The following is a 71,871-nucleotide window of genomic DNA, read 5'->3' as shown; positions in this document are numbered from 1 at the left end:
TCTCTGGGAAGCTAGGGAGGAGATTGCTGAGCCTTTGGCTTTGATCTTTAAGTCATCTTTGCCTACAGGAATAGTGCCAGAAGACTGGAGGATAGCAAATGTTGTCCCCTTGTTCAAGAAGGGGAGTAGAGACAACCCCGGTAACTATAGACCAACTTCTGTTGTGGGCAAAATCTTGGAAAGGTTTATAAGAGATAGGGGGCGTCATTCTCCGACCCCCCAGAGGGTCGGAGAATGGCCGTTGGCCGCCGTGAATCCCGCCCCCGCTGGTTGCCGAAGTCTCCGAAGGGAGAAAAGTCGGCGGGGCGCGAATGGCGCCGCTGCCGCGGAGAATGTCACGGGTCTGCGCAAGGCAGCCGATTTTCGGCCTGCCGATATTCTCCCTTCCGGATGGGCCAAGTCCCGTCGACGTGATGACCGTTCACGTCGACGTGAATCAAACCTCCTTTTCATCGGCGTGATCCGGTGCTCCAGGCTCACGCCGACCAGCGTGGAGGTGAGTGACGGCCTGGGGGGTTGGCTCTGGGCAGGCGATGGCGTGGCCGCAGTCTGAATGCGTGAGGAGAGGTGTGTCTCGGGTTGTGTGTGTGTGTGTGCGGCGGGGGGGGGGGGGGGGGGGTGGTTAGAGTAGGCTGGGCTCCGGGGGAGTGCCGGGAGGGGGTCTGTGCCAGGGTGGAGGTTGGGGGGGGTCTGTGCCGGGGTGGAGGTTGGGGGGGGGTCCGTGCTGGGGTGGAGGTTGGGGGGGGGGTCCGTGCCATGCCGGGGTGGAGGTTGGGGGAGGTCCGTGCTGGGGTGGAGGTTGGGGGGGGGTCCGTGCCGGGGTGGAGGTTGGGGGGGGTCCGTGCTGGGGTGGAGGTTGGGGGGGGGTCCGTGCCGTGCCGGGGTGGAGGTTGGGGGGGGGGGTCCGTGCTGGGGTGGAGGTTGGGGGGGGGTCCGTGCTGGGGTGGAGGTTGGGGGGGGGTCCGTGCTGTGCCGGGGTTGAGGTTGGGGGGGGGTCCGTGCTGGGGTGGAGGTTGGGGGGGGGGTCCGTGCCGGGGTGGAGGTTGGGGGGGGGGTCCGTGCTGGGGTGGAGGTTGGGGGGGGGGGTCCGTGCCGTGCCGGGGTGGAGGTTGGGGGGGGGGTCCGTGCTGGGGTGGAGGTTGGGGGGGGGGGGCGGTCCGTGCTGGGGTGGAGGTTGGGGGGGGTCCGTGCCGTGCCGGGGTAGTGGTTGGGGGGGGGGGGGGGTCCGTGCTGGGGTGGAGGTTGGAGGGGGGGTCCGTGCTGGGGTGGAGGTTGGGGGGGGTCCGTGCTGGGGTGGAGGTTGGGGGGGTCCGTGCTGGGGTGGAGGTTGGGGGGGGGTCCGTGCGGGGTGGAGGTTGGGGGTTAGGGGGGGGGGTCTGTGCCGAGGAGGGGGATGGGAGGGCAAGTGAGTTGGTCCACCTGGCCAGGTGCCAGCGTCCAACAGTTGGACCCATGCGGTCCATGCCACCTGGCTGGGGGGAGGAGGGGATATGGGCAATGATGACATGTCGTCGTTCCCCTCCCCCCCACCAGGCCGTCATGTTTTCAGACCATCCAGCGATGTTGGCTGCCGTGGTGGCAGCCGCTCATGTCTATGTTGCCCTGGATGAGGAGGAGGAGGAGGAGGAGGAGGAGGAGCGTGCCAGAGAGGCGGCGCAGGCTGCCGCAGAGGGGCAGGCGGCAGCCGCCCAGGCTGGAGGGACACCTGACCGACAGGACGAGGAGGGGGAGGAGGACATCGCGGCCCCACGGCAACGGAGGCACCCGAGGGCGCCCCGTGTGTACCGGCCCCGGCAGTCATACCAGGACCTCACGGACCGGGAATGCAGGAGGAGACTCCAGATGAGCCGGGAAACCGTGGCACACATCTGCCACCTGCTGGCACACCTGTCACCGCGTGGTGGCACTGGCGGGGGACACCCTCTCCCCGTGTCCGTCAAGGTTACGGTGGCCCTGAACTTTTATGCAACGGGGTCATTCCAGGCACCGAGTGGGGACCTGTCCGGCATATCGCAGACATCGGTGCATCGGTGCATCCGGGCAGTGACAGATGCCCTATATGCCATGGCGCACCGCTACATCCGCTTCCCCGTGGACCGGGCCAGCCAAGATGCCCGGGCCATGGGCTTCTCTGCCGTGGCCGGGTTCCCCATGGTCCAGGGCGTGATCGATGGGATGCACGTCGCCGTGCGGCCACCTGCAGATAACAGGGCCGTGTTCACTAATAGGAAGGGGACCTATTCGATGAACGTACAGGTGGTCTGCGACCACCGCATGATGATCCTGCACGTCTGCGCCCGTCACCCAGGCAGTGTACACGACTCATTCGTGTTGTCGCGGTCATCCATCCCCGGCATGTACGAGGGACGCCATCCCCGGCTGAGGGGCTGGTTGCTGGGCGACAGGGGCTACCCATTGCGATCGTGGCTGATGACGCCTATACGGAGGCCACGCAATGAGGCGGAGAACCGCTACAATGATGCCCATGTAGCAACAAGGGGAGTGATCGCGAGGTGATTTGGCGTGCTGAAGATGCGTTTCAGGTGCCTGGACCTCTCTGGGGGCGCCCTCCAGTATCGGTCAGATAGGGTCGGCCGCATCATAGTGGTGTGCTGCGTCCTGCACAACATAGCCCAGCAGAGGGGCGATGTGCCGCAGGCAGAGGAGGGCGGAGTGGAGGAGCAGCAGGAAGAGGCGCAGTCCTCCCCAGATGAGGGGGATGGGGGCAATGGTCAGGGCAGACGGGGTAGACACAGGCGGGTGGCTGTCCACCGTTACCGGCTGGCCCAGCGGGCACGGGACAGACTGATAGACGCCCGCTTCACTGACTAGATGGGCGTGGGAATCGGGTAGTATGACCACAGACCGCACACCATGGCAACAGCCGACCACCCACACCCCCCACCCATCCACCCACCCAGCACCCTCACCCCCCTCCCCAACCCCACCCACCCCACCCGCATGCACAACACCCCCCCCCCCCCCCATTGCCGATCCACCTGCGGCACAACGGGCCGGGCTCACACAGTTGCGGGTGGACGCATGTCTATCGCAGGCCATGGAGGATGATGACAACCCGCCCTGCGATGAGCTCCTGGCTCTACATCGTTGGACTATGTCTGACCCATGGCCACAGTACCACCATCCACCCGGACCATCCCTGCATGCGGCTGTGACACTGCAGCGCACAGTCCCGTCCTCTGCCCGGGGGATGTTGATGGCGGCCCAGGGGGAAGGGGGCAGACTCACCTGGGGCTGAGGTAAGACCACCCCTCACACACACACTTGCGCTCAACGTACATGACACCCCCGCACACTTTGGACAGAGCACAAAGGCAGCTTCGGTAGGTGTTACATTGACTTTAATAACCAAAGGAGTTCATGCACGTGCCCTAGCCCCTAAAACTCATCTGTGCCCTGCACCCTTGCCAACTTACTCAGTGTCTAATTGTTTGGCCTTACGGGCCCTTTGACTACGTCTACGTGGTTCCCCAGACGGTACAGCAGAACTGGAGGTGGACTCCTGTGATTCCTGCCCTCTGACACTGGATCCCTTTGGCGGCCGTTTCCTGGGGCGTCCTGGCCTAGATGGGCCAGGCTGCGGCCCGGGCGACTGGGATGGCGAGCTGCCAGCCTGTCCTGCCCGTTGCCCACCCGATGCACCTGGGACGGAAGGGGGGGAGTCCGAGGTGTCGCGGTGTACCGGGACCTCCCCTACAGAGGGAGCCGGGACGGACCACACCACCTCCTCCTCCCTCGGGGTGCCCGATGGCCCCCAGGCCTCTACATGGGTGGGGGATGCGAACGGACTGGCCATCCGACGCCCCCCGACATCTGGCGCTGCCAGTCCTGGAGGCCCGTGCTGGTATCGACAGGGGTCTGCAGGTTTGCAGCCATGGAGCCCAGGGGGTTGGCAAACCCTGTCTGTGACAGTGCGACGCCAGCTCGCACATGGCCACTGGCGCCGATGCCCTCAGCGATGGCCTGCAGAGACTGGGCTATGGCCTGCTGAGACTGGGCCATGGCCTGCTGAGACTGGGCCACGGCCTGCAGAGACTGGGCCATGGCCTGCTGAGACTGGGCTATGGCGTTGAGCGCCTCTGCCATCTGGCGCTGGCACTGGCTCATGGCCTCCTGTGAGAGGGCAGCCATTTCCTGGGCCACAGACGCCGCCTGCACGGAAGGCCCCAGGCCTCGCAAACCGTTCCCCATGTCTGACACCGTCGCACCCATTGCCTCCACCGCGGATGCCACCCGTGCGGTGTCAGCCTGGGTGGCACGCATGATCGGCACCACTCCCAGCTCCTGGACGCGGGTGGACTCCTCCACCTGCGACCGCAGCCGCCGCAAGCCGCCCATCACCCTCTTCGCTCGTCTCCGGGTCGGTGGTTGCATCGGATCTATGTGTGGGTGTGGTAACTGCAGGAACCCGGGATCCATCTGGGCGGCAGATGTTCGCTTGGGCTGGGCTGCCCTCCGACCGCCCGGTCCCTCTGCTGCTCCTACCTCCACCTGCTGTACCGGGACGGCTGTGTTGTGCGCACCAGTGAGTGTACCAGACGCCTCATCACCAAAGTGCCCAACCGTGGTGAGTGTTTCTGCGATGGTGGAGGGTGTTGGTGACAGCAGTGGCGTTGTGTCGTGCTCTTCGTCCCACTCTGAGTCCATGGCACTTTGGGGGCGGGGGTTCGTCTCCACCCATCCACTCTGAGTCACTGTCCGGTATTTCGTCTTCCTTGGTAGTGCTGTCCCGGGTAGGGGTGTCCTGGGTAGTGCTGTCCCGGGTAGGGGTGTCCCGGGTAGGGGTGTCCTGGGTAGGGGTGTCCTGGGTAGTGGTGTCCTGGGTAGTGGTGTCCTGGCTCGGATGTGACGGGGGCCTGTGGCTGCCCTCCTCGTCGCTGGGTGGTCGCTCCCGCACGTGACGGGGGTGTCGTCTCCCTGTTGCCCCAGGTCTCTCTGTCTCCCGTGGTCTCCGAGGGGCATCCTGCGGGCATCGCATGCTGGAGGGTGCGGGTCTCTCCGTCTCCCGTGGTCTCCGAGGGGCATCCTGCGGGCATCGCATGCTGGAGGGTCCGGGTCTCTCCGTCTCCCGTGGTGTGCGAGGGGCATCCTGCGGGCGTCGCATGCTGGAGGGTGCGGGTCTCTCCGTCTCCCGTGGTCTCCGAGGGGCATCCTGCGGACGTCGCATGCTGGAGGGTCCGGGTCTCTCCGTCTCCCGTGGTCTCCGAGGGGCATCCTGCGGGCGGTCTGCATCTGCGGGGCTGGGTGCCTGGACGTTTGGTCCTGCGATACACAATGAAGCATGCATGGTTAGACATCAGGCAGTGATCAGGTGATACGGGGGAGGGGGATATAGGAGAGGGGGGATATGGGGACGGGCTGTCGGTGGCTCACTCGCTAGTACACCCCCGACCTCTGCATCAGCAACCTCCCGGTCCTCAGGTCCGCCAGCCAGTTCCAGGGCCCTTTCCTCGTGTACGGTCAGTGGCCTCTCATCAGCGGGCCCTCCTCCAGTCCTCACATGCTCCCTATTGTTGTGTGCGCACTTCTCCTGTGGGTGGGGGGGGGCAGGGGTAAAAGGCAACAGTGTTAGGCAGGTATATGAATGCACGCCATCGGTTGCGCGTGCATTGCAGAGGTTAAGGTTAGGGCTGGATTCACTTGGGGATATGGGGGATATGGGGGAGGGGGGATATGGTGGAGGGGGGATATGGGGGAGGGGGGATATGGGGGAGGGGGGATATGGGGGAGGGGGGATATGGGGATACGGGGAGGGGGATATGAGGGAGGGGGGATATGGGGGGATATGGGGGAGGGGGGATATGGGGGATATGGGGGAGGGGGGATATGGGGAAGGGGGATATGGGGGAGGGGGGATATGGGGGAGGGGAGATATGGGGGAGGGGGGGATATGGGGAGGGGGGATATGGGGGAGGGGGATATGGGGGATATGGGAGAGGGGGGATATGGGGGAGGGGGGATATGGGGGAGGGGGATATGGGGAGGGGGGATATGGGGGAGGGGGGATATGGGGGATATGGGGGAGGGGGATATGGGGAGGGGGGATATGGGGGATATGGGGGAGGGGGATATGGGGGAGGGGGGATATGGGGGAGGGGGGATATGGGGGATATGGGGAGGGGGATATGGGGGAGGGGGGATATGGGGGAGGGGGGATATGGGGAGGGGGGATATGGGGGATATGGGGGAGGGGGGATATGGGGAGGGGGGATATGGGAGGGGGGATATGGGGGGTATTGGGGAGGGGGGATATGGGGGATATGGGGAGGGGGGATATGGGGTTGGGGGATATGGGGGAGGGGGGATATGGGGGAGGGGGGATATAGGGGATATGGGGAGGGGGGATATGGGGGAGGGGGGATATGAGGGAGGGGGATATGGGGGAGGGGGGATATGGGGAGGGGGATATGGGGAGGGGGATATGGGGGAGGGGGGATATGGGGGAGGGGGGATATGGGGGATATGGGGGAGGGGGGATATGGGGCATATGGGGGAGGGGGGATATGGGGGAGGGGGGATATGGGGGAGGGGGGATATGGGGATGGGGGGATATGGGGGAGGGGGGTATGGGGGAGGGGGGGATATGGGGGAGGGGGGATATGGGGGAGGGGGGATATGGGGGATATGGGGGAGGGGGGATATGGGGGAGGGGGGATATGGGGAGGGGGATATGGGGGAGGGGGGATATGGGGGATATGTGGGAGGGGGGATATGGGGGATATGGGGGAGGGGGGATATGGGGGATATGGGGGAGGGGGGATATGGGGGAGGGGGGATATGGGGGAGGTGGGATATGGGGGATATTGGGGGAGGGGGGTATGGGGGAGGGGGATATGGGGGGGATATGGGGGAGGGGGGGATATGGGGGATATGGGGAGGGGGATATGGGGGAGGGGGGATATGGGGGAGGGGGATATGGGGGAGGGGGGATATGGGGAGGGGGGATATGGGGGATATGGGGGAGGGGTGATATGGGGGATATGGGGGAGGGGGGATATGGGGGATGGGGGATATGGGGGAGGGGGGATATGGGGCTGGGGGGGATATGGGGGAGGGGGGATATGGGGGATATGGGGAGGGGGGATATGGGGGAGGGGGGGATATGGGGGAGGCTCACCCTGCCTGCTCTGACGAGGTCGTTCACCTTCTTGTGGCACTGGGTGCCTGTCCGTGGTGTCAGGGCCACAGCGGTGACGGCCTCTGCCACTTCTCTCCACAGACGCCGGCTGTGGCATGGGGCAACTCTGCGGCCGTGCCCGGGATACAGGGCGTCCCTCCTCTGCTCCACCGCGTCCAGGAGCGCCTCCACATCGCGTGACTCGAACCTCGGGGCTGAGCGACGGCCAGCCATCCAGTCGGGTGTTGAGGTCGGGTGTTCCGGTCGGGTGGGGGGGAGCAGCGCGGCCTTATGAGCCGTCACGCCGTGCAGCGCGTATGACGCTGCACGGCGTGAACCACTGCGCAAGCGCGAATCCCGTTATGTCGCTGCTGGCCCATTTCGGGCCGGAGACTATCGACCCATTTTTCCGACGTGACGCAAGTCGGATTTGCGCCGTTTTTTGCGCCGATCGGCGGACTTTCCGTCGATAACGGAGAATTTCGCCCAGGATGTATAATCATCTGGAAAGGAATAATTTGATTAGCGATAGTCAACACGGTTTTGTAAAGGGTAGGTCGTGCCTCACAAATCTTATTGAGTTCTTTGAGAAGGTGACCAAACAGGTGGATGAGGGTAAAGCAGTTGATGCGGTGTATATGGATTTCAGTAAAGCGTTTGATAAGGTTCCCCATGGTAGGCTACTGCAGAAAATACGGAGGCATGAGATTCAGGGTGATTTAGCAGTTTGGATCAGAAATTGGCTAGCTGGAAGACAAAGGGTGGTGATTGATGGAAAATGTTCCGACTGGAGTCCAGTGGTGTACCCAAGGATCTTTTTGGGGCCACTGCTGTTTGTCATTTTTATAAATGACCTGGAGGAGGGCGTAGAAGGATGGGTGAGTAAATTTGCAGACGACACTAAAGTCGGTGGAGTTGTGGACAGTGCGGAAGGATGTTATAAGTTACAGAGGGACATAGATAAGCTGCAGCGCTGGGCTGAGAGGTGGCAAATGGAGTTTAATGCAGAAAAGTGTGAGGAGATTTATTTTGGAAGGAATAACAGGAAGATAGAGTACTGGACTAATGGTAAGATTCTTGGCAGTGTGGATGAGCAGAGAGATCTCGGTGTCCATGTACATAGATCCCTGAAAGTTGCCACCCAGGTTGAGAGGGTTGTTAAGAAGGCGTACGGTGTGTTAGCTTTTATTGGTAGAGGGGTTGAGTTTTGGAGCCATGAGGTCATGTTGCAGCTGTACAAAACTCTGGTGCGGCCGCATTTGGAGTATTGCATGCAATTCTGGTCGCTGCATTATAGGAAGGATGTGGAAGCATTGGAAAGGGTGCAGAGGAGATTTACCAGAATGTTGCCTGGTATGGAGGGAAGATCTTATGAGGAAAGGCTGAGGGACTTGAGGCTGTTTTCGTGATAGAGAAGAAGGTTAAGAGGTGACTTAATTTAGGCACACAAGATGATCAGAGGATTGGATAGGGTGAACAGTGAGAGCCTTTTTCCTCGGATGGTGAGGTCTAGCACGAGGGGACATAGCTATAAATTGAGGGGAGATAGATATAAGACAGATGTCAGAGGTAGGTTCTTTACTCAGAGAGTAGTAAGTGCGTGGAATGCCGTGCCTGCAACAGTAGTGGACTCGCCAACACTAAGGGCATTCAAATGGTCATTGGATAGACATATGGACGATAAGGGAATAGTGTAGATGGGCTTGAGAGTGGTTTCACAGGTCGGCGCAACATCGAGGGCCGAAGGGCCTGTACGGCGCTGTAATGTTCTATGTTCTAACCCAAAACGCATAGACATCCACCTGAGGGACTGTCTCATTAAGTTGTATATGTGCATAGAGATAATACATAAGTTAGTCTGTTGTAATAATGTTGAAATATTTGTTGTCACTAAAGAAATAAAGAGGGAGGGATGTTATGTGTCAGAGAATACATTCCTGTTGGTGCAACATCACAAGTTCTGTAGTGACATTAGCAGTGTTTTGCATGTTCTCCATCTTAACCGTGAATGAGCAACATCTAATAAACCTCTCACCGTGTTTGTTAAAAATCTAAGCGTGTGGCACCACAATACTCATTGTGGCACTCAGAGATATCACACCTTTTTCTGACATTCCTTTCCTCTTTTCCTGCTCTCACTTTCCCTCCATCTCGCTGTTTCTCAATGAGACTTTCAAAGGCTACATTAATATCTTGTTACTCGAGTCACTATCACAGATGACTTAACCTTGTGCTACCTCTGTTCACAGACAGAGAGATGTATGTGAAGTGTTGGGTGCTCTGAGGTACAGACGAACCAACACGGTTGCGATTGGTACAACGCAGTTTTATTCCATTAAACTATTTATACATCAAACTTGGTACTCAGCACGTGGTGAAAGTGTGAGTGTCTTGCTTTGTGGTCCTGGCCCTGTGCCGTCTCCAGATGGACTGCCCAGGAGGTGTCGTGTTTCCTGGCGACAGACTAGCGACCTGTCCCAGGAATAATTAGCTACAGATGGAAGTCTGACCTAAGCACCATCAGGGTGTGGAAAGGTTGAGAGAGAGATAGAAGCTTTTACAGTTGCTTGCATGTTTACTCTCATTTTCCCTCTTAAATCAATCTCTCCTTTGCTATTATTTACTGTTATTTGGTAACAGATCATTCCTCTTTTGAAACTTGACCAAATTAAGCTATATTGTTTCGTTCATCTGATTATTACACACTGCGTATTGCTAAAAAATAGTGATATGTTTCAACAGTGTGTTTCTTTTGTTCAGCAACATTCCAGTTCCATTCTGCCATGTGGCGCTTTGTATTGCACATTGGCCCAATGATGAACATAGCAAACTAGAGCAGAAGAAGGCCATTTGGCCCCTCAAACCTGACCCGCCATTTGATAAGATCAGCCAGCTGTACGTTCTGATTTACCCATAATAATCTTCGATCCTCCTACCGAGCAAGAATCGATCCACCCCGCCTTAAAAATGTTCAGTGACCCCTTCCCCAACCCCCGCCCTCCTCCACCGCCTCCTGAGGCAGAGAGTTCCAAAGGCACACAACACTCAGAGAAGAAAACTCTCCTCATCGGTGTCCTAAAAGGGCGATCCCTAAATTTAAACAGTGCTCCCTGGATCTGAGCTCACCAACAAGAGCAAACGTCCTTTCCACATCCACCTTGTTAAGACCGTTCAGCATCTTATACACTTCAAACAAGTCACCCGAGTCTTCTGAACTCCAGTGGAAATGAGTCCAGTCTGGCCAAACTTTCTCATTCCCTCTGAGAAAACAAAATGATTTCTTGATCCTCCACTACAGTCCCGTTACCTTCTTCACGCACAATCGCATCTTTCAGTCCCTCACTGCTGACCAAAACAGAAGACCCTCTTCTCAGAGGAGTGGCCATCTTCTGGAACAAAGTGTCCAGATATTTATCTCCCTTCTTCCCTTATGTTGCGCAGCGTTTACCGTTTGGCCTCTCGATAAATAATCCTGCTGCGGACTTCCCCAAGCTGCTTACACTTTCTGCAACAGCCTTTGTCATGGATCGAACTGGCATTCAAAATCACCCACATGCTACAGCTGCAATATATCATCTGTCCTGCCATTGTAACTTATGTTATTTAGTTAATTTAATTTAAGACTCACTTTGTTAATTGAGGCTTGAATTTTACCCTCTGGGTGCTCCCAAGATCTGCATGGCTGGAAGTGGATTTATAATCCGCTCCTAGCCTCGATCCAATTGTTAAGACGACATTCCGCTGGGTGGCCAATTAAGGCCCACCTGATGTAAAACATGTCAGCTGGACTGGCACGCACTGCACGGAGGCTGGGGATGCGTTGGGTGATGGGTCTAATGGGGACCCATTGGGAATAGGGAGAGGAGGCGGGGGGGAGGGGGGAGGGGCGCTTGGAGGAGGCAGATCCCTGAAGACTGCCACACATTTTGGGGCAGACTGAGAGAGTTACCTGTAATCATTATCATAACTTTCCTGTAGTAGGGGTATACAGACTCAAAGCGTTAATACTGTTTCTCTCTCCAAAGATGCTGCCAGGCCTACTGAGCTTATTCAACATTTTCTGTTTTTATTTCAGATTTCCAGCATCTGCAGATTTTTCTTTTATTATAAAATCCCTGTTGTGCAGAAATGGCCAGTGGTCAGGAAAGGCAGGCGGCAAGTCGGATGTGCAATGTGTGCCAGTTTCACAAGTAGGTGTCTGAGTATCCTGGCTCAGGAGGTCAGTGCCAGGAGGAGCATTTTCATTCCCAGGGATGGCAGAGGAAGGCTATCCCAGCTGACCAAAACGGCCTGGTCAAAAATCATCATCTAGGTCATTGGGCACAATGTGGAGCACTGCGCGTTGCTTCAATGCAGCAAGGGATTCAATGATTTGCTGCAAATGGCAAGGGTAAGTGGAGATATGGCATGGATCTGTGCAGAGATATGTAGTTGGGCACATTATAATAACATTCATGAGACCCAAGGGGACACATCGATTGATCTCCCTGTGGAACACGTAGAATATGAGCTTGCCGGCTAGTGGCGGAGGCCCATCCAGCTGGGGGTCGAGATTCACTCTTTAAAAGCCGGCCTGCACTGGGACCCGCACTTCGGTAGTTCCGATTGGGACTGTGAACTGTAAGCTGTGTTGCGGCCTTTACTTTATTTTTATGAATTAAATGTTGTTTAATTTACCTTCTCGGGTCGCCAGAGCATTTATACACATGTCCCTCTGTGTGCTCAGGGGTCTGAATGTTTGCCAATTCGCACTGAAACCAATACATTCAAATCTATCCAATGTGCTCAAAGCTGTCCAATGTGCTCAAAGCTATCCGATGTGCTCAAAGTTATCCAAAGCACACAAAGCAATCCAATGTGCTCAAAGCTATCCTTCTTGCTTTTGCTTCTAAAGTGAATAACCTCACACACACGCTTCTGAAAGTCCAAATATACCACATCGACTGACTCCCCCTTGTCAACTTGTCAACTCCAGGGGCTGGTTTAGCACAGTGCTAAATAGCTGGTTTTTAAAGCAGTCCAAGGCAAGCCAGCAGCACGGTACAATTCCTGTACCAGCCTGCCCGAACAGGAGCCAGAATGTGGCGACTAGGGCCTTTTCACAGTAACTTCATGTGAAGCCTACGTGTGACAATAAGTGATTTTCATTTCATTTCATTTCAGAATGTTTGAAGGTATGGAAGTTCATAGCTATGGAAAATGAACTTTGTGATTTTGGTGTCCAAATGCTAAAATAGTATTGCCAATTGCAAATGTTTGAGCATTGTGGTTTGAGGTAATTGATGACATTGAGGCCAGTTATGTTACTTGCAATGTGAATTGATCGTTAAATGACTGCTTCTAAGTGCAATAAATGACAAATGATAGCCAAATGATTGTTTTGAGTACCACTGATGTCAAATGAGTGCAAATGAACACTGTCAGAAATTTTGTGTGGGTAGGCTTGAGGGGTTGCACAGACTAATCCACCTCCTATTTTCCCACTAGTGGTGTTTTGCTGAGGTTGAAAAGGAGAAGAGGAAGATATCTCATTACCTGGCCCAGGATTAACCTGTTTGATGCTGGCAGGGGGGGTTAAAACAGTCCACAAAATCTTTCCTTCCCAGTGCTGACACTGTTTCTACTGATAATTTATAATTCATCAATAAAAAAATATAGAAATAGGATCCAATGTAACAATTAAATTTTAGGCCTGTGTTCCTGGAAAGGTGGACACTGTGTATACCTGTAGTGTAGTGAGCTGGTCAGAGCTGGAACACAGGGTCAGTTCACTCATGCTGATTACACTGCTTGATGTGTCTGGAACACAGCAAGGCCAATGGACAGGTTATTTGGCATCAGCGGCTCTTAAAAAAGTCTGGGCCACCCTTAATGGGATCTAAGTGCAGCTTTACAGACACCCAGTGGTTGAGATAAATAGAAACTAATCAAAAATTAAAAAGAGGTGGTCATCCAAATATTACATTTCAAAGTATTATTACCATATTCCCTTTGAAAAGAGGAATTTGATTCTTGAGCAACATTCTGAGAATCATGAGACAATCCTACATCATTTGTTCGTTACTGTCCTCCATTTCCCAATCAATGATGTGTCCATAGATATGAAAGATGGGTTCTGGGAGGCTGTGTGTGTATATAATGTGGGAGGACACCCGCCGTTCAGTCGAGCTGCTCGGAGGATCTCTCCAAGGTGAGTTTGTTAATACAAAGTTTCTGTCTCATTCCTTCCATAGAACATAGAAAATACAGCACAGAACAGGCCCATTGGCCCACGATGTTGTGCCGAACCTTTGTCCTAGATTAATCATAGATTATCATTGAATTTACAGTGCAGAAGGAGGCCATTCGGCCCCCTGAGTCTGCACCGGCTCTTGGAAAGAGCACCCTACCCAAACTCAACACCTCCACCCAACACCAAGGGCAATTTTGGACACTAAGGGCAATTTATCATGGCCAATCCACCTAACCTGCACATCTTTGGACTGTGGGAGGAAACCGGAGCACCCGGAGGAAACCCACGCAGACACGGGGAGGACGTGCAGACTCCGCACAGACAGTGTTCATTGATTAATTGGGTGGAATGGGATGGGTTCAGTTCCCATTCTGTGTGTACGTCCAGATGGAATGGGGGATAAATTCACCGGTTTCAGTATTCTGGGAAAGTAGTTCAACATTTTTCAGGTTAATCACCAGGTTAGTTAACTCCTTCTCCTCCATGTTACTTTTTGTATTTGTTTCCAGGATATTGGTAAGACCGGTATTTATTGCCCATCCCAAGCTGCCTTGAGAAGCTGGCGGGGAACCTTCTGTTTAAACTGTTGCAATCCTTGTAGTGAAGGTGCTCCAAAAATCTCCTTCAATAGGAATTCCCATGACAATGACGAGAGAGCAGCAATATATGTCCAAGTCCGGATGGTGCGTGACTTGGAGAGGAATGTGGAGCTGGGGTTGTACCCAAGACATTGCTGCTCTTGTTCTTGGTGTTAGAGGTTGTAAAGGAAGAAATAGCCTTGTTAATTTGCTGCAGTACATCCTGTAGATAGTACGTACTGTAGCTGTAGTGTGGTAGACGGTGCAGGAGAAACTGAGTCTCGTAGCAGGAGCACCAATCAAGTGAAATGCTCCGTCCTGGATGGTGTGTTGTTGTGGCTGCACCTTCCAGGCGAGTGGTGATGATTCCATCACACTCCTGACTTGGAGCTTGGAGATTTTGCCGAAACTCTGAATGGTCAGACGGTGAGACACTTGTCTCGGAATACCCAGCCTCTGCCCTGCATGTACAGCCAGAGTGTTGATACGGCTGCTCCAGTCCGGATTCTGCTCAATGGCGTACTCTAGAAATTGGCAGAGTGAGAGCACAAAGGGGGTTTATTTTTCAATGGAGAAACTAAGGTGAGGTCAATGGCCATCAAACAGAATGACAAGTTTGTAAAAAAAAGAGGAAAGGGGAACTAAATCTAGGAGGACTTGGAAATGTCAAACTCGCAAGTATTACAATGTATTGAAAGTACAGAAACAGGTCATTCAGCTCAACAGGTCCATGCTCATCTCTATGCTCCACATGAGGCTCCTCCCACCCCTCATTATTTCACCCTATCAGCTTTTCATTCTGTTCCTCTTTTCCTCATCTGCTTGTCGACTTTTCCCTTAAGATTCCCACTTCCTGTTCTAATGGCGAGGTCCTCATTCTAACCATTCTGTGGATAGAGACATCTCCTCTGAATTCTCCATATGAGTGAATATCTCATATTTATCCCTACGCTAACAAACTCTTTCATAATCTGGAGGACATCTATCAGGTTACCCATCTGTCTTCTCTTCTCTAGAGAAAATAGCCCCAGCTTATTCGATATTTCTTGATATGAGTAACCTCTCAGTTTTGGCATAATTCTAATCAATCTTTTTTGCACCTTCTCCTGTGACATTTTTGGGCTTGAATCTGATTACAGCATAAGTTGGGAAAGATCTCAAACTGGGATCCTGCTGGTGCAAATCCCGTTCTGGCCCTTTGCAGTCATAACGGGATTTGTGCATGCAGCAAACAGGCCGACTAAATTCCGCCATTTCGGTAATTTATTACACAGCACTAGAGGAAGGTATTGGGTATCGAGGCATTATGTAGCCATGGTTGTGAAATGGTGATATAATTACACTAATCCTGAGGCCCAGGCAATTGCTCTGGGGTCTTGGGTTCAAGTGCCTCCCTAATCCCTTGTGGAATTGAAGTTCAAACATTAAATCTGGAATATAAAGATTGGGCTGGATTCTTTTGCCCTGCCGCAAGATCGCCACGGGCGAGATGCAGACCATGTAACGGCGCATTGACCTCAGGTGGGAATTTCTGGTCGTCTAGCGGGCACGGCTGGAGAATCCCGCCCATAGTGTCAGTCGTGATGACCCTGACACTTATCCTTTCTTTGATTGTTGAAGACCTGGTTCACCGATGTCCTGCAGGGAAGGAAATCTGCCTTGCCTGGTCTGGCTTATGCAGCAATTTGGTTGACTCTTAACTGCCTTCTGCAATGATCCAGTAAGACACACAGTTAAAGGGCAATTAAGGATGGGCAACAAATGCTGGCTTTTCCACCAATGTCCACATCCCATAAAAAATTTAACAAACTATCCATACAATAATGTTCAAACAGTGCTTTCTATCCACTGACATCAGACAATGAGGGCAAAGGGAGAGAGGAGGGGCTGTGTGTCGTGTAGTGCATTTAGAGTTTAGCAAGAACAAGATGGGAAGGTCCAGAAGAAACTGATCATAATATTACAATATGTTAAATATTTGTATGTAAGCATTTACATTGTATATAATGTGTGCATATCAACTTGTGTATATATCATCATTCTAGTCTAATTGTCATTTATTTGCCGTAAAATATCATTTGTCAGAGACTGGTGTTCCATTCTCTGCTCAGTGAAGCTATGATGGGAGGGACAGGAGGACTCTGTTCCCAGTAATTATCAGGATGGTAATTTGCATGGTAGCACCATTTTCAGAGAACACCAATTCTTCGCTCTGATCTGTTGTGGGGCTTTTAAAATGCATTCTCGGAATGGTGGGTATTTCTGACAAGGACACCATTTATTGTTCAGCCCCAGTTTCTCTGATTCAGCAGAGTAGCTCACTGGGGCAGTTCAGATGACAAGTAACCACATGAATGTGGAACTGGAGTCACATGGAGACCAGGTAAAGACGGCCACTTAGGGAATAAAGAACATTTCAGTAACAAGTGAACCAGTTGGATTATTATAACAATCCAACAGTTTTTTTGGCACTTTAATGGCTGCATATAGTGACACCAGTCTTATTTTTAAAAAAATATATATTTTATTCAAAATTTTTTGGCCAAACAAAACAATACAAAGGTTTTTACAACAATAAAGCAGTATAAATAACAGTGGCCGTTTTAACAAATAAATAAATAATATATAAACTAAATGGCAACTGCCATATCAAAAATAATAACTCTCCAAAAATAAAATCAAACAATCCAATATACATAACCTAGTACAAATATCTACACACAAACATCCCTGAGGACCCGCCCGGGCCCCCCCCTCCCCCTGGGTTGCTGCTGTTACCTTCCCATTTCCTTTATCGTTCTGCGAGGTAGTCAATGAATGGTTGCCACCGCCTGGTGAACCCTTGAGCCGAACCCCTTAGTGCGAACTTTATCCGTTCTAATTTTATAAACCCTGCCATGTCATTTATCCAGGTCTCCACGCCCGGGGGTTTGGCTTCCTTCCACATAAGCAATATCCTTCGCCGGGCTGCTAGGGACGCAAAGGCCAAGACATCAGCCTCTTTCACCTCCTGCACTCCCGGCTCTTCTGCAACCCCGAATATAGCCAACCCCCAGCCTGGCTCGACCCGGACCCCCACCACCTTCGAAAGCACCTTTGCCACCACCACCCAGAACCCCTGCAGTGCCGGACATGACCACAACATGTGGGTGTGGTTTGCTGGGCTTCTCGAGCATCTCCCACACCTATCCTATACCCCAAAAAATTTACTGAGCCTTGCTCCGGTCATATGCGCCCTGTGTAAAACCTTGAATGTATCAGGTTTAGCCTGGCGCACGAGGACGACGAGTTTACCCTACGTAGGGCATCAGCCCACAGCCCTTCCTCAATCTCTTCCCCCAGCTCTTCTTCCCATTTCCCCTTCAGCTCATCCACCATGATCTCCCCCTCGTCCCTCATTTCCCTGTATATTCCGACACCCTACCATCCCCCACCCATGTCCCTGAGATCACTCTATCTTGAATCTCCTGCATCGGGAGCTGCGGGAATTCCCTCACCTGCTGCCTCGCAAAAGCCCTCAGTTGCATGTATCGAAATTCATTCCCTTGGGGCAACCCATATTTTTCCGTCAGCGCTCCCAGACTCGCAAACGTCCCGTCTACGAACAGATCTCTCAGTTACATAACCCCAGCTCTCTGCCATGCTCCAAATCCCCCATCCATTCTCCCCGGGACAAACCTATGGTTATTTCTTATCGGGGACCGCACCGAGGCTCCCGTCCTTCCCCTATGTCGTCTCCACTGCCCCCAAATTTTTAGTGTTGCCACCACCACTGGACTTGTGGTGTATTTCTTCGGGGAGAACGGCAACGGCGCCGTCACCATTGCTTGTAGGCTGGTTCCCTTGCAGGACGCCATCTCCAATCTCTTCCACGCCGCCCCCTCCCCTTCTCCCATCCACTTACACACCATTGAGATATTGGCGGCCCAGTAGTATTCACTTAGGCTTGGTAGTGCCAGCACCCCCCTATTCCTGCTACGCTGCAGGAACCCCCTCCTCACTCTCGGGGTCTTCCCGGCCCACACAAAACTCATGACACTTTTCTCAATTCTCTTGAAAAAAGCCTTCGTGACCATCACCGGAAGGCACTGAAACACAAAGAGGAATCTCGGGAGGACTACCATTTTGACCGCCTGCACCCTACCCACCAGTGACAGGGGCACCATGTCCCATCTCTTAAAATCCTCCTCCATCTGTTCCACCAATCTTGTTAAATTAAGCCTATGTAAGGTTCCCCAACTCCTGGCTATCTGAATCCCTAAGTACCGGAAATCTCTTGTTACCTTCCTCAGCGGTAAGTCATCTATTCCCCTGCTCTGCTCCCCCGGATGCACCACAAACAACTCACTCTTACCCATATTCAATTTGTACCCCGAAAATTCCCCAAACTCCCTGAGTGTCTGCATTATCTCAGGCATCCCCTCTACTGGGTCCGCAACATACAGCAATAAATCATCTGCATACAAGGATACCCGGTGTTCTTCTCCTCCCCTGAGTACTCCCCTCCACTTTCTGGAGCCCCTCAGTGCTATGGCCAGGGGCTCAATCGCCAATGCAAACAGTAACGGAGACAGGGGACACCCATGCCTCGTCCCTCTATGAATTCGGGAGTAGTCAGACCTCTGCCTGTTCGTGACCACGCTCGCCACCGGGGCCCTATACAGCAGCTGTACCCATCCAATAAACCCTTCTCCAAAACCAAATCTCCTCAGCACCTCCCACAGATAATCCCACTCCACTCTGTCGAATGCTTTCTCGGCGTCCATCGCCACCACTATCTCCGCCTCCCCCTCTGGTGGGGGCATCATCATTACCCCTAGCAACCTCCGTATGTTCGTGTTCAGCTGTCTCCCCTTAACGAACCCAGTTTGATCCTCGTGTACCACCCCCGGGACACAGTCCTCTATCCTCGTCGCCATCACCTTGGCCAGGAGCTTAGCATCTACATTCGGGAAGTGGGCCTGTAGGACCCACACTGCAGCGGGTCTTTTTCCTTCTTCAAAAGGAGCGATATCGTTGCCTCCGACATAGTCGGGGGCAGCTGCCCCCTTTCCCTGGCCTCATTAAAGGTTCTCGTCAAAAGCGGGGCCAGTAGGCCCATATACTTCCTATAAAATTCCACCGGGAATCCGTCCGGTCCCGGGGCCTTCCCCGCCTGCATGCTCCCAATCCCTTTTACCACCTCCTCCATCTCAATCTGTGCTCCCAGTCCCACCCTCTCCTGCTCCTCCACCTTAGGGAATTCCAGCTGATCCAAGAAACACATCATTCCCTCCTTCCCTTCCGGGGGTTGAGCCTTATATAACCTCTCATAAAATGCCTTGAACACCCCGTTCACTCTCTCCGCTCCCCGTTCCATCTCTCCCTCCTCAACTCTCACCCCACCTATCTCCCTCGCTGCTCCCCTCTTCCTCAATTGGTGGGCCAGTAGCCGACTCGCCTTCTCTCCATACTCGTACTGTACCCCCTGTGCCCTCCTCCACTGTGCCTCTGCCTTACCCGTGGTCAGCAGGTCAAATTCCACATGTAGCCTTTGTCTTTCCCTGTACAGTCCCTCCTCCGGTGCCTCCGCATATTGCCTGTCCACCCTCAAAAGTTCTTTCAGCAATCGCTCCCTTTCTTTACCCTCTTGCTTCCCATTATGCGCCCTTATGGATATCAGTTCCCCTCTAACCACCGCCTTCTACGCCTCCCAGACCACTCCCACCTGAACCTCTCCATTGTCATTAAGCTCCAAGTACCTTTCGATGCACCCCCTCACTCTTAAACATACCCCCTCATCCGCCAATAAGCCCATATCCATTCTCCAGAGTGGGTGCTGTTCTTTTTCCTCTCCTACCTCCAGGTCTACCCAATGTGGAGCGTGGTCCGAAATAGCTATGGCCGTATATTCCGTCCCTGTCACCTTCGGAATCAGTGCCCTTCCCAAGACAAAAAAGTCTATCCGTGAGTATACTTTGTGAACATGGGAGAAAAATGAAAACTCCTTACTCCTAGGCCTACTAAATCTCCAGGGGTCTACCCCTCCCATCTGCTCCATGAAGTCCTTGAGCACCCTGGCCGCTGCCGGCCTCCTCCCGGTCCTGGACCTCGACCGGTCCAGCCCTGGATCAAGCACCGTATTGAAGTCTCCCCCCATTACCATCTTTCCCGCCTCCAGGTCCGGGATACGTCCCAACATACGCCTCATAAAATTTGCATCATCCCAGTTCGGGGCGTATACGTTCACCAGAACCACCGCCTCCCCTTGCAATCTCACCATCACATATCTACCCCCACTATCCGCCACTATGGTCTTTGCCTCAAACAGTACCCGTTTCCCCACTAAGATAGCCACCCCCCTGTTCTTCGCATCTAAACCCGAATGAAACGCCTGCCCCACCCATCCTTTACGTAGTCTGACCTGGTCTATCAGTTTCAGATGCGTCTCCTGCAACATAACCACATCTGCCTTTAATTTCTTTAGGTGTGCGAGTACCCGTGCCCTTTTAATCGGCCCATTCAGCCCTCTCACGTTCCACGTGATCAGCTGGGTTGGGAGGCTCTTTACCCCCCCCCCACCTGTCGACTAGCCATCCCCTTTTTTAACCCAGCTCCTCTCCCGGTTCCCACGTACCCGTGTATCCCCCCGACGGCGCCCTCCCACCTCAGCCACCCCATCCCATAACAGCTCCCCCTTCTCCTTAGCAGCAGCAACCCAGTTAACCCCCCCTCACCCCCCTCCACTAGATCCCCCTCTAGCGTAATTGCACCCCCCATTTTGCTCCCAGAAGTCAGCGAACTCTGGCTGACCTCGGCTTCCCCCCTTGTCCTCGGCCCCCTCCTTCCTGCGTCCCTGTTCCCGCCATAATTACCATCGCGCGGGAACAAAGCCCGCATTTCCCACTCGGCCCCGCCCCTAATGGCCGGCGCCCACAGCTCCTCATACTCCCCCCCACCCCCCCCCCCCAACATGGGAAGAGAGAAAAGTTACAGGATCGCAAAATTAATCAAATTGAAAAATCATCCCCCCCCCCTTTTCCTCGCCCCACATAATCACCCCACCACTTTGTCCCAAAAGTTCTTTCTCTCGCCAGATTATTCCAGCTTCTCGTCCACAATGAATGTCCACGCCTCTTCTGCCGTCTCAAAGTAGTGGTGCTTCCCTTGGTGTGTGACCCACAATCTCGCCGGTTGCAACATTCCAAACTGGATCTTCTTTTTGTGAAGCACCGGCTTAGCCCGATTAAAACTTGCCCTCCTTCTCGCCACCTCCGCACTCCAATCCTGGTATACGCGGATCACCGCGTTGTCCCACCTACAGCTCCGAGTTTTCTTTGTCCATCTGAGGACCGTCTCTCTGTCATTGTAGCGGAGAAACCTCAACACTATAGCTCGGGGTATTTCTCCAGCCTTCGGTCTTCGCGCCAAAACTCGATAAGCTCCCTCCACCTCCAAGGGGCCCGTCGGGGCCTCCGATCCCATTAGCGAGTGAAGCATCATGCTCACATATGTCCCGACGTCCGCCCCTTCTGCGCCTTCGGGAAGACCCAGAACTCTTAAATTCTTCCTCCTCGAATTATTCTCCAGTACTTCCAACCTCTCCACACACCTTTTGTGCTGTGCCTCGTGCATCTCTGCCTTCACCACCAGGTCCTGTATTTCGTCTTTATTTTCAGCAGCCTTTACCTTCACGACCCGAAGTTCCAGCTCTTGGGTCTTCTGCTCCTCCTTTAGCCCTTCAATCGCTTGTAGTATCGGGGCCAACAGCTCCTTCTTCAACTCCTTTTTCAGCTCTTCCACACAGCGCCGCAGGAACTCTTGTTGGTCCGGGCCCCATAACAAACGGCCACCTTCCGACGCCATCTTACTTTGAGCTTCCCTTCCTTGCCGCTGCTCCAGAGGATCCTCCGCAATCCGGCCGCTATCCTCTCTCTTATCCATGCGTGTCCGGGGGGGATTCCCTTCTGGTTTACCGCACAGTGTTTTTGGCCGTTTAAATTGCCGTTGGGGCTCCTATTAAGAGCCCAAAAGTCCGTTCCAACGGGAGCTGCCGAAACGTGCGACTTAGCTGGTCATCGCCGCACCCGGAAGTCACACCAGTCTTATTGACCAGAATTAATTTAATTGGCTAATTCCCTCATCAATCACATTCAGAGCCCACTATTTTACTGAAAGCAGCTTCTTTTATTTGCAAACATTCAGTGGAAGTTGACACATTTTCTGGATGGTACTAACCCCGCAACATAACCACTGTATTACTTGAGCCATTAGGTTAGTGACTCTGAGGCTTGAATGCTATCACTGAATGAGGATCATTCTTCAGATCAGTATAACTTAAATTAATTTCACAGACTTTCTTTAGAACCTTTTCTTTTCAATAATTAGTTTAAAATAATTGAACAACATTAATTAAGTAGACTTAATGGCAGAAAGATTCCAGTCCACTGACCATGAAGTATTTTAATCTGTTCAATGAACCTAAAATGCAAAAAGGTGACAGCAATTGATTGAGAAAGATAATATTTGTACATTTGCAGAATATTTTTACCAAAACGTCATTACCCAGTAATCTGTGAGTATTGTCCGCTCCATGTCTGATGCCATTGGTTTTGCTCCATTAGATTGTCCATCATGAAGCTCTCTCTGTTTCTGGGCTGTGTGCTGCTGTCGATTCTGGTTGCAGCCTCAGGCCACACATTTGATTCCAAACTGGATGAAGACTGGAAGAGCTGGAAATCACAAAATGAGAAGCAGTACACCGAGGTAAAAGGGGAATTTGTTCTAGTGTGGAGCCCAGGGCTGGTTTAGTTCAATGGGCTGGACAGCTAGTTTGTAATGCAGAACAAGGCCAGCAGCGCGGGTTCAATTCCAGCTGTGCGGTAAACCAGCTTATCCGAACAGGTGCCAGAATGTGGCGACTAGGGGCGTTTCATAGTAACTTCATACTTGTGACATTAAAAGATATTATTATTACCCAAACATTCAGCTCACTGTGAAGGGGGAAGAGATTCCACACACTTGGTAAATTATTGTGAATTCTCACTTGGAGTTTAGAGGTGAGGGGCGGGATTCTCTAATCCCGCTGCAGAGTGTCCACACCGTTGTAAATGCCGTCGTGTTTTACGATGGCGTGAACGGGCCGACCCCACGACTGAGGGCCGCACGGCACTGGAGTGGTTCACGCCGCTCCAGCTGCTGATCCCGGTGCGAACTGGGCATCGCGGGATCTGCGAATGCGCAGTGGTGCCGGCGCCAATGAGCACATGCGCAGTGGCACCAGTGCCAATGCGCGCATGCGCAGTGGCTTCCTTCAACGAGCCGGCCCCGACGCAACATGGCGCAGGACTACAGGGGCCGGCGTGTAGGAAAGGAGGCCCCCAGCCAGAGAGGCCAGCCCGTCGATCGGTGGACCCCGATCGCGGGCCAGGCCACATCGGAGGCCCCCCCTGGGTCGGACCCCCCAACAGGTCGCCCCCCCCTGACCCTTACACACCGAGTTCCCGCTGGCTGAGAGCAGGTGTGAACGACGCCGGCGGGACTCGGCGTTTTCACGACGGCCGCTCGGCCCATCCCGGGCCGAGAATCGGCGGGCCAGCCGCATAAAGCGGCCCCCGACCGGTGCTGCGCCAACCACGCCGGTGCCAATGGTGCCTATTCTCCACTCTGCGGAGAATCACATGCCGGAGTCGGGGTGGCGCGGGGATTCTCCGGCCCGCCCCGGGCTGTGAGAATCCCGCCCGAGTTCTCTGTTGGGGGGAATGGGTATGTGGAATGTAATTGAAAATATATTGAGCCTAAAGTTCTTAAGGGAGTTCTCTAAATCTCAGATTCTAATAAGAGGACCGACAGAATTCACAATAAAACAGCAAAGATTGGGGCAGAATTTAATGCAGCTGACACGGGTCTCGCCCACTGGCTGGAGAGCCAGTGAGTGCCCTGCATCACCTACTATTGGGAAGGCCCACTGAATTAAGTGCCAATCAAGACTTTAGTGGGCAGTGGAAGGGCTCCCAGCGGATCAAGAACTCCGAGGGTAGAAGTCCCAACTCCCAAGAGCGGCTGGTCAGCCTAAGGCTGTCAGGTGTACATTGCTTGGCAGAGTCACCAGGGGGTGGTGTTGTTTCCAGTAAAATACCCACCTGAGGCCTAGTCCATCAGTGAGTGATGGCTGGCCTTGAGCCGCAGTTGGTGGTGACCCGGCAGCAAGGGCATGGCTGAGGCTCTCACTGGACCCCCACACTTTGCAACACATGGTCCCTCAGTCAAGTACTGAAGGACCCCAACTTGGAAGCCCGAAAGAAAATCCAACAGGGTTTGCTTTTCAGGCTTGGCACATGATAAATGCTCCGCCCGGGTTGATTTCAACAGGGGTGGTGGGAGGCCCCTAATCGGGCATTCATTGTCCACATTAGAACCTCAGTTGCCAGTGGTGGGGTAGCTACCCATGAGCCTTCACTCCCTGAACTTCATTGGATAAGAGGAACAAAGGGGGGCGGGGAGGTGGTATTCCCACCTTACAGCCTCCTGCCCATTTAAATGCTCCTCCCCCTCAACACAAACTCACCTCAGGGAAGGAAGGGAAATAAATTCAGTCTTTGGTGTAAATCAGTTTACTGGATTCCACTGGGCCTCTGTTGAAGTTACCATAGAAACCATAAATACACCTGGAGTAGCTTCATGACCATTCTCTTTGTAAACATATCGACATTGTCATCACACTCACCAATCAGAACACTCCACAAAATTAATGGAATGGGGCGGCAAAATCTTTTTTTAACTTAAAAGTGCCCAATTGTTTTTTTTAAATTAAGGGGCCAATCCCCCAACCCTGCACACCTTTGGTTGTGCGGGTGAGACCCACACAGACACGGGGCTGGGATCGAACCTGGGTCCTCGGCGCTGTGAGGCAGCAGTACTAACCACAGAGCCACCGTACCGCCCAGAGGAGACAAATTCTAACCTGGGAAATGCATGATCCATCTTTCCTCTCGATTTCCAATTTTCTGTTGTTCGTCACAAAACATTATGTCCGGGGATAAAGATGTTGACCTTATTCAACAAATTATTCCTACTCCACTGTCAGGGTGGGAAACGTGCTGGATGGGGTGACTCAGTCAGGTTGAGATGCAGAGAGAGATTCAGGCTCAAGACATGACAGGAGTCGAGCCTTTCCGTCCCTTGGCAAGTTCCTGCTGGTCATACATTAGTATGCCATGAATACTCATCATATTAAAACTTTTAAAATTGCTTCTATCATTATGACAAGGTCAGCGGTACACGAGGATGTCGTGTGACTGCAGGAGCCGGCTCCTGACACGTAAACAAAAATGCAGCTGACTTCCAGCTCTGTCATCAGGACTGCGCACCCCAGAAAAAAGACTGCCTAAAGCTTTGATCTCTCAGAGCGCGGGTTCAATCTGCTTTACCTTTCTGTGTCTATGGGAAGAGGAATGAGTGTATCTTCTACAATATGAATGAGAGGATAGAAACTTGACTGCAAAATGTAACTTCAGTTTTTGCATCAGGATTTTAAATAATTTTACAAAATGAAAATGTTACAGCCTGACTGCCTTAATGTCTTTATTCAGGAAGAAGAGACCTACAGGAGAAAGATATGGGAGGACAATGTGAGATACATCGAACAGCATAACCTGGAGAACTCAATGGGGAAACACACGTTTACTGTGGGAATGAACGAGTTTGGAGACTTGGTGTGTACAAGCTGTCTAGAAGGCGGATCAATTAGATCCACGTTATTGTGGGTACTATTACTGAATGAGGTTTGATATAAGACCATATAAAATAGGAACAGGAGTAGGCCATTCAGCCCCTCGATCCTGCTCCAGCATTCAATAGGATCATGGCTGATCCGACATTCCACACATCCACTTTCCTGCCCTTTCCCCATATCTCTTGATTCACAACACACAAGGACTCTGCCCTCAAAGCTTTCTGTGGCAAGGTGTTCTGAAGATTCGCAAACCTCTGAGAGAAGAAATTCCTCCTCATTTTAAGTCTCGAATTGGCACCACTTGATTCTGAGACTATGCCTGCTGGTCCTAGACTCTCCAATGAGGGGAAACATCCTCTCAGCATTTACCCTGTCAAAAGCCCTTTAAGAATCCTATATGTTTTAATGAGATCATTTGTCATTCTTTTAAATTCCAATGAGTAGAGTCCCAACCTGTTTAAACTTTGCTCATGAGGCAATCCTTCCACACCGGGCCCGGATTATCCTAGTGAACCTGTTCTGAACTGAGTCCAATGAAATAACGGGGCTGGATTCTGCGACCCCCCAGCAGCATGTTTTTCGGTGGCGCTCCATTCACTGGTGGTCGGATTCTTTCTTCCCTCCACTTGTCAATGGGATTTCCCATTGAAGCCATGGAAAACCCACGGATGGGGGTGCGCTGCCAGCGGGAAGAAAGAATCCCAACAGCTGGAGAATTCCAGCCAATATCTTTCCTTAAATAAGGAGACCAGAACTGCTCACAGTAATCCAGACGTGGTCTCACCAGCAGCTTGTACAGTTGCAGCAAGACTTCCCGGCTCTTATACTCCAGCCCCCTTGGAATAAGGGCCAACATTCCATTAGCCCTCCAGATTACCTGCTGCACCTGTGTGCCAACTTTCTTTGTTTCTTGCACAAGTACCCCCAATCCCTTAGTACAATTGCTTTCTTCATTTCAATAATACCCTGTGCTTTTATTCTCCCTTCCAAAATAACCAACTTGATTAGTAGTATCACAGCACCTCATTATAACAAAGAATTCACTGTTCGTTCCTGTTTCTGTCAAAATAGATTCTTCTCTCCTTTTGATATCTAAGTGTGTTATGTTTGCTCTTGTCAGCCAGCCAGCACCATGGGCTTGTGTGTCTGTTGTACTTTCTGAATAAAAAGCATGGGATGGGCTCACCGGCACTAAACCAAGTGACAATTTAAAAATGATTGGACAGTGTTGACAGTGTTCAACACACCAGCTGCATTAACTCTCCATGGCCCTAATCTCCCCGCAGTGATGGACTAAAACCGAACACTGGGACCAATGGCAATTTCAACTTTTGATGTGTGAACCTCCACAATTCATGTGGGCAGGATATTCGACCATGGGCAGCATCAAAACCAAACTTGATCTTTGTGTAACAACTACTTTCCATTGTGATCAGAAATGGGAATGCTTACTGACTTTCTCCTCTAAATCCCAGGACTCTGCCGTCAATTCTAGACCAACTGCACCCTGAGCTGTGATTTTGATTTGATTTATTATTGTCACATGTATTAGTATAGAGTGAAAAGTATTGTTTCTTGCATGCTGTGCAAACAATGCACACCGTACATAGGAAAGGAAGGAGAGACTGCAGAATATAATGTTAACAGTTATAGAAAGGTGTAGAGAAAAGATCAACTTAATACGAGGTAGGTCCATTCAAAAGTCTGATGGCAGTAGGGAAGAAGCTGTTCTTGAGTCGGTTGGTAAGTGACCTCAAACTTTGGTATCTTTTTCCTGACGGAAGAAAGCGGAAGAGAGTATGTCCAGGGTGCGTGAGGTCCTTAATTATGCTGGCTGCCATTCTGAGGCAGCGGGAATTATAGATAGAGTCAATGGATGGGAGGCTGGTTTGCGTGATGGACTGGGCTACTTTCACGACCTTTGTAGTTTCCTGCGGTCTTGGGCAGAGCAGGTTCCATACCAAGCTGTGATACAACCAGAAAGAATGCTTTCTATGGTGCATCTGTAGAAGTTGGTGAGGGTTGTAGCTGACATGCCAAATTTCCTTAGTCTTCTGAGAAAGTAGAGTTGTTGGTGGGCTTTCTTAACTATAGTGTCGGCATGGGGGGACCAGAACAGGCTGTTGGCGATCTGTACACCTAAAAACTTGAAGCTCTCGACCCTTTCGACTTCATTCCCATTGATGTAGACAGGGGCATGTTCTCCACTACGCTTCCTGAAGTCGATGACAATCTCCTTCGTTTTGTTGACATTGAGGGAGAGATTATTGTCGTCGCACCATTTCACCAGATTCTCTATCTCATTCCTGTACTCTGTCTCGTCATTGTTTGAAATCCGATCCACTACGGTGTTGTCATCAGCAAATTTTACATTCCTTCATCTTGGAACCCGTTATGTCTTGCAGACCTGCCATAGTCGGCAGGGATCTGTGTGGCTAGCCTGGGACTCGAGCTTGGTCCGGTACTGTCTTTTGGCATCTTTGATGGATTTCTTTAGATCATATTTGGCTTTCTTGTAGAGGTCAGGGTCACCTGACTTAAACGCTTCCTACCTGGACTTCAACAAGCAGTGGATATCCCTGTTCATCCAGGATTTCCAGTTGGGAAACATGCGGATTTGCTTCTTTGGCACACAGTCTTCTACACACTGACTAATGAAGTCAGTTACTGTAGTGACGTACTCGCTCAAGCTGGTCGGAGAATTTTTAAATACTAACCAGTCCACTGACTCTAAGCAGTCCCGTCGGAGATCATCCGATTCGTCAGACCAACAATGCATGACTTTCTTTGACGGATTCTCCCGCTTCAGTTCTTGCTGATAAGCCGGGAGCAGGAGCACAGCCTTGTGGTCAGATTTGCCAAAGTGTGGGTGGGCGATAGAGCGGTAGGCATGTTTGATATTTGTGTCGCAGTGGGCCAGGATGTTTGGGCCTCTGGTGGAGCAGGTGACGTGTTGGTGGTAACTTGGTGGTACGCTCTTGAGCTTGGCCTGATTGAAGTCCCCAGCTACAATAAACAAGGCCTCGAGATGTTTCGTTTCAAGGCTATTTGTGGTGGTGAATATTTCGTCCAGTGCAACTTTCATGTTTGCATGGGGTGGGATGTAAACTGCCGTCAGGATAACGGAGCTGAATTCCCGCGGAAGGTAGTAGGGGCGGCATTTTAGCGTCAGGTATTCTAGGTCCGGGGAGCAGAAACTCTCCAGTGTTGCTACATCTAGGCACCAGGAGGTGTTGATTTGGAGGCAGAACCCACCACCCCTTGTCTTACCTGAGGCCGCCATACGGTCCATTCAGTAGATTGAGAAACCCTCTGGTTGTAGGGCACAGTTCGGTGAAGCAGGAGTGAGCCATGTCTCTGTGAAACAGAGCACACAGTATTCCCTTAGTTCTCTTTGAAAAGTGAGTCTGGCTTTAAGTTCGTCTAGCTTGTTTTCTAGAGATTGGACATTAGCTCGGAGTAAGGGAATTAAGACCAAGCTGGTGATGGAATCTGAGAGCCTCTTGATCGGGATGGTTCAGTTAAACACCAATAAACTCAGCCATAATGGGGGACTTTACCCACTCTCCTCACTGTGAAAGTGCTCTGGACGTTTCTAATGACCAGAAGATTCTCAAATTATTTCACACAAAATCAGGCATCAGTGCTGCCATTTTGTTTCTTGTACCCTAGACCAGAGAGATTCTTTATCACTTTCAGGATCTCCACCCACCTTTATCCTGGAGTGTGGTGAAATGGATGAACCATTTTCATGCAGTTCTTCATTTTAGTCAAACATTAGACATGAGTATGGAGTGTCAGTGCTGCTTGATACTTTAATCGCTCTTTTTGCTAAACTCAGTGAATGGGTGAGAATGTGGCCCTGTGCGGTTATCTACTCTCCTCCTGAACCTTCTCCATTAAAAATTCATCAATTCATTAATGAATGCCTGATGTGTTTTCCTTTCTAGACTGATAAAGAGTTCAATGAACGCATGAATGGATTCCGCCCAATCGAAGCTGATAACTCGACTGAAGAATTTGAAGGAGACGAATTTGATGAAGATGAAGAAAGTGATGGAGATGATGAACTTGATGAAGAAAGTGATGGAGATGTGACACGTGTAATCGTCGATTGGCGTAAACATGGCATTGTAACTCCAGTGAAGAACCAGGTAAAAATCAGGAGCAGCCAATCTAGTCATTATTGGGGTGGGATTTTAATAGTCAGCTGCTCTCCAAATTTCTCGTCCCGCTCATGACGATGCCCACCAGTGTCAGGGCGGGAAAATCCCACCACAAGTGTGAGGTTCTAATTGGCTTTGAGTTTCGGTCCTTTTTGCCTGAAAATGCCGCTGCTGCTTACTCACAGCAGCTGTTTATGTGCATTGGTTATGGTCAGGCATGGAATCATGGTGGGATTTGTCGAAGTTAAATCCATTTTTTTTGCATAAAAAGGCTGTTAAATGTTGGATTCCAAAGTATAAAAGTTTTTTTTTTAAGATGTTAAAATAGATTTAAAATTGAAGTGTAGAAGTACAATTGTTCCATGCTAAATAGGAATTTCAGACCTAACCTGGCAAAACTCAAACCGGACAAGTTTCTGAGATGCGCTCTCCAAGCTCCTTATCAGATTATGTCCAGTCTCACTTCATGAGCATTGCATTGTATACTCCAATTATGCATTGTTTAATTATTCAGATGCCTAATGAAAAGTGAATGGGATACATAATTTATATAGAAAGCACCAATCAACCTAGATATAAGTTGTGTAGGTTGGAGGAATGAGTTCCTGTCCCCCTCATCTTTTGATCAAAGCAGCCAATTCCATGTTGTGGCTTTTCTATGATAGTGTCTGAATCATTTAAACCGACACATTGTACCAATTAGAATTATCAGGATAATTATCTGGATAATGACAAAATCCATTGATATTATTCTAACCCTTGGTCGATGACCCCATCACTAAATTGTCTCTCATCATGTGAGATGTCCCCTTTTAAATACAGCATTGCATTGCTTCATATACATGATATTAGAACGTAAGAAATGGAAGCAGGGGTCACCCACTCAGCCCTTCAAGCCTGTTCCATCATTCAATATGACAATGACTGGTCTTTCAACTCAACTTGTATAGAACTTTGGTGAGGCCACTGTGTGCAATTCTGGTCACCACATTATAGGAAGGATGTGATTGCACTGGTGGGGGTGCAGAGGCGATTCACTGGGATGTTGCCTGGGATGGAAGATTTGATTTATGAAGAGAGGTCAGATTTGCTTGGATTGTTTTCGCTTGAGCAGAGAAGACTGAGAGGTGACCTGATCAAGGTGTACAAGATTATGAGAGGCATGGACAAGGTGGATGGGAGCAGCTGTTTCCCCCAGTTGAAGGGTCAGTTACAACGGGACACAAGTTCAAGGTGAGGGGTAGGAAGTTTAAGGGGGATATGAGGGAAAACGTTTTTACCCAGAGGGGGGTGACGGTCTGGAATGCACTGCCTGAGAGGGTGGTAGAGGTGGGTTGCCTCTCATCCTTTAAAATGTACCTGGATGAGCACTTGGCACGTCATAACATTCAAAGCTATGGGCCAAGTGTTGGCAAATGGGATTAGTCAGGCAGGTCAGCTGTTTTTCAAGTGTCAATGTCGACTCGATTGGCCGAAGGGCCTCTTCTGCATTGTATGATTCTTTGATTCTGTGATTCTGCAAACTATTGGGTCCAATCACTTAGTTTTCTCCAACTTATTTGGCACATGCCCTGAATGGCATTCATAATCAATGAAGCAATTAACGTAGTGCCCATTTGATGATGTATTTTTGCAGTTTCTCTTTCGTAGCCTCAATCACTCCCTGTCATTTAATTCTCCACATCCCATTAAATATCATTTAATCTCCATTCTAATCCCAGGACAAACTTTGACACCCAATACACTGTCATCAAACCTTAAAACATACACTGAACATCCACAAATCAGTCCAAATTCTCAGCACAATTTCGTATATATTTCTTAACCTCTTCTGAAGTCTTTTATTTTCCACAACAGCAATCAATGTTGTACTTGTGTCCAATTATTATTTCAAAATGGGGTGCCGGGGGGGCGCGGGGTGATCTGGCCCCGGGGGGTGCCCCCACGGTGGCCTGGCCCGCGATCGGGGCCCACCGATCCGCGGGCAGGCCTGTGCCGTGGGGGCACTCTTTCCCTTCCGCCTCCGCCACGGTCTCCACCATGGCGGAGGCGGAAGAGACTCCCTCCACTGCGCATGCGTGGGAAACTGTCAGCGTCCGCTGACGCTCCTGCGCATGCGCCGCCCGGAGATGTCATTTCCGCGCCAGCTGGCGGGGCACCAAAGGCCTTTTCCGCCAGCTGGTGGGGCGGAAATTCCTCCGGCGTCGGCCTAGCCCCTCAATGTTGGGGCTCGGCCCCCAAAGATGCGGAGCATTCCGCACCTTTGGGGCGGCGCGATGCCTGTCTGATTGGCGCCGTTTTGGGCGCCAGTCGGCGGACATCGCGCCGTTTCGGGAGAATTTCGCCCCAGTATTGTTGGAATATCAGGACTGGTCAATTAATTTTATAATCCTGATGAAAGTTTGTTCTTTAATAGATAACATGGGTGGGATTCTCCGACCCCCCGCCAGGTCGGAGAATCACCGGGGGCTGGCGTGAATCCCACCCCCGTCGGTTGCCGAATTCTCTGGCACCGGATATTCAGCGAGGGCGGGAATTGTGCCGCGCTGGTCGGCGAGCCCCCCCCCCCGGCGATTCTCCGGCCCGCGATGGGCCGAAGTCCCGCTGCTGGAATGCCTGAGCCGGCGAGGATCAAACCACCTCTCTTCCCGGCGGGACTAGGCGGCGCGGGGGGCTCCGGGGTCCTGGGGGGGGGACGATCTGGCCCCGGGGGGTGCCCCCACGGTGGCCTGGCCACCGCGATCGGGGCCCACCGATCCGCGGGCGGGCCTGTGCCGTGGGGGCACTCTTTTCCCTCCGCCTCGGCCACAGACTTCACCATGGCCGATGCGGAAGTGACCCACCCCCTGCGCATGCGCGGGGATGATGTCAGCAGCCGCTGACGCTCCCGCGCATGCGCGGACTTCCACCGATCGGCGAAGTCCTTTCAGCCCCGGCTGGAGTGGCGCCAAAGGCCTTTCCTGCCAGCTGGCGGCGCGTCAACCTCTCCGGCGCGGGGCTAGCCCCTCAAGGTGAGGGCTTGGCCCCTAAAGGTGCAGAGACCGCACCTTTGGGGCGGCCTGATGCCGGAGTGGTTCACGCCACTCCATCCCGCTGGGACCCCCCGCCCCGCCAGGTGGGGGAGAATCCCGCCCATGAGTCAGACGTTACTTGGATTCAGTCAATATTGCATTTAGAAATTGCTCAATGTTCATAATATGAATACAATCTGAATTATGAATTATTTCAGTGTTCTCACAGAAGATGGTGGCACAGTGGTTACCACTGCTGCCTCACAGTGCCAGGGACAAGGGTTCGATTCCAGCCTTGGATGACTGTGTGAAGTTTGCACCTTCTCCCAGTGTTTGGTTTCCTCCGGTTGCTCCAAATATCACCACCTAAGGGTCCGGTCCACCTCCTCCTCCACTATCCTGGCTAAGACTGTGAACACTCTCGCCCAGACTCTTCCCAATTTTTCGCAACCCCGAAACATGTGCATGTGGTTCACTGGCCCCCGTCCTACACTTCTCACACTCACCCGCTACCCCCTGAAAGAACCCTCATTCTCGCCGGAGTCATATGCACCCTGTGCACCACCTTAAACTGTATCAGGCTCATCCTTGCACAAGAGGAGGTCCCGTTTACCCTTCGGAGTGCCTCACTCCATATTCCCCAATTGATCTCCCCTCCCAACTCCGCTTGCCATTTCTCCTTGATCTTCACCACCCGCTCACCCCACTGCTCCCCCAGCCACTTATATATATCCCAATTCTTGTCTCCCCTTCCACTTCTGGAAGCAGCAGTCGCTCCAGCAGGGTGTATCCCGGCAATCTAGGGAACCCTCTCCAAACCTTTCGCACAAAGTCCCTAACTTGCAAATACCTGAACTCACTGCCCCTCGGCAGCTCTACCCTCTCCCTTTGCTCCTCCAGACAGGCGAACCCTTCCTCCAAATACAAATCCACTTCCCTCCACCTCCTGTATACACTATCCATCCCCCCCGGCTCAAACCCATGATTCTCGCACAGCGGCGTTGTACCAACATCCCTTCCATCCGAAAATGCCTCCTCAGCTGATTCCACATCTTCACCGTGGACTGCACCACTTGGATCCCCGAATACCTACTCGGAGCCATTGGCAATGCTGCCGTCACCATAGCCTTCAAACTAGACCCCTTACAAGATTCCTCCTCCATTCTAACCCACTCTACCCCTTGTCCTTCCCACCACCGCCCCACCTTGCCCACATTCGCCGTCCAATTATAATGAAGCAAGTTCGGCAACGCCAACCCCCCCCTGCTGCCTCTGCCTCTGTAGCAGGGTCCTGACAGTATTTTAGTTTATCTCATTTTTAAAGATGGTTTTCCCAGTTCTTTATTTACAATTCAGATTAAACCGTTCAATAATTTCTCCATTATTTAAGCACTGTTCAAGGTTCATTAGCTCTTAAAGAGTGAACAGACCAATCAGAGGATTTCTCAACGTTATTGCTATAAAGAAACAAAAGATCTGCCAGATATTTATTGCACACAGGACCCTTTTAACTTCCATCAATCCTAAGTTAGAAAGATGCTGACAGTTTGCTAATGGCTATCGCATTCCAGTAGAACCAATAGCAATAAAGAATGTTTATCCAATTATTCAACAGAATTCCACAAACACCAATTACTCTCAACATTCAATTTTTAATAAACTCATATCAAATAATGATTTTCACCTCATTTATAATCACAAGAATTTCACTGTGGTTAACATCAAAGTCTAGTTTTCACAATTTAATAATTTGGTTAACTTCAATAACCCTGATTCCATTCCATAATATTTTAAACTGGTAAAAGGAGCAGACGTAAATTTATCAAAACCACGCTTGCTTACAAGAAGCCATTGAATTAAATAATTTTATTCTTCAGGTACCTTTTGAAATGACTGCAAAAATACTCAGTATAACTGAAGAAAATATTAGTCTCACAGTTAAACACACATTCTGACTTGAAATAGATAGAGAAATAAAAAGGACATTCCAGCTTGAATTCGGAATTCATGTTCTCACTCAAACCTTTTACCTCCTACACAATCCTTGATATTCTCCTCTATTGGGATATCAAAGGGGTGTTACAGGCACTGCTTGGGCACTTGACACAATTGGTTCCTGAAATCCAGGTTGTAACTCGAATAGTCATAAGTTTGAACCGATTTTCTTGGAGGAATAATAGTACAACTGGGGAATTGGTTCTTGAGCCCGGGCTGGAAATCCTTTGTGGGCACCCGGTGTAAAATACTCTCAACACTTGCCCTGTAATGCCTGCACGCCTCAGCACAAGTTCCTCGATTGTGTGGGGGATATACTGAAGCCATTCGATCACTGTCAGTTGCCTGTTTAACCTTGAAGTTCTGTGAGTCTGAGCACATATTAAATAGAACATGAGTATATAAAAGCATTAAAATCACGACAGTTGGGCAAAAATAATTAAACAGAATAAAACACCTGTTTATAACCTAATAAAGATAGTTCGACCTGTCCAGTTATACAGGTAGAATGGAAGAATAGAACCATAGAATTCCTACAGTGCAGAAGGAGGCTATTCAGCCGAAAGAGTCCGCACCAACCCTCTGAAAGAGCACATTACACAGGCCCACTCCCCTGCCCTATCTCCATAATCCCAGCCAACCTTTAGACACTAATTGGCAATTTAGTAAGGTTAATCCACCTAACCTGCACATCCTTGGACTGTGGGAGGAAACCGGAGCATCCGGCAGAAACCCACGCAGACATGGGGAGAACGTGCAAACTCCACACAGACAGTGACTCAAGGCCGGAATGGAGCCCGGGCCCCTGGCCCCTGGTGCTGTGAGGCTGCAGTGATAACCACTGTGTCACCATGATACCCCTAAAGGACAGCACGGGATGTCAATGTGCATTTATGAATGTGTTGCCGTGGCATCATGAACATAGAACATTATAGTGCAGAAGGAGGCCATTTGGCCCATTGAGTCTGCACCGATGTGGCGCGATCGAGCAGTTTAGGCCTTTAATCTCTCGAGTTTCGAAGAATGAGAGGAGATCTAATTGAGGTATATAAGATGGTAAGAGGTATTGACCGAATAGACGTCGAACAAATGTTTCCTCTTGTGGGACAATCGAGAACGAGAGGTCATAGTTTTAGGATAAGGAGTGGCAGATTTAAAAGAGGTGAGGAGAAAATACATCTGTCAAAGGGTCGTGTTTACTGTGATATTCACTACCCCAGAGTGTGGTGGATGCTGGGATATTGAATAAATTTAAGGAGGAGATGGGCAGATTTTTAATTAGTAATGGGGTGAAGGGTTGTGGAGAACAGGCAGGAAAGTGGAGTTGAGGCCGAGATGAGCCATGATCGTATTGAATGGCAGATCGAGCTTGAGGAGCTGAATTGACAACTTCTGCGCCGAGTTCTTATATTCTAAATTACTGCAATCTCATTTAATGCCTGATCTGTTACACAGACTCCAGAGGGTGTTTCATTCTAAAACTCAATTAGATTAATCCAGCATCTTTTTTTTCCAAGGCTGGCTCTCCTTAATTAACTCTCCAATGCAGTTAATTGGCCTTCAGTTCATTGTTTCTCAGCCCCGACACCAGCTGAGTGAGCCGACACCAGTAACTAACTTGCTGCCATTCTTTCATCTTTTCTTGGGCAAGGGTGTCACATTTATCACTCTAGTCTTTTGGAACGTCCCCGACATTTGGGGAAGATTGGATAATTCTCTTCACTCCCATTCCCTTTAGAATTCAGACCGAAAGCTGTCAGACATGGCAATTATCTATTCTAAACATAACCAGCCTTTCCCATACAGCCTGCCCAACAATTATTGCCCCCATATCCATTTTCTCACCTGACATGCATCATACAATCTCTTTAATTGTTTCATCATAATCTCCCATCTCCCCTTCATCCGAGGAGCCCTGGCTTTGGATCCTATCTTTCCCTCTGGTTGTAATGTCCCTCGCCTGTATCTGAAACATCAATGCATTAATGGTCACCCATTATCTCTTCTAGCTTTTCTTGTCAGTTTTTGGTTCGGTTTGGTTGCCCCATTAACACTTCATTCACTTGATCCATCTCTGTGATGAACGGTTACTGTATTACTGTACCCTTATCATCATGTAAGGTGATGTCCCTTTTAAAACCGGGCTTGGAACCCTGGGGGACTCTGCCTCTGGCTCCGCCCACCTGGGAGCCGTATATAAGGGGCCGCCTTGTGGACGGCACCTAGTAAGCACCCGTCTCGGCACCAAGCTAGTTCTTAGCTTATTAAAGCCTTCTTTACCGTTTACTCTCTAAGCGTCGTTATTGAGGGTACAACAATCTCATTTCGCAGCACCAGATCCAGCAAAGCCTCCTCCCTCATTGGACCAGGAGCATTCTGGGAAAGGAAATTCTCATGAACACATTTCAGAAATGCCTCCTTCCGTTTCCCTTTACTATAACACTTTCCCAATTGATGCTTAACTCAGTAACATCCCCCAATATCATCACTCCCTACTATTGCACTTCTTTGTGATTTCCCTGCATATTTTCCCCTCTGTCTCACATTCAATATCTGGAAACTTAGATAATACCCCTCTCTCCTAGAAAATCCCCCCCCACCCCCCCACCCCCAGTTGTGTAATCATACACGTTTTGCCTCCATGTCTAATGAGTAGATTCTGTCCTTGTTACCTCCAGGACATCCTACCTTTGCAACACAACATCAACCTGGTAGCACAGTGGCTAGCACTGTGGGTTCACAGCACCAGGGTCCCAAATTCGAATCACCACTGGGTCACTGTCTGTGCGGAGTCTGCATGTTCTCCCCGTGTCTGCATTGGTTTCTTCCGGGTGCTCCGGTTTCCTCTCACAGTCCAAAGACATGCAGTTTAGGTGGATTGGCCATTCTAAATTGCCCTGTGTCCAAAAAGGTTACAAGGGTTATTGGGTGGCAGTGAGGGCTTACGTGCAGTCTCAATGGGCTGAATGGCCTCCTTCTGCACTGTATGCTGTATGTATGTTCCCTAATTGCTGCCATCCTACCTCCCCCTTCCTATCCCCATTTTTTTCTGAACATTTTGTATAATTGAATATTCGCAGCCTTGTCCGCACCATTAACCACATTTCTATTATTGCTACTACACCATATTTCCACTTTGATCTTTGTGCTTGTAACTCACCAATTTTATTCACTACTCTATGTGTTAACACACATGTATTCTTAACCTGGCTTTGCAGCCATGCTTAGTCGACTCCTGTCGAATGTGGTACTATTTCCTTCTAGGATTAAGGTAAAGTCACCATAGACCAAAGATGACCATAGGCTGCTTTCCCTTTGAGGGGGAGAGCTGACTAATGGTGATTTAACCTGAGGGTCACCACACCTCAGGCGAGGGTCAAGATTGAGAATGCAGGGCCTTCATGAATAACCTCAGCTAGTACAGGAATTGAACCCACGTTGCTCACCTTGCTCTGCATCATGAACCAGCTGTCTAACCAAGTGAGCTCAGGCTCCCGAGGAGTATCCAACACTCTCACTTGAAGTACCTTGTTCCACTTTACTACTTTCTGGTGCCTACCCCACTGTCAATTAAATTGAAACCCTCCCCAACCAGAGTGGTGAACTTTTGTTTGAGGAAATTGGTCCCAGACCAAATGGGATGTGACCTGTTCTTTTCGAGTAGCTGCCTCCTGTACCAGAGCTGGTCCCAATGCCCTGAAGCCCTCATTTACTGCACTTCAAGCCACACGTTGATCCTCCCGATTTTCCTATTTCTACTCTCGCTAGTCGGGAGAGTAATCCGGAGCTGTTACCATTCTCCATGATTCCTGAAACTCTGACCATTGGCCCACAATCCCTATCCACTCGATGTCATTGATACTGACTCAATTTCTGGCTCACCCCCTTCATCCTGCAGAATATTCTTAATGATGTCCTTTACCCTGACATCAGTGAGGCAACTTACCTCGCAGGACTCCCGACAACATTTACAGAAACACCTAACTATGGAATCTCCTGTATCAATTACATTTCTATTCCATAGTGTTCTTCCTCTCTGGAGTCCCTTGCCCAATGATGCCATAATCTGGTCTGCATCCCTTTGAGGTGTTGTCGCTCCCAGCCATCACCAAAGCTGTGTATCTGTTTGAGAGTGACTCCCCGAAAATACTTGTACTTTCTGCTTCTTCCTACTTCTCCAGATAGGCACCCACCTCCCATCCTTAACTCTCCTTGGCTGGGGAGTGACCATGTCCTGGAACACAGGAAACTCCCGTCCTCCCTGATGTTAAGCTTCCCCTCCAGCTCGGCAACCCTGAGCTCCAGCTGAAACAGCTGGAAACACTTCCTCCACACGTGGATTGAAACCTGGGTCACAAGCAGCGGGCTGACTTACTTTACCCATGATTCCATCCCCAATCTTTCTTCTCTAATTATTCCCCGCTTAATCAGAATCAGCACTAAAGAGTAAGAGTGAAATCCATACCGTCTCAAACCTGCCACACAGACACTCACTGATCCCATGTGTCTTCTAGAAATCTCATCAAAAAGATGAACTAACTTCCTTGGTGTAAATCTGTATTGCACCTGCCAATGCAAAGATTTTGGGCGCGATCTGCTGACCGGGTGGTGCGCCAGAACAGGGGATCTTGCAAAATGTTGCAATCTGAATCCTGCCCATTGTAGACAGGATCAGTATTCGGCACATCTGTGTATTAGAGTGAGACAGCTGGACTCACTCTAATATGCAGCTCGCCTGATCTGCCAAGGCCTTGGGTTCTGACCTCTTCACCTTGGAGAACTCAGGCGAGAGCTGTTCACTGTTGGTTCCCACAAATGGGAACAAGGAGGAATGGCAGTTGAGGCAGGGGATCTCCCAGGGGATCCGACAGGTGGTTGCCCTCGAGACAGGCCGATACCCTGGCACTACTGGTGCCACCTTGGCAGTGCCAGCCTGGCAACCTGGCAGTGTGACCTGGGTGCCAGCCTGGCACTGCCCACATTGCACTGCTAGTTGGCAGGGGCACTGACAGGGATGGCATTTTTCCCACACTAGGTATCGGGCTGGGGATGCCCTGCATGTCTGGGTAGGGTGCAGGGGCTCAAGAACCCCCATATTTGTGACCTAGTACTTTGGGGGGGTGAGATCCAGGGATGGGTCGGGCCGGGTGGGGGGGGGGGGGTCAATCTCCTCCTGCACTGAGGAGTTCTGGCGAGCAGAGTTCCTCAGTGCAGGAAATGGGACTAACTGCGGCCTCGGTGGGGTGTTCACCGCTGAGGCCCCGGATTGAAACAAAGTCCAGTTAGATAGAATGATGATTCTCGGCGCTGTGAGTGCAGGGAAACACCCGGCTAAACGCGCTCGACACGGGGCTCTGTTGCAAATCGGTTAGATCACACCCGGAATTTTTAATCAGAATGTTATTTTATTTCTGTCATGACCAGGGAAGCTGTGGTTCTTGCTGGGCTTTCAGTGCGACCGGTGCCATCGAAGGGCAGTGGGCTCGGAAACATGGAAAACTGATTCTCCTGAGTGAACAGAACCTGGTTGATTGTACCAAACTATATCATAACTATGGATGCCGAGGTGGATGGATGAATCGTGCCTTTCGCTATGTGGTCAAAAATAAAGGCATCAACACGGCTGCAGATTATCCATATACTGCTCGGGTAAATCTCTTTTAATTGCTTTTCCAATTCTCCAGTTACAAAATGTTTACAATATTCATGGTAGACTGCAGAGCCCAGTCCAAATAGAATGGAAGCTGACATCCAGCTTTGGATCAATTCTTCCCTGAGAAGCTGCTCCCAGGTTTCCACCAATGTCACTGTCTAACCAACATGAGGGAGGGTGAGGGAATATCACTTTTCAGGAAGGGACTAGTTCTCTCTTTCATTTCTCCCCTTATCTTGTAATTGATACACGATCAATTACTGCATAACTGAAGGCTTTAATAGATTAGAACTGTTCCCCAGCAGCTCAGGTACAGAATGAGGACTGCTGGGACGGCACCGACTCTTAATACCCCACCTATCTGGGCGGAGCTACATACTATACAGCCAATGGTAAACCCCCAGGTTTGACCAATGGAACTTCAGCCTCTCGGGTGCTGCAATACCTGATAATACCACATTCACCCCCTGTTAAAAAGTCTGGTGTGGGTGGTGGCCAGTGGCTACAACTGTATTCAACATGGTATGATCAGATATGGAGGTACCGTGATACCTCCTTACAGTGCTTAGAGGGTATTTACAGTCATGGCAGATATATACAGTCAGTGTTTATTATTTACAGTTACAGATCGGTTAAGATGAAGCAATCAGTCGGTCGGGTGCCCTGGTCGTCCTCTGGGATCGTCTGGGCCTCGGTTGTGATTCCGGTGGGGATCCAGGCGCCTGCGACTTCGGGAGCGTGGCTTCGGCCTCCATGGCAGTTTCGTCACCCCTAGACGGCGCTGGTGGGGAGAGCGGTTGACCTGGGAGGGTGTTGCCTGTAGTGGGTGGGTGGGAGGGCCCAGGCAGGAGCGGCGGGAGGACTGACCCCCCTTTTGAAGTGCTGCAGAGTGGTGGGGTGCGGGTGGTGGTTGGGGTGCGTATGGGGATCCGACGGGCGCCAGTTTCCGTAGGGAGACCGTATCTTGTCGGCCGTCAGGGAACGCCACGTAGGCGTACTGGGGGTTAGCGTGCAGCAAGTGGACCCTCTCGACCAACGGGTCCGACTTGTGCGCCCGCACGTGTTTTCAGAGCAGGATGGGTCCAGGTTGGGAGCGCGGTACCGGAGGAGGACGTCCTGGGGAAGACAAGGAGACGTTCATGAGGTGTCTGATTGGTGGTCGTACAGAGCAGTGACCGGATGGAGTGGAGGGCCTCCTGGAGGACTTCTTGCCAGTGGGAGACTGGGTGGTTCCTGGACCATAGGGCCAGTAGGACGGTCTTCCAGACCGTTCCGTTCTCCCTCTCTACCTGCCCGTTTCCCCGGGGGTTGTAACTGGTCGTCCTGCTTGAGGCGATGCCCTTGCTGAGCAGGAATTGACGCAGCTTGTCGCTCATAAAGGAGGACCCCTATCACTGTGTATGTAAGCGGGGAAACCAAACAGTGCAAAGATACCATGGAGGGCCTTGATGACGGTGGTGGCGGTCATGTCGGGGCAGGGGATGGCGAAGGGTGGCAGAGGTCCTCGTGGAGGGCTCGGAGGCAGTACACTTGTGCGGTGGCACATGTGCCGTGGGACAGGGCGTCAGGAGGCTCGTTTAGCTTCCCGGGACGATACAAGATCTCGCAGTTGTAGGTGGAGAGTTCTATCCTCCACCGCAAGATCTTGTTGTTTTTTTATCTTGCCCCGCTGTGCACTATCGAACATGAACGCCACCGACCGTTGGTCAGTGAGGAGAGTGAATCTCCTGCCAGCCAGGTAATGCCTCCAGTGTCGCACAGCTTCTACTATGGCTTGGGCCTCCTTTTCGACTGAGGAGTGGTGGATTTCGGAAGCATGGAGGGTACGGGAGAAGAAGGCCACGGGTCTGCCCGCTTGGTTGAGGGTTGCCGTCAGAGCTACATCGGACGCATCGCTCTCGACCTGGAAGGGGAGGGACTCGTCGATGGCGTGCATCGTGGCCTTTGCAATGTCTGCTTTGATGCGGCTGAAGGCCTGGCGGGCCTCCATCGACAGGGGGAAGGTTGTGGACTGGATCATGGGACGGGCTTTGTCTGCATAGTTAGGGACCCACTGGGCGTAGTAACTAAAAAACCCAAGGCAGCGCTTCAGAGCCTTGGGGCAGTGAGGGAGGGGGAAATCCATGAGGGGTGCATGCGTTCAGGGTCGGGGCCTATAACTCCATTTCGCACTACGTAGCCGAGAATGGCTAGACGGTCGGTGCTAAATACGCATTTATCCTTATTGTACGTTAAGTTAAGGATTTTCGGAGGTTGGAGTTGTGGTCCTGCTGGTCATGGCCGCAGATGGTGACGTTATCGAGATACGGGAACGTTGCGCGCAAGCCGTACCGGTCAACCATTCGGTCCATCACGCGTTGGAAGACCGAGACCCCGTTAGTGACACCGAAGGGAACACTTAAAAAATGATAGAGCCGCCCATCTGCCTCGAAGGCAGTGTATTTGCGGTCGCTCGTGCGGAGGGGTAGCTGGTGGTAGGCAGACTTGAGATCCACCATGGAGAAGACCTTATAATGCACGATCCTGTTTACCAGGTCGGATATGCGGGGGAGAGGGTACGTGTCCAGCTGCGTAAACCTGTTGATGGTCTGACTGTAATCAATGACCATCCTATGTTTCTACCCAGTCTTTACCACCACTACTTGGGCTCTCCACGGACTGTTGCTAGCTTCAATGACCCCTTCCCTTAGTAGCCTTTGGACCTCCGACCTAATGAAGGTCCGGTCCTGGGCACTGTACCGTCTGCTCCTGGTGGCGACGGGTTTGCAATCCGGGGTGAGGTTCACAAACAGGGAAGGCGGGTCGACCTTAAGTGTCGAGAAGCCGCAGGCAGTAAGGGGGGAGGGGGGGGGGAAGGTTTGCTAGGCAGGACCCCTTTATCTCCACTGAGTAGGAACTGGAGGCCAGGGAGAGTCTTTGATTTATAGGGTGGGTAAAAAGTGAACAGCGCCTTACCGTGTCGGGGTGTATAAAGCTCTCCGTGCTCCCAGAGTCGATCAGGCAGGGAGTCTCGTGGCCATTGATGAAGACCGTTGTCGTTGCTGTTGAGAGTGTTCGATGTCAAGTTTGGTCCAGAGTTACCGAGGCCAGACGCAGTAAATTTTGATCGGACAGTGTATAGTCGGCCGGGCTGGGGTCCTGGGCCCCATCCAAGATGACGTCTCCCATGGGTCGCACATGGTGGTCGGAGATGGACAAAATGGCGGCGCCGATCCGTCCAGTGCGGTGTCCGGGGAACAAGATGGCGGCGCCCAGGGGCCGCACGTGGCCCGAGGATACGGGGGTGCTGGTGACTGCTGGCCGCCTGGGGCCCGAGGGGAAGTTCGCTGTGGCAGCCCGGAGTCACCGCTCGTGCCTGGCAAACCCCCACAAAATGGCCCTTCTTGCCGCACCCTTTGCAGGAGGGTTGGCCGCATCGTTGTGGTCTGCTGCAAACCTCCACAATATATCCTAGCAGAGGGGCGATGTGCTGGAGGAGGATGAGGATCAAGGGCAGGCCTTGTCAGACGAGGAGGATGAGGGGAGTGAGGGGGACAATGAGCGGGACATGGGGGCTAGCCATGCACGGAAGGTTGCACGACACTATCGGCAGGGTCAGCGAGCACGGGATGCTTTAGTCGACAGACGTTTCACCAACTGGGGGGTGGGTGAGTTACTCGGCAGGGGCCCGGACATCACAACACCGCACCCCCTCACCACCGACCACCCTCGCCTCCCGCACCACCGACAACCCTCGCCTCCCGCACCACCCACCACCCTCACCTCACACACCACCCACCACCCTCACCTCACACACCACCCACCACCCTCACCTCCCACAACACCGAATACCTTCACCTCCCACCGAACACCCTCACCCCCCACACCACCGAATACCCTCACCCCCCACACCACCGAATACCTTCACCTCCCACACCACCGAACACCCTCACCTCCCACACCACCCATCATCCTCACCTCCCACACCACCCACCATCCTCACCTCCCACACCACCGAACACCCTCACTTCTCCCACCACCGACCACCCTCACCTCCCACACCAGCGAACACCCACACCTCCCCCACCACCCTTCATCCTCACCTCCCACACCACCCACCATCCTCACCCCCCACACCACCCTCACCTTCCACACCACCGAACACCCTCACCTCCCACACCACCCTCCATCCTCTCCTCCCACACCATCCTCACCTCCCACACCACCCTCACCTCCCACACCACCCACCACCCTCACCTCCCACACCACCGAACACCCTCACCTCCCACACCACCCACCACCCTCACCTCCCACACCACCGACCACCCTCACCTCCCACACCACCGACCACACTCTCCTCCCACACCATCCTCACCTCCCACACCACCCTCACCTCCCACACCACCCACCATCCTCACCTCCCACACCAACCACCATCCTCACCTCCCACACCACCGAACATCCTCACCTCCCACACCACCGACCACCCTCACCTCACACACCACTGACCCCCGTCACCTCCCACACCACCCACCATCCTCACCTCCCATACCATCGAACACCCTCCCCTCCCACACCACCCACCATCCTCACCTCCCATACCATCGAACACCCTCACCTCCCCCACCAGCCTCACCTCCCACACCACCCACCACCCTCACCTCCCACAACACCGAACACCCTCACCTCCCACACCACCGAACATCCTCACCTCCCACACCACCGACCACCCTCACCTCACACACCACTGACCCCCGTCACCTCCCACACCACCCACCATCCTCACCTCCCATACCATCGAACACCCTCCCCTCCCACACCACCCACCATCCTCACCTCCCCCACCAGCCTCACCTCCCACACCACCGAACACCCTCATCTCCCACACCACCCACCATCATCACCTCCCACACCACCCACCACCCTCATCTCCCACACCACCCACCATCCTCACCTCCCACACCACCCACCATCCTCACCTCCCCCACCAGCCTCACCTCCCACACCACCGAACACCCTCATCTCCCACACCACCCACCACCATCACCTCCCACACCACCCACCACCCTCACCTCCCACACCACCCACCATCCTCACCCCCCACACCACCCACCATCCTCACCCCCCACACCACCCACCATCCTCACCTCCCACACCACCCACCATCCTCACCTCCCATACCATCGAACACCCTCACCTCCCACACCACCCACCATCCTCACCTCCCATACCATCGAACACCCTCACCTCCCACACCACCCACCATCCTCACCTCCCACACCACCCACCATCCTCACCTCCCACACCACCGAACCACCCGCATGCACATCTCCCTTCGTTATGTATACCTGCGGTACAATGAGCTGGGAGCACTGGGTTGTCAGTGAAGGTGGGTCTGGTCCATGGGATGGAGGATGATGACAGCCCGCTCTGTGATGAGCTCCATGCTCCACATCGTTAGACAATGTCTGACTCATTCCCACAGTAGCACCTTCCACCTGGATGATCACTGCGTGTGAGATGGCCCGTCCATCGCACGGTCCTGTTGAATACTGGGGACGGGGTGATGGGAACGGTCGGGGAAGGGGGGGGCTGCATGGTCCACCCAATGGGCTTCACTCGTCCACCACCCCTCACCCACAGTGGCCATCACTGACTGCCCCACCCCCACACCCATCAGACAGAGTAGGTTTGAACGTGGTAACAGGTGTTTAATGTGAAGAGGTTGATGCGCAATCAATTACTCTCAAGACAAAGTGATTCATAACTGAAGGCTTTAATCTGCTAGAACTCTTCCCCAGCAACTTCGATACAGGAAGTGAAGGCTGCTGGGACGGCACCGGCTCTTATACTCCGCCTCTCAGGGCAGAGCTATGTACAATAGCCAATGGTAGACTCCTGGTTCTAACCAATGGTCATCCACCTCTTATGTACCGCAATACATAGTACTACCACGGAGGTATATACAGTCTGTGCCCTAGCCCCTGTAACTAAACTGTGCCCGACACCCGTGCCAACTTAACTGGTGTCTAGCTTTCTGGCCTTACGGACCCTAACACTACACCAAGGTGGTTCCCCAGACGGTACAGCAGGAGTGAAGGTGGACTGCTTGGACTCCTGCCCTGCGGCGAGAGTCCCCGTTGGTGCTCGTCTCCTGGGGCGGCCTGGCCTGGATGGGCTCGGCTGCTCCTCGGAAGTGCCAGGAGGCATGATGCTGCCCTGTTCTGCGCGTTGCCCACTAGATGTACCAGGAATAGTAGGGAGGGGGGAGTCCGAGGTGCTGCAGTGTCCGGTGCCTCCCCTGCAGGTGTCACCGGCACCAGCACCTCCTCCTCCCTCGGGGTGCCCGATGGCCCCCGGGCTTCTGCATGGGACAGGGGTGTGAGAGGAGCCAACCCACGAGGCCCCCTCGACACCTGGTGCTGCCAGCCTTGGATGCCCATTCTGGTATCAACAGGGGTCTGCACGTTAGCAGCCATGGAGCATGGAGTGGGCCATGTCCGTCTGGGACTGGGCCATGTCCGTCTGGGACTGCGCCACCTCCCTCTGGGTCTGTGCGATGCCGGCCAGCACCTGGGCGATGGCGCCGATGCTCTCAGCCATGGCCTGCTGTGACTGGGCCACACTGAGGAGCACCACTTCAACCTGCAGCTGGCTCTGATACATGGTTGCATGTGAGAGGGCGGCCTTGTCCTGGGCCACGGCCCCAGCCTGCACGGAATGCCCCAGGCCTTGCAAAATCTGACCCATGTCTGATATTGCCACCTCCATTGCCTCCACCGCGGATGCCACCCGTGCAGTTTTGGTTTGGGTGGCACGCTGTAGCACCATCGATCACACACGAGGCGAGACGTAGAGAACTTCAATCGAGGCTTTATTGAGCAGACTTGTTCAGACTTGTTTCCCAGCAGCTCAGTCACAGAATGCAGCCGCGGGGAGTAAACCTGGTTCTTATACCCCGCCTATCTGGGTGGAGCCCAGTAGGCAGGAGATCCAATCGGGACCCAGCATCTGTCCTCCAATAGCTCCTCGGCATTCGTGGTGTACCGTATTACCCCTAATACATACCACCACATTCTCCCCTTGTTAAAAAGGAACCCGGCGGGGTGGTGGGTGGTATGGTGGTCGGGGTTTACAGGGTCAGTGCCTTAACCATTGAACTATATACAATCATGCCGCTTTTACTGGGCCACCAAATTATTCACATTTTACCCGATTTGCAGCGTTAACTATTTACAACAATGCCGCTTTACTGGGCCACTGAATTATATACATCTTAAGTCGATTTGATGAGTCGAGATGGTGCTCTGGTCGCCCTTTCTAATTGCCTCAGCCCGGGTGGTGGTGGTGGTGCAGGCTCGGGTCCAGTCGACTCTGGGTGCATTGCGCTGTCCCCCTCTGTTTCCTTACTCCTGGACGGGCCTGGGAGGAGAACTGATCCCCCCGGGAAGGGGGTGGCTGTGGGGTGCACCGGCGGGAGTGAGGGGGAGGTGATTGGTGTTGGGGGTGTGTGGAGAGCTCCGGCGGGCGTCAGGTCCCGCAGAGAGACCGTGTCCTGTCGGCTGTCTGGGTACGCCACGTAGGCGTACTGCAGGTTTGCGTGGAGTAGATGTATCTTCTCCACCAGTGGGTCTGATTTGTGCGCCCGCACATGTTTCCGGAGCAGGATGGGTCCCAGGGCTGCCAGCCAGGCCGGAAGTGACGTTACAGAAGCGGACATCCTAGGGAAGACAAGGAGGCGCTTGTGAGGCGTTTGGTTAGTGGTGGTACACAGCAGGGACCGGATAGAATGAAGGGCATCCAGGAGTACTTCCTGCCAGCGGGAAGTTGGGAGACTCCTAGACCGTAGGGCCAGTAGGACGGTCTTCCAGACCGTTCCATTCTCCCGCTTTACCTGCCCGTTCCCCTGGGGTTGTAGCTGGTTGTCCTGTTCGAGGCTATGCCCTTACTGAGCAGGAATTGACACAGCTCTTCACTCATGGAGGAGGACCCCCTATCGCTATGGATGTAGGAGGGGAAACCGAACAAGGTAAAGATGGTGCATAGGGCTTCAATGACCGTGGCCGCGGTCATGTCGGGGCAGGGGATGGCGAAGGGGAAACGGGAGTATTCGTCAACGACGTTAAGAAAGTACGCATTGCGATCGGTGGAGGGGAGGGGGCCTTTGAAGTCCAAACTGAGGCGTTCAAAGGGACGGGAAGCCTTTATCAGGTGCACTCTATCTGGCCTGAAAAAATGCGGTTTGCATTCTGCGCAGATTTGGCAGTTCCTGGTGACTGTTCGGAGGTCCTCGATGGAGTACGGGAGGTTGCGGGCCTTTATAAAGTGGTAGAAACGAGTGACCCCCGGGTGGCAGAGGTCCTCGTGGAGGGCTTGGAGACGGTCCACTTGTGCGTTGGCACAAGTGCCGCGAGATAGGGCATCGGGCGGCTCGATAGGGCAGTATGGTCGGCACGGGCTTGGAGGGCCGAAGGGCCTGTTCCTGTTCCTGTGCTGTACATTTCTTTGTTCTTTGTTGTTCTTTGTTCAGCTTTCCGGGACGATACAAGATCTCATAATTGTAGGTGGAGAGTTCGATCCTCCACCGCAGGATCTTGTCGTTTTTTATCTTGCCCCGCTGTGCATTATCGAACATGAAGGCTACCGACCGTTGGTCAGTGAGGAGAGTGAATCTCCTACCGGCCAGGTAATGCCTCCAATGTCGCACAGCTTCCACTGTGGCTTGGGCCTCCTTTTCTACTGATGAGTGGCGAATTTCTGAAGCGTGGAGGGTCCGGGAGAAAAAAGCCACGGGTCTGCCCGCTTGGTTGAGCGTGGCCACCTGAGATACGTCGGACGCGTCGCTCTCGACTTGGAATGGGAGGGACTTGTCGATGGCGCGCATCGTGGCCTTTGCGATATCCGCTTTGATGCGGCTGAAGACAGGGGAAAGGTAGTGGACTGGATTAGTGGGCGGGCCTTGTCTGCGTATTGAGGAACCCACTGGGCGTAATAAGAAAAGAAGCCCAGGCAGCGTTTCAGGGCTTTGGCACAGTGGAGGAGAGGGAACTCCATGAGGGGGCGCATGCGTTCGGGTTCGGGGCCTATCACTCCATTACGCACTACGTAGCCAAGGATGGCTAGACGGTCGGTGCTAAACACGCATTTTTCCTTGTTGTAGGTGAGGTTGAGGGCGTTAGCGGTCTGGAGGAATTTGTGGAGGGTGGCGTCGTGGTCCTGCTGGTCGTGGCCACAGATGGTGACGTTGTCGAGGTACGGGAACGTGGCCCGTAAACCGTGCTGGTCAACCATTCGGTCCATCTCCCGTTGGAAGACCGAGACTCTGTTCGTGATGCCGAATGGAACCCTTAAGAAGTGGTATCGCCGCCCGTCTGCTTCGAAGGCAGTGTACTTGCGGTCACCGGGGCGAATGGGGAGCTGGTGGTAGGCGGACTTAAGGTCCACGGTGGAGAAGACCTTGTACTGTGCAATCCGATTGACCATGTCGGATATGCGGGGAAGAGGGTACGCATCTAGCTGCGTGTACCTGTTGATGGTTTGACTGTAGTCTACGACCATCCTTTGCTTCTCCCCTGTCTTCACTACTACCACCTGGGCTCTCCAGGGACTATTGCTGGCCTGGATTATGCCTTCCTTCAGCAGCCGCTGGACTTCGGACCTGATAAACGTCCGGTCCTGGGTGCTGTACTGTCTGCTCCTAGTGGCGACGGGTAGCAATCCGGGGTGAGGTTCGCAAACAAGGAGGGCGTATCGACCTTGAGTGTCGCGAGGCCGCAGATAGTCAATGGGGGTATAGGGCCGCCAAATTTGAATGTTAAGCTCTGGAGGTTGCATTGGAAGTCCAACCCCAGGAGGGTGGGAGCGCAGAGGTGGGGAAGGACATACAGCCGGTAATTTTTAAACCCTCTCCCCTGCACCGTTAGGTTTGCGATGCAGAACGCTTTGATTGCAACGGAGTGGGACCCCGCCGCCAGGAAAATGTTTTGGGTGCTTGGCCGAATTACAAGGGAACAGCGTCTTACCATGTCCGGGTGAATAAAACTCTCCGTGCTCCCCGAGTCGATCAAACACGGCGTTTCGTGCCCGTTCACCAGCAGCTTTGTCGTTGTCGTCTGGAGCGTCCGGGGCCGCGACTGGTCAAGGGTCACTGATGCCAAACGTGGTTGGTGCATCAGATCGTTGTCTTCAGGCAGTGTGGAGCCGTCCACGCTGGGGTCCTTGCCTGTCAGCCAAGATGGCGGCGTCCATGGATCGCACACGGTCGGGGGTGGACAAAATGGCCGCTCCCATGGATCGCACGCGGCCCATGGGTAGTAAGATGGTGGTGCCCGTCCCCCCCTGGTGGTGTCCGGGGCCCAAAATGGCGGCGCCCATTGGCCGCCCGTGGGTCGCTGGGCGGGTTGAGTCCGTGGTCCCATTTCTTCCCCGGAGATAGCGGCGACCCCATGGGACTGGCATACCGCTGCGTAGTGCCCCTTTTTACCGCAGCTTTTGCAGGTGGCCGAGCGGGCCGGGCAGCGCTGGCGGGGGTGTTTTGGCTGCCACAAAAATAGCAGCGGGGCCCCCCCGGGTGGTCTGGGATTCTGGCTGCGCACGCTTGCGGAGGAGTGGGGGGTGCCAGGGGGTCGGTCGCGGGCAGGGGTCCACGGAGCCCAAGGGGCTGCAGCGCGGTCGGGGGCAGAGGCGCAGGCGTTTTGGGAGACCACGTCGAGGGAGGCTGCAAGGGCCCGTGCCTCTGTGAGTCCGAGAGAGTCTTTCTCTAAAAGTCTCTGGCGAATTTGCGACGATGCCAAACCTGCTACGTAAGCGTCTCTGATCAGGAGGTCCGTATGTTTGTTCGCCGTAACCGCTGGGCAGTTGCAGTTTCTTTCCAGGATTGTTAGAGCATTGAAGAATTTGTCTAGCGATTCCCCGGGGATTTGTCGTCTCGTCGCGAGTTGGTAGCGTGTGTAGACCTGGTTGACGGGCCTAATGTAGATCTCCTTCAGTAAGTTGATCGCCTCTGGGAATTCTTCCGCGTCCTCGATGAGGGAGTAGATTTCGGGACTCACCCTGGAATGCAGGACCTGCATCTTCTGGTCTTTTGTTGGTCTGCCGGGGGCCGTTCGGAGGTATCCCTCCAAGCACGCCAGCCAGTGCTGAAACGTCGATGTTGCGTTAGCTGCTTGGGGGCCGATTCGCAGGCACTTTTTAAGTCTGCTCAATAAATTGTAGCACCATCGATCACACACGAGGCGAGATGTAGAGAACTTTAATCGAGGCTTTATTGAGCAGACTTGTTCAGACTTGTTTCCCAGCAGCTCAGTCACAGAATGCAGCTGCGGGGAGTAAACCGGTTTCTTATACCCCGCCTATCTGGGTGGAGCCCAGTAGGCAGGAGATCCAATCAGGACCCAGCATCTGTCCTCCAATAGCTCCTCGGCATTCGTGGTGTACCATATTACCCCTAATACATACCACACACGCATGACCGGCGTGTCTGCCTGTGTGTCTGCCCCCTGTGTGTCTGTCTCCTGTGTGTCTGTCCCCTGAGGTGTGGTCCCCTGTGTGTCTGTCCCCTGTGTGTCCGTCCCCTGTGTGTCTGTCTCCTGTGTGTCTGCCCCCTGTGTGTCTGTCTCCTGTGTGTCTGTCCCCTGAGGTGTGGTCCCCTGTGTGTCTGTCCCCTGTGTGTCCGTCCCCTGTGTGTCCGTCCCCTGTGTGTCTGCCTCCTGTTTGTCTGTCCCCTGTGTGTTTGTCCCCTGTGTGTCTGTCTCCTGTGTGTCTGTCCCCTGTGTGTCTGTCTCCTGTGTGTCTGTCCCCTGTGTGTCTGTCTCCTGTGTGTCTGTCCCCTGTGTGTCTGTCTCCTGTGTGTTTGTCCCCTGTGTGTCTGTCTCCTGTGTGTCTGTCCCCTGTGTGTCTGTCCCTTGTGCGTCTGTCTCCTGTGTGTCTGCCCCCTGTGTGTCTGCCTCCTGTGTGTCTGTCCACTGAGGTGTGGTCCCCTGTGTGTCTGTCCCCTGTGTGTCTGTCTCCTGTGTGTCTGTCCACTGAGGTGTGGTCCCCTGTGTGTCTGTCCCCTGTGTGTCTGCCCCCTGTGTGTCTGTCTCCTGTGTGTCTGTCCACTGAGGTGTGGTCCCCTGTGTGTCTGTCCCCTGTGTGCCTGTCTCCTGTGTGCCTGTCCCCTGTGTGTCTGTCCCCTGAGGTGTCTGCCCCCTGTGTGTCTGCCCCCTGTGTGTCTGTCTCCTGTGTGTGTCTGTCTCCTGTGTGTCTGTCCCCTGGGTCATGGTCTCCTGTGTGTCTGTCCCCTGTGTGTCTGACCCCTGCGTGTCTGTCTCCTGGGTCGTGGTCTCCTGTGTGTCTGTCCCCTGTGTGTCTGTCCCCTGGGTCGTGGTCTCCTGTGTGTCTGTCCCCTGTGTGTCTGTCCCCTGTTAGAACAGTTTCAGTTTGGGGTGTGACCTATTCACAGTTATTAATGTTTCATGGGCCATTTCAAAGTTGGTGTGAAAGCTATTTGAAAGATCGGCCTCTGTATCAATCTGGTCATTTGGTCAGAGAGGTGTTTACTCTTTAGGAATGTAATTGAAGCTGCAACTTGATTTGAATATTGGGCGGTAATTAAGAAACAATTTGGTTTGAAACAGTTCTCTGTGAATATTTGTGTAAACTGCCTTTCGTGCTGGTGTTGTTTCTCTCGCAGTCACTGTTCTCACTGTTACACTGGGGACAATGCGCCAGTGTACGTGTGTGCGTGAGCAGTCGTTCCGCACTGGGGACGTGCTGGGGGAAATGCTAACTCTTCCTGATCCAAAGTGGCATTGAGCAGCAAGGAAATGCAGAGTGGCAGTGAGGACGATGCAAAATGTAGCAATCCATCCTCACCATCCTGTGCTAAGAATTGTAGAGAGGGGTGATGAGGGTCTCGAGAGAGAGAGAGATACAGAAAATCCTGTGCTCAGTATAGTATCATAGGATCCCTATATTGCAAAGGAGGCCATTCGGCCCATCGAGTCTGTACTGATCATCTGAAAGAGCACCCTACCCAAGCCCGATCCCCCACCTTATCCCCGCAACCCCTCCTAGGGGCAATTCAGCATAGCCAACCCACCTAACCTGCACATTCTTTGGTCTGTGGGAGGAAATCGGCGAACGTAAAGGAAACCCACGCAGACACGGGGAGAATCTGCAAACTCCACACAGACAGTTGCCCAAGGTCAGAATCGAACCCGGGGCTCTGCCACTGTGAGGCAGCAGTGCTAATCACTGTGCCACCATGCCACCCAAAACAAAGCTGAGAAGTTTGAGAGTATCATTATGAAAATTGTTTCTCAGATTTGTTAATTTTTTTAAAAATGGAATTGCTGCTAATTGTTTCTTGAATTTTGGATTGGGGAGTTGAGCAGTTTCGTTCCCAAGGATAAAATCGCACTGCAGTTTCTGGTTCTGGGCACTGAACGGATCATTTACAAGTGTCACTGTTTCCCATTGAAATGGAGTCAGTGTGAGGGTATTACAAGAGCTTCTCATTCTAATACAGGGCAACGTAACACACTCGGGTCTGTTTTATACATTGGGAGCCGTCTAACGCTTATTCTAACAACAGGCTTTGAACACCTGGCCAAATTTTCCATTTTCTCTTCGAAATGCTGGCTCAGATGGACAAAGAGGCGTGCAGCTCACTGGCAGTGCAGCTGGCCTTTCTCACCCTATTGTCCCGCACTTCAGAAGAAATAAATACTGCATCCGCTTCCCATGCTAAGGGGGAGGGGGACCTGAAAAAGCCAATAAGTCCGAGTTACGATAGCCCCAGTTAAGAAAAAGAGGAATCCCCCCACCCCCACCCTATGCACACAGGAACACCCACACCATGGTAACGCCCAGCATGGAGAGAGAATGCCATCCTGTGGACATGGGAATCCCCCAATGGAGTTCCCAGGACAAAAAGCCCACATGGCACTGCCAAGTGATGTTGTGGGACTTCTTAAATCTCCTGAGCAATACAGCGGTGAAAGCCACTGTGCAATGTCCCCCTTCACGCTCACTGTCACACTCTGCAATTTTTTTCACAATTTGTTTAACTCTTAGGACGGACAATGCAGATTTCAGAGAGATAAGTTTGTTGTCACAATCAGAGGCTTCAGAAAAATCAGACGAGGCGCACGGTATTTGCAGAAAGCAGTGAAAAAGACTGGACCAATAGCTGTTGCAATTGATGCAAGTGGACCTTTCCGCTGGTACAAACGAGGTAAGAGGCAGAAACTTTTTTATTGTTAATTATTTCTCAATATTCAGAATGGAAATGACCGCACCCCTTCACCTCGTTCATGTTTTCCACCTCCAGTTCTCCATACTCTCCAGTGCTGTCAAACACCATGGGGTAAAAATTATCGGGATGGACAATTTATCTGCACCCATTCGCAGTGATACAGGCAGCTCAGAAACTTGGTGCTGCTGCCAATTTAACTGATAGTGATGATTTTGTAAGGGCCACGAAGAATCCAGCACGAGTTTTAAGGATACAAAATAATAACGTTTATTTACTATAACAATATATACATAACAGTAGCAGTAACTTCCCTTGCTACCTTCTCCTTCCTGCTGGTTCCTGAACTGGCCAGCTTATTTATACTAGGAGTTTCTCCGCCCCCCTCATTGGGGAAGTTCATACTCCCATAGGATTGTGGGATAGTCATTAGTCCCCAGCCAATCGTAAGTAGGCAGGTTATAACATCCCTCCCCCCCAAAGTCCAAGGAATCCACCGAAGACCCTGGCGAAGGAAGGCGTCGAACTCATTTGGCCGCAGGACGGACGCCATTTGCACGCGGCGCTGGATCAGGCGGCGTGTAACGAGACGGAGACCGGCGCTTCCATGATGAACGGCGCGGTTGTACATCCACGGCCTGTGGACCCGAGGATTCCCCCTCTGATTCATCCTGTGTCTCCATCTCGGAGTCAGAGTCTGCTGCCTCCGTCATGTCAGCGTCTCTATCTCCATTCGGTCCCGTAACGACCTGCGCAGGCTTCGAGTGAGGCACCAGTGGAAGATTTTGAGGACTATCTTCCCTTGTCTCTGGTCTTTGCGGCTGTTGAAATGAGCTCCGGGGGCGGGGAATCTTTTGAGGGGATGATCTTCTGGACCGGACGTGGTCTACATGTTTTCGCTGGAGACGACCCTGGGCTTGCACTTGGTAAGATATAGGGCCCGTTTGGCGAAAGATTACACCAGGAACCCATTGGGCACCACCAGCAAAATTCCGCACGAATACTGGGTCACCGGGCGCAAACTGCCGAATCGGACGATGCCGAGACAATCCCTGTCCCTGCCGTTCTTGTGTGCGGCGTACTTTTGCGCCAATGTCCGGGAAGACCATACTAAGGCGGGTGCGAAGTCTTCGGCTCATTAGGAGTTCTGCGGGAGCTACCCCAGTCACTGCATGGGGTGTGGTCCTGTACGTAAACAAAAAGCGAGCCAGTCTCGTGTCCATTGATCCGGAAGACTGCTTCTTTAGGCCTCTTTTAAATGTTTGCACTGCACGCTCTGCCAACCCATTTGAAGCCGGGTGGTAAGGGGCAGTGCGGATATGGCGGATGCCGTTCACCTTTGTAAACCTAGCAAACTCCTCACTCGTGAATGGAGTGCCATTATCCGTGACCAGCACCTCGGGGAGGCCATGCGTACTAAATGATAAACGCATCTTTACAATTGTTGCGCAGGACGTTGTCCCCTGCATCCTATGCACCTCCAGCCATTTGGACTGGGCGTCAATTAATAGAAGGAACATGGATCCCTGAAAAGGGCCTGCGAAATCTGCATGTAAGCGTGCCCAAGGCCGCCCTGGCCATTCCCAGTGATGTAGGGGCGCGACCGGCAGAAGCTTCTGATGCTCCTGGCAAATGGAGCAGTTTTGGGCCACCTTCTCAATGTCGGTGTCGAGGCCTGGCCACCAGACATAACTCCGGGCCAACATTTTCATCTTGGTCACGCCCGGATGCCCATTGTGCAAGTCTGATAATATCAGCTCCTGGCCTTTTTCCGGGACAATCACACGCGTCCCCCACAAGAGGATGCCGTCTTCCACGCTGAACTCTGACAGCTTGGAGGAAAATGCCCGCAACTCGCCTGGGAGCTGTCTATGCTGCCCACCATACAGGACTATGTGCCGAACCTTTGACAAGACTGGCTCCGTCTGGGTCCACTCACGGATCTGTGATGCCGTGACAGGCAAGGTGTCCATAAAATTTAGGGTTGCAACCACCTCACCGGTCGTGGGGGTCGACATGGGGCCGGTCGATAAAGGCAATCGGCTCAGTGCGTCGGCATTTGCTATTTGCGTACCTGGTTTGTGCTCCAGAGAATACTCATATGCAGCAAGAAACAAAGCCCAGCGCTGGATCCGTGCAGAAGCAATGGGCGGTATTGGCTTATCCTCTCTGAAGAGTCCCAGCAGGGGCTTATGATCAGTCACGATAGTGAAATGGCGGCCATACACGTACTGGTGGAAGCGTTTCACCGCGAAAACCACTGCCAGGCCCTCCTTCTCGATCTGCGCATACGTTTTCTCCGCTGCAGTCAGTCAATGTGCGGGAGGCGAAAGCTATCGGTCGCTCGGCCCCGTTCTCCATCTTGTGGGACAGGACAGCCCCAATACCATACGAGGATGCATCACATGTGACGAGCAAAGGCTTTCCCGGATCATCGTGGGTTAGTAACCCAGACAACGACAATTGTTGCTTTACCCGCCGGAAAGCGGTTTCTTGCGGCTGACCCCAAACCCAGGTGTGATTTTTCTTTAGCAGCAGGTGCAAGGGGGCCAGCGTGGGTGCCAGATTGGGGAGGGAGGAACTTCCCGTAATAGTTTTCGAGACCGAGAAAAGAACGAAGATGCGAAGTGTCAGTCGGGGTGGGGGCATGTTGAATTGCACGCACCTTCTCTGCGACGGGGTGCAGACCCTCGCGGTCCACCCGATAACCTAGGTAGACTACTTCTTTTGCCTGAAATACGCACTTTGTGCGACGTAAACAGACTCCAGCCTCCGAAAGGCGTCTAAGGACAGCCTCCAGATTTTCCAAATGCTCTTGCTCCGACGTCCCTGTAATCAACACGTCATCTAGGTAGACAGCCACACGTGGTAAACCTCTCAAAATACCTTCCATAACACGTTGAAAAATTGCGCAGGCAGAGGATACTCCAAAGTGCAACCGTGTATATTCATACATATGGTCGGGAGGCAGGGTCCAGCTCCAACTGCAGGTAGGCGTGACTCATATCTAATTTTGTGAATGAGAGTCCACCTGCAAGTTTCGCGTAGAGATCCTCTATGCGAGGCATTGGGTATCGGTCGAGTCGGGAAACTGTATTCACTGTAAGTTTATAGTTGCCACACAAGCGAACTGTGGCATCTGGCTTCATTACTGGTACAATTGGTGCTGCCCAGTCAGCAAAATGGACGGGCCTGATAATACCCAAACTCTCCAAACGAGTGAGCTCCCCTTCTACCTTCTCGAGCAAAGCGTAAGGCACTGGGCGCACCCGGAAACAGCACGGCGTGGCTCCTGGTTCAACTTGGATACGGGCTACGGCCCCTTTTATTTTCCCCAAACCAGGCTGGAATACATCTGGGTATCGTCCTAGCCCCTCAGTCAACTCTCCAGAAACTGTTTGGAGGATGTGCTGCCATTGCAATCGCAAATGGCGCAACCAGTCCCGACCCAACAGGCTGGGCCCATGGCCACGCACTACGATAAGTGGGAAACGCCCCTCCTGGCGTCCATAGACAACAGGGGTCATTGTAGTTCCTGCAATGTCCAGTGGTTCCCCCGTGTAGGTGGCCAACCTGGCCTGTGAGTCAGTTAATGTAAGGGTCTGTATACCCTGCTTGATGCGGTCGAATGTCCTCTGGGCGATCACGGAGACCGCTGCGCCAGTATCCAACTCCATCTCCAGCGGGTGGCCATTGACCCGTACTGTCACCTTAATGGGGGCCACACGGGGAGCTGCCACACAATGCAGCTGCAGGCAGTCGTCCTCCGTCTCCACGTCCTCAGGAGTGGTCACCGCAGGTTCATCCACATGGAAGGTACGGCCTCTGGGCTGGTCCCAGTTACGGCCCCTGGGCTGGTCCCAGTTTCGGTCGGAACGACGGCGCCTCTGGCGTCCCCAGGACCGCCGTCCGCGACGGGGTCGGCGCCTACAAGTCTGACACGGACATGGCTCCTCATCCATTGGCTCTGGAGAAGGCTCCCTTCGGGGAGGAATGTCCGATGGCCACTGGCGTCGGCCCGGTCATTGCCTCGCCCAAGGTACCGCAGGAGTGCGGGGGGACGTTTTTGGGCAGAAAGGGTTGCGCCCCAAGGCATGCACTTCCATTCCCTGTAGCTCCTGTACTCCTCGCTCTCTCGGGACAAGACTATTTGTATTGCCTGTTGAAAAGTCAATGTTGGCTCCGCTAACAACTTTCTCTGGGTTGCTGCATTGTTAATACCGCAAACCAAACGGTCGCGTAACATTTCTGACAAGGTCTCACCAGAGTCACAGTATTCCGCAATCCCGCGTAGCCTGGATAAAAAATCGGCAAGGGATTCTCCAGGGGTCCTCTCAGCGGTATTAAACCGGTAACGCTGGACTATCGTGGACGGGGTTGGGTTAAAGTGTTGCCCCACTATATTCACAAGTTCGTCAAACATTTTGGTGTCCGGCGCAGCTGGGTATGTAAGGCTCCTAATCACCCCAAACGTATGTGGCCCGCAGGTGGTGAGCAATATGACCACCTGGCGCTCATTTTCAGTGATATTGTTTGCCCGGAAATAGTAACGCATCCGTTGTGTGTACTGGTTCCAGCTTTCCAGTGCAGCATCAAAAACATTCAAACGTCCGTACAGAGGCATGGTATAATAGAAAACAACTTCCAACCTGTATCCAACAAAAATCCAGGGAGGTGGCTTCAGCAGTGTAGACAGCCATTCACTTTTACCTTTGTCGCCAGTTTTGTAAGGGCCACAAAGAATCCAGCACGAGTCTTAAGGATACAAAATAATAACGTTTATTTACGACAACAATATATACATAACAGTAGCAGTAACTTTCCTTGCTACCTTCTCCTTCCTGCTGGTTCCTGAACTGGCCAGCTTATTTATACTAAGAGTTTCTCCGCCCCCCCCTCATTGGGGAAGTTCATACTCCCATAGGATTGTGGGATAGTCATTAGTCCCCAGCCAATCGTAAGTAGGCAGGTTATAACAGATGACCAGCTCAGTGCTGACATGTTGCTGAATGTCTGCAACCCTCAGCAGAGGCCCAGGTATCATTTAAAGTGAGTTTGGACGACTTAAACCCAACCTGCAGCTCTGAAAGGAGCAGGTGCTGGAACTCAGGCAGAGACTCTGAGCACAAAGAGAAGTGGAAATGGTGCAACAGGCCAGGCAGCAGCCCCTAGGTTCTCTGATACAGCACTGGAGGCCTTGGTACAGGAGGTGGACAGGAGAAGAGAGGTCCCCGTCCTTCAGGGCACCAGGAGACCCTCCAGACGGACATTGAGAAGGCAGTGGGAGCAGGCAGTGTCACAGTCAATGCCGGCAATCTAGTTCCGAGGACCTGGAGGCAGAGGCACAAAATGTTCAATGACCCCACACGAGTGGTCAAGGTGAGTGAATTTGTTACTTGCTGTATACATACAAAAGCACCACTAGCCTCACACACTGCCCCACTCACCACACCCACTTCACTCACCTCCTAAAAACATCCAACACAATCATAGCTCACATGTCTCCACCCCACCCGCACACAGTTAACACCAATGCAAACATCACACCCACATCTCACAGCTTGCACACACTGCCAGGTATTCAACCATGAAAGCCACATCACCCAAACAGATTGCAACAAACTCAGTGACACACCTCCCTCTGTCTTGCAGGACAAGGTGGCCCATAACCAGAGGCAACAGCACCAAACCGGCAGAGACTAGCCTGGCAGTATGGGGGCTCGATACCGGAAATAATTGGTGCAGCCACAACTGAGGCTGTGGCCAGTGGTGGGGGTGAAACAATAGAGGATGATGGCTTCTTCCTCCCAAATCCACCTCCTCACATCCCATTTCCCCCTCATCCCACAACCTCTGGTGGTTTACAAGCTGCAGATGGTATATTTGTGAACCTCTTGCTTTCCTCCACTTGCTTCACCCGAACCCTATCCCTGCCCCTCTATCCTGTCAGATAGACAAGAACTGCCCCCTGGTCAAGAACTGGTGCAGGATCCTGAAGTGCAAGAGGAACAAGAGATGAAGAAGGAACACTACCATTCAATCTCACACTCACAGGCAACAGCTCAGATACTGGCACTGAGTGAACGATAGAGGGTGGCACAGGGACAGGATCTGCACGGGGTGAGTCACTGGGCTGTAGCCAGGACAGTGGGAAAGGACAGTGTGGGTGCCAGCTCACCTGCGGTTTCAGGTGGTTTCTGCTGCGGAGAACTTAGACTCAACCAGGAAACAAAGAAGAAAAAGTTGACAGGCATGTGCATCAGGATACTTGGTGCATTGTCAGACCTGGTCTGCTGTCAGTGTGAATGGACATGGATGTGGTCCAATTCCATCCTCGGACAGGACTCTACACAAAACATGGTGCCCAACCTTTCCAGCATGGAATTGCTGACCAACCCCATGAGAACCCCTGTGTGCCTGACCATGATACAGGCTCTGATCGCTGGTGATTGCTGAATAGTCAGAGGCCAATGCACATTGGAGGGTATTTTATGCAGGTGACAGGGGTCTTGGCTGTTTGCTGCAGAGACCCACGTTGTTCCCTTTGAGGAAAGCGTGCCGAATAATGGACCAATCAGGCCACTGGTGGGCGCTCCAGAGGACTCCAAGCTCAGGAAGCCCCTCCCACCAACATCTGCCAGCCAATCAGTCGTAAACATTATTTTTCCCCTCAGTACCCCCTAGAAGGCAGCAGTGTCTCAGAGCGACTCACGGAAGTCACAGGAAGGGGTTGTGGGGGGAGTTTGTGGAGTAAGGAACAAGAGCAGGTCGTTGGCTTTCAGCGGTCTTGCCCCACGTGCCCGTCCTGATGCTGGGTCACTCGATCAAGCACTGAGTGCCTCTGAATGAGGAATTCCCCATGGGAGACCACAAGAAGCCGGCACAGGTTTGCTCATCGTGCTCCCCGCTTGGTGACAGGTCCACTTGCGTCTGGATTAATACCAGCGACAGCAGAATGAGACCCATCAGTTGGCATCTGTAACCCAGTTAGGGGCCCGAATGGGCAGGGGGATGGGAAGTTTGTCCACCAGCTTTCCTACCTCAGAGTTGTTCAGAGTGGAGGTGGGAAGTGGGCAGGTTCCCCACCCCTCCCCTCTGATTTAAATGCCATCCCTTCTTGTAAACGCACCTCAGGGAGGGTACAAGGTACTGCCGAGTATCTGAGCGCTGCCGTGGAAGCTCAGACTGATGTCATGGCATCTCAGCTTGTTGCTGTGCAAGGTCAGCGCTGTCTTCCCCAGTGAAAGACTGTATCCTCCCAGCAGCCACGCTGCAACCACTGGGATCGCAATGAGGAGGAGAGCTCTGGCAGTCCAGGGAAATAGTAAGGCGGGCAGTCAGGGAATTCACCCTTCGTATGGATTGGATTTGGACCGAGGTACAGTGAAAAGTATTTTTCTGCGAGCAGCTCAACAGATCATTAAGTACATGGAAAAAAATGAAATAAAAGAAAATAGGGCAACACAGGGTACACAATGTAACTACATAACACCGGCATCGGGTGAAGCATACAGGGGTATGAACTTGGCTGGTTGATAAGCTGCAATTGGTCGCACACAGGCCGGTCCAAAAGAGGCTGATCCCTAATGTGCAGGGCTTCTTATCTTATCTATTTCGCACACTTTTGGGCGGTCCTATCTCACGCTCCAATGGATCGATAGAGTTTTGATCGCCCTCATTGATCCTGGCCAATTAGGGGATGAATACCTCGTTGGCTGGGCGGGTCCCAGCTATCATTGTCCTAGGCACATAGGCCTTTCCAAATCAGGGGTAGTGGCATCGGTTAGTCTGCTACTGTTCTAAGTCCTTGATTCAAACTCTATTGTCCTGGGGGAAATGGCAATTGACTCTTAATGAATACAAGTTTCAGTCAGGTCTGGCTTCTTTGCACAATACACAGAGGCTGTGTACTTGTCTGTGTCCAAGCTGACCACAATTCCCATGGTCCTTTGCAGGTGGCCATTTTAGATGGCTACAATGCTGAATTTCTTTAGTTTCCTGAGGAAGCATAGGCGCTGTTGTGCTTTCTTGGTGGTAGCATCGACGTGGGTGGACCAGGACTGATTTTTGGAGATGTGTACCCCTCGGAATTTAAAACTGCAAACCATCACCACCTCGGCCCCATTGATGCTCACAGAGGTGTGTACAGTACTTTGCTTTCTGAAGTCAATGACCAGCTCTTTAGTTTTGCTGGCATTGAGGGATAGATTTTTGTCGCTTCACCACTCCACTAGGTTCTCAATCTTCCTCCTGTATTCTGACTCGTCGTTATTCGAGATGAGGCCCACTATGGTCGTATCATTAGCAAACTTGTAGATGGAGTTGGAACCAAACCTTGCCATGCAGTCATGTGTGTACAGGGAGGATAGTAGGGGGTTAAGTACGCAGCCTTGCGGGGCCCCGGTATTGAGGACTATTGTGGAGGAGGTGTTGTTGTTTATTCTTACTGATTGTGGTCTGTGGGTTAGAAAGTCGAGGATCCAGTTGCAGAGTGAGGAGGCAAGTCCTAGGTTTTGGAGCTTTGATATGAGCTTGTCTGGGATGATGGTGTTGAAGGCGGAGCTGTAGTCAATAAATAGGAGTCAGATGTAAGAGTCCTTGTTGTCGAGATGCTCTAGGCATGAGTGTAGGGCCAGGGAGATGGCGTCTGTTGTGGACCGGTTGCGGCGGTATGCGAATTGCAGTGGATCAAGGCGTTCTGGGAGTATGGACGTCTTGCGCTTCATGACCAACCTCTCACAGCACTTTGTTACGACTGAAGTCAGGGCCACCGGACGGTAGTCATTGAGGCACGTTGCCTGGTTATTCTTTGGGGAAGGTATGATGGTGGTCTTCTTGAAGCAGGTTGGGACCTCAGAGCAGAGTAGGGACAGGTTAAAGATGTCAACGAACACATCTGCCAGCTGATCCATGCAGGCTCTGAGTGCCTGACCAGGGATCCCGTCTGGGCCCGTCGCCTTCTGAGGGTTCACTTTCAGGAAAACCGATCTGACTTTGGAAGCTGTGATGGTGGGTCTGGGTGTGTTCTGGGCTGCTGGGGCACTTGACAGTGGATCATTGGTTTCCTGCTCGAACCAAGCACAGAATACATTGAGTTCATTGGGGAGGGGTGCGCTGCTGCTGGAGATACTGCTCTGCTTCGCTTCGTAGCCCGTTATGTTGTTTAGGCCTTGCCACAACCGCCGAGAGTCTGTAACACTAGTCTGTGACTCTAGCTTGGTCTGATATAGAGGGTTTGATGGAATGGGATGGTTATTTACTGGTGATTTTTATTTGTGATGTGGAGATGCTGGTGTTTTATTTGAGCATTGTAACCAGCAGGATGGTTATTAACAGAGGGATGGTGAGGTGTGAGATGGTTGAACAATGGGGAATTGGGGTTGTGTTCACAGGAACCAGAGTCAAATGAGCCAATCACAGAAAGCTCGGCTGCACCAGGGATGTGTCAGCTATCTCCTCCTCTTCTTGCTTCTCCCCGTATCCCTGATGGAAAGTCTCTGCCCTCATGATGTTCAGGTTGTGGAGGATCCAGCAGATCACCATGAATTGGGACACAGGCTCCAGCAGGAACTGGCTGATCTTCTCGAACAGTCCGGGCAGCACCTCAATGATCAGCTCTGTGATCTATCAGAGGGCAGCATGGCTCTCACTGTGCACACACTGCTCACATGTGTTTGGGATGTGGAACAAAGTCATGGTGTAGAGAGGTTAACCCTTGTCGCCTAGCAACCATTCTCTGGTTTGACATGTGACTCGAATACTGAGGGGACAGTGGGTGGGTGCAGAATGAAAGCACCACGATCGCTGTCAGGGTAACGGACATTCACCAGCATGATGTGCTCAGCATGTTGCACACCACTCATAACACTGAAAGTCCAGACACTTTGGAAGCCAACTTTGAGGCTGACAACTCTATCCCAGAATTCACATATCCCACAACTTTTCTATCGGGGTCAGTACCTCCCAACCCAATTGGCATATTCAGTGTGATCCTTTTTCATTCCAGGGTGTGGTGGAGCTTACAGAAACCAATATTGAAACTAAAAACAAAATAAATTATCCAAAAGTAAACAAATGTTTGTTGATTATTTCATAAATTTACCGGGACTGCTGTTTGCAAGGACTTTTAATAGGTCCCCAGTAAATTGCCCCAGTGCTGTCTATGGTCAGTTGATGAATATAATGTGCACAATGGAGTTGCGAGATTAAGAAAAGGCACTCCACAGAACTCTGAGTGATCAGGGCCCAGAACCCAGGCTAATTGTGATGTGTGACAGGAAAACTGAATGGAAAATGTGAGCAATGGTAAACATTGACACAAAAACATGAACAAACTTACGGCAATTGGAAATGTGCAATGCAGGCATGATTTGTAATAACATTCCAGTCAATACAAATGCTGAATTTGGCTAAAAATGGGGTAAAAGTTGTAAATAGGCTGAAGGTTGAAGATTAAATGACAAACAGATCTATAGGTGGAAGGCCAAAGGAGTGGTACTGGAAGAAATAAAGAAACTAAAGCTGTGTCCAGAGGAGGTGGGAATGGCAGACGTGAGGAGATTGGGATTTATAATGTGAAAAGCCAATAAAAGTGACAAAATAATGTGACAAAAGGAGTTGAGTTTTGTAGAGTGGATTGTATTCCAGAAGATAATTAGACGGAAAAGATGATGAAAAGTAAATCTCTTTAGAAAGGGAAAAATAATTATATATTTTACAATCTATCTACAGGAATCTACAAGTATAGTCGGTGCAGGAACCACGGAGTAAACCACGCAGTCTTGGTGGTTGGATATGGACATGAGAGAGGAGGGAACTATTGGCTGGTTAAAAACAGGTATGTACTTTATAAAAACAACAAATAACTGGTCACAGCTGAAGCAGTGACAGGAGAACTGGATTTACTCTCAGTCTTCCTGGGATAGGGAGGGAAGCATCCACCAAAATTCCCCCTGCTGATTACTATCCAAAGGGGAGGTGCAGAAAAAATTCACAAGGATGAAACTGGAACTGAGGAGAAATTTCTCAGAAAAAGCTGAACAGGCCGGAGCTCATCTCTTCAGAAAAGGGAAGGTTGAGAGGTGACCTGATCGAGGTCTTTAAGATTATGAAAAGATTTGATGCTGTCGGAATGGAGAAAATGTTTCCACTTGTGGGGGCGTTTGAAACTAGGGGCGATCAATATAAGATAGTCACAATATGGGTGGCATGGTTGCACAGTGGTTAGCACTGCTGCCTCATAGTGTTAGGGACCTGGGTTCAATTCGGGCCTTGGGTGACTGTGTGGAGTTTGCACTTTCTCCTCATCTCTGCATGGGTTTCCTCCGGGTGCTCCGGTTTCCTCCCACAGTCCAAAGATGGGCAGGTTAGGTGGATTGGCCGAGTTAAATTGCCCCTTAGTGTCCAAAAGATTAGGTGTGGCTACTGCATGATGGGATGGGGGTGGGTGGGGCTTGGACCTAGATGGGGTGCTCTTTCAGATGGTTGGTGCAGCCTCGATATGCCGAATGGCCTCCTGCACTGTCATGATTCTATGATTGTATGAATAAATCCAATCAGAAATTCAGGAGAAATCTCTTTATCCAGAGTGGTTGAATTTGGGAAATGTTACCACGAGGAGTTTGAGCTGAATAACACAGATACATTGACGGGGAAGATAAGAACATGAGGGTGAAAGGAACGGAAGGATATGTTGATAGGGCTTGATGAAGAGGGATAGGAGGAGGCTCATGTGGACAAGGAATAACAGCACAGAGCAGTTGGATTGAATTTCCCATTTCCGTGTTGCAGTCCATGTGTCTATGTCAGCAACGCTAAATGATGGGTGAGATTACCCGGCCCTTCCCACTGGCAGATCTTGCAGCCCCGCCGTCGGTGACCCCTCGCTCTCGGAATCACCAGTGGCGGGAAACCCCATTGACAATTAAAGGACAGGAAGATCTCACCGCTGACCAATGGCAGGCTGCTTCCATTGGTGGAATACTCACCGCTGGGTGGGGGAAATCTCCCCCAATATGTTTATGTAGATGCGAAGGGTTAATGGTAGAGTTGGGTAACAACTTCACTGGAAATACATTTTTTGAGTGCTGACAGGGGTACTGGGGGTCTATTGCTGATGGCACTGGACAACTGTGAGGTTGGGGGGAGAGTGGATGCTTTGCTATCGGTTGAAGGACTGCACAACCAGCCATCAAATTTGATGTATTTCCAGTGTGAAGTGCCTCAGTTTTCCAAATCTGTCACTTCAATAGAACCGTGATGTTAATATACTTTCTTTCTTATTTTCCAGTTGGGGAACACGCTGGGGGAATGGAGGTTACATCAAAATGGCGAAGGGTGTGCGGACTAACTGTGGAATTACAAGACATGCAATCGTTCCAACCGTGTGAGGAGCCACATGTTAATCCAGAGCTTCATGGAACTCCCCCTGAAAGAATGACGGAGACATTTCTGCTGCTGCTTACTCATTCTACGCCATTGCTTTAACTTCCTGCTGCAAGTTTAAAAAGTGGAATAATAACAGCTTCTACATATTTTTATAGCTTCACTTAAAGACCAAACCCATTGTGTATTTAATGTATGTAACCACATCATCCAACTTGTGTAGAGACAATGGGCTGCATGTACTGGTGATGTCGAGCAAAATAATAAACATTGCAATCACTTTGAGAATCTTTTTATTCCAAATGAACAATTTAGATTGATGAAAAAGTGTCTAGGGTTTTACATGAGGTGGCTCGTGAGGTAGTAAATGCATTGGTGTTAATTTTCCAAACTTCCCTCGATCCTGGAACATTTCCATCTGACTGATAACTCCTCTATTGAAGAAGAAAGTGAGCAGAAAACAGTAAACTACAGGCCTCTTAGCTTGACGTCTGTCATGGGGATGGCATTCAAGTCCATCATTAAAGATGATATAGTTGGGTACTTCGAGAAACTCAAGGTAATCAGGAAGAATCAGCATGGTTTTGCAAAAAGGAAATTATTTGCAAAAAGGAGTTATCTGAAGGAGTAACCTGTGTTTTAGATAAAGGGGAACCTGTGTTTTGTGAGGGCCATGAAGAATCCAGCACGAGTTTCAAGGATACAAGAAATAACATTTATTTACAATAACATATATATATATATACACAACAGCAGCAACCTCACTTGCTGCTTACTCCTTCCTGCTAGTTCCAAACTGGCCAGCTTTATTTATACTGGGAGTCTGCTAATGATTTCTCCGCCCCCCCCTCATTGGGGAAGCTCATACTCACACAGGATTGTGGGATTGTCATTAGTCCCCAGCCAATGGTAAGCAGGTAGGTTATAACATCCCTTCCCCCACCCCGAAGTCCAAGGAATCCACCGAAGACCCTGGCAAAGGAGGGCGTCGGACTCGTTTTGCCGCAGACCGGACACCATTTGCACGAGGCGCTGGATCGGGTGGCGTGTAACGAGACGGAGACCGGCGCTTCCATGATGAACGGCGTAACGGTTGTACATCCACGGCCCGTGGGCCCGAGGATTCCCCCTCTGATGCGACCTGTGTCTCCATCTCGGAGTCAGAGTCTGCTGCCTCCGTCATGGCAGCGTCTCTATCTCCGCGCGGTTCTGTAACGACCTGCGCAGGCTTTGAGTGAGGCACCAGAGGAAGATTGTGAGGACTACCTTCTCTTGTCTCTGGTCTCTGTGGCTGTAGAAATGATCTCCGGGGGCAGGGAATCTTTGGAAGGAATAGCTTTTGGACCGAACGTGGTCTACATGTTTGTGCTGGAGATGACCCTGGGCTTGCACCTGGTAAGATATAGGGCCCGTTTGGCGGAAGATTACGCCAGGGACCCACTGGGCACCCCCAGCAAAATTTTGAACGAACACTGGGTCACCGGGTGCAAACTGCCGAACTGGCCGATGCCGAGAAAAACCCTGTCCCTGCCGTTCTTGTATGCGGCGTACTTTTGCGCCAATGTCCGGGAAAACCATACTAAAGCGGGTGCGAAGTCTCCGGCCCATTAGGAGTTCCGCGGGAGCTACCCCAGTGGGGGGTGGTTCTATACAAAAACAAAAAGCGAGCCAGTCTCGTGTCCATTGACCCGGAAGACTGCTTTTTTAGGCCTCGTTTGAATGTCTGCACTGTGCGCTCTGCCAACCCATTTGAAGCCGCGTGGTAAGGGGCAGTGCGGATATGGCGTATGCCGTTCATCTTCATGAACCTCGCAAACTCCTCACTGGTGAATGGAGTGCCGTTATCCGTGACCAGCACCTCAGGGAGGCCATGTGTACTAAAAGACAAATGCATCTTCTCAATTGTTGCGCAGGACGTTGTGCCTAGCATCTTATGCACTTCTAGCCATTTAGACTGGGCGTCGATTAATAAAAGGAACATGGATCCTTGAAAAGGGCTGGCGAAATCCGCATGCAAGCGCACCCAAGTGATCATCATTCCCAGTGATGTCGGGGCACAGCCGGCGGAAGCTTCTGATGCTCCTGACAAATGGAGCAGCATTGGGCCACCTTCTCAATGTCGGCGTCGAGGCCTGGCCACCAAACATAACTCTGGGCCAACATTTTCACTTTGGTCACGCCTGGATGCCCATTGTGCAAGTCTGTTAGTATTAGCTCCTGTCCTTTTTCCGGGACAATCACACGCGTCGCCCACAAGAGGATGCCGTCTTCCACGCTGAATTCTGACAGCTTGGAGGAAAATGCCCGCAACTCGCCTGGGAGCTCTCTATGCTGCCCACCATACAGGACTATGTGCCGAACCTTTGACAGGACTGGCTCCGTCTGGGTCCACTCACGGATCAGTGATGCCGTGACAGGCAAGATGTCCATAAAATTTAGGGTTGCAACCACCTCACCGGTCGTGAGGGTCAACATGGGGCCGGTCGATAAAGGCAATTGGCTCAGTGCGTCGGCATTCGCTATCTGCGTACCTGGTTTGTGCTCCAGAGAATACTCGTATGCAGCGAGCAATATAGCCCAGCGCTGGATCCGTGCGGAAGCAATGGGCGGTATTGGCTTATCATCTCTGAAAAGTCCCAGCAGGGGCTTATGATCAATCACGATAGTGAAGTGGCGGCCGTACACGTACTGGTGGAAACGTTTCACCGCAAAGACCACTGCCAGGCCCTCCTTCTCGATCTGCGCGTACTTTTTTTTCCGCTGCAGTCAATGTGCGGGAGGCGAAAGCTATCGGCCACTCGGCCCTGTTCTCCATCTTGTGGGACAGGACGGCCCCAATACCATACGAAGATGCATCACATGTGACGAGCAAAGGCTTTCCAGGATCATAGTGGGTTAGTAACCCAGATGACGACAATTGTTGTTTTACCCGCCGGAAAGCGGTTTCTTGCGGCTGACCCCAAACCCAGGTGTGATTTTTCTTTAGCAGAAGATGCAATGGGGCCAGCGTAGTTGCCAGATTGGGGAGGAACTTCCCGTAATAGTTTACGAGGCCAAGAAAAGAACGAAGATGCGAAGTGTCAGTCGGGGCGGGGGCATGTTGAATCGCGCGCACCTTCTATGCGACGGGGTGCAAACCTTCCCGGTCAACACAATAACCCAGATAGACTAATTCCTTCCCCTGAAAGACGCACTTTGTGCGACGTAAACGGACTCCAGCCTCCGAAAAGCGTCTAAGGACAGCCTCCAGATTTTCCAAATGTTCCTGCTCCGCGTCCCTGTGATCGAAACGTCATCTGAGTAGACAGCGACACGCGGTAAACCTCTCAAAATGCCCTCCATAACGCGTTGAAAAATAGCGCAGGCAGAGGATACTCCAAAGAACAAACGTATATATTCATACAGGCCCCGGTGTGTATTAATCGTTACATATGGTCGGGAGGTAGGGTCCAGCTCCAACTGTAGGTAGGCATGACTCATATCTAATTTTGTGAATGAGAGTCCACCTGCAAGCTTTGCGTCGAGATCCTCTATGCGAGGCATTGGATATCGGTCGAGTCGGGAAGCCGTATTCACTGTAAGTTAATAGTCGCCGCACAAGTGAACTGTGGCGTCTGGCTTCATTACAGGTACAATTGGTGCTGCCCAGTCAGCGAAACGGACTCTGTGTTTGCTTGTCTTGTGTGTGTGTGATTCCTACCATTACCTGCCAAACAGACCCACACATCATCTTGCCGTGCCACCATCAACTTTAAAGGAATTCTGCAAATCCTGCTTCAGCTATCGGATCACCCTGAACTGTAACTCCTCCCTGAAGGAAACCTCTCTGGACTCTGACTTTCTGGGCTTCGGAAATCATGTGAACTGCTATCCATGGCCGGGATTCTCCAATCTCACGGCCAAGTTCTGACGCCGCCGTGAAAAGCGGTGCGAGCCACTCCAGTGTCAACAGGCCCCAAGTGTGAGGTATTCACCCCTTCCTAGGGGGCTACTATGGCGCCGGAGTGGTCCCCGCTGCTCCGGCGCCCGAAACCTGGTGCGCCACGACTGGCACGAGTTTGCGCCTGCGTGTGGGTTCCCGTCTCTGCGCCGGCCCCCGGGCAATATGGCGGAGCCCTATAGGGGCCCGGCGCGGAGGAAAATAGGCCGCCCACAGAACTAGCCCACCTGCCGATCGGTAGGACCCCCCCTCCCGGTGTAGGATCCCCCCCCGTCCCCCCACCAGGACGGCCCCCGCAGCCAGAACTCCGAGGTCCCGCCGTGTAGGACCATATGTAACCTACGCCAGCTGGACTCGGCCGAACTCGGCGGGCACTCGGAATGTTGAGGCCCAGAGAATCACCGGGGGTGGGAGGCGCTTTCAACGGCCCCCGACTGGCGCGGCGGCGATCCCACGGGCGCACGAGAATCGGCGCCGGAGAATCGGCGGGCCTGCGTGTGAGCCGGCGCAGGGTCGGAGAATACCGCCCATGTCTATGGTGGGTCTTTTTCTTTTAAGGAATTCATTCATATTTGTAAAAACTCTCTTTATTCCTTTCTTCTTATTGCATGCTTGTTTGTGTGTATGCAGTTGTAACCTGGGCCAGGGTTTGAATGTATGAATAAACTATGCTTCTGATGTAACCCTAATGAGAGTTTGTTGTGAGTTCCTTCAAAAATGATATCACAAACAGAGGACGTGGAAAAGACAGCACAGCCTATTCCAAAAATTAAACACATCTGCTTGTGGACAGATGGGGAGAAAAATAAAGGAGTTCAGTTTTGCCTCCCTCCTTTGTCCGTGACA

At 52.1% G+C, this 71,871-nt stretch overlaps 1 protein-coding gene across 1 annotated transcript; it reads left to right on the top strand.

Moving 5' to 3' along the window:
• The first annotated feature begins 22,551 nt into the window (after positions 1-22,551).
• Positions 22,552-67,365, top strand: LOC140395238 (procathepsin L-like). Its single transcript, XM_072482789.1, has 7 exons — positions 22,552-22,693; positions 25,519-25,641; positions 29,612-29,815; positions 40,258-40,482; positions 54,524-54,683; positions 65,433-65,538; positions 66,991-67,365. The coding sequence occupies exons 1-7, from the start codon at positions 22,562-22,564 to the stop codon at positions 67,088-67,090; spliced, it is 1,050 nt and encodes a 349-aa protein (XP_072338890.1). The 5' UTR covers positions 22,552-22,561; the 3' UTR covers positions 67,091-67,365.
• The last annotated feature ends 4,506 nt before the right edge of the window (positions 67,366-71,871 follow it).

Source organism: Scyliorhinus torazame, chromosome 18, assembly GCF_047496885.1.
Source record: "Scyliorhinus torazame isolate Kashiwa2021f chromosome 18, sScyTor2.1, whole genome shotgun sequence".
In the NCBI taxonomy this organism is placed as follows: domain Eukaryota; kingdom Metazoa; phylum Chordata; class Chondrichthyes; order Carcharhiniformes; family Scyliorhinidae; genus Scyliorhinus; species Scyliorhinus torazame.
This window is presented reverse-complemented; position numbering and strand designations above follow the sequence as displayed.

What these genes read in the sequence shown, in the direction of transcription:
- LOC140395238 (XM_072482789.1), top strand. Translation starts at nt 22,562, where the DNA reads ATGAAGCTCTCTCTGTTTCTGGGCTGTGTGCTGCTGTCGATTCTGGTT. An exon ending in ATGAGAAGCAGTACACCGAG is followed by an intron (nt 22,694 to 25,518) that starts GTAAAAGGGGAA and finishes GTCTTTATTCAG; the next exon opens with GAAGAAGAGACCTACAGGAG. An exon ending in ATTATCCATATACTGCTCGG is followed by an intron (nt 40,483 to 54,523) that starts GTAAATCTCTTT and finishes TTTAACTCTTAG; the next exon opens with GACGGACAATGCAGATTTCA.